Source organism: Nycticebus coucang, chromosome 24 (genome assembly GCF_027406575.1).
Source record: "Nycticebus coucang isolate mNycCou1 chromosome 24, mNycCou1.pri, whole genome shotgun sequence".
NCBI classification, from domain to species: Eukaryota; Metazoa; Chordata; class Mammalia; order Primates; family Lorisidae; genus Nycticebus; species Nycticebus coucang.
Genome location: NC_069803.1, coordinates 12,367,632 through 12,439,720, shown reverse-complemented (window position 1 = coordinate 12,439,720; position 72,089 = coordinate 12,367,632). Strand labels below are relative to the sequence as shown.

Sequence of the window (72,089 nt, the reverse complement as noted above, 5' to 3'; positions counted from 1 at the left end):
CATGCATTAGGGCTGTTGGGTTCAAACCCAGCCTGGGCCTGCTAAGCAGCAACAACTAAAAAATTAGCCAGGCATTGTGATGGGTGCCTATAGTCCCAGTTACCAGGGTGGCTGAGGCAAGAGAATCTCTCTCTCTCTTTTTTTTTTTTTTTTTTTTTGTGGTTTTTTGGCCAGGGCTGGGTTTGAACCTGCCACCTCCGGCATATGGGACCGGCGCCCTACTCCTTGAGCCACAGGCGCCGCCCTCTCTCTCTTTTTTTAAGACAGAGTCTCAAGCTGACGCCCTAGTAGAGTGCTGTAGTGTCACAGCTCACAGCAACCTTAAATTCTTGGGCTTAAATGATTCTCTTGCCTCAGCTTCCCAAGTAGCTGGGACTACAGGCACCTGCCACAACACCCGGCTATTTTTTTGGTTGTCATTGTTGTTTGGCAGGCCTGGGCTGGGTTCAACCCCGCCAGCTCCGGTGTATGTGGCTGGTGCCCTAGCTGCTTGAGCTACAGGCACCGAGCCAGCAAGAGACTGTTGCACCCAAAAGTTTGAGGTTGCTGTGAGTGTGGCACTCCACCAGGGCAGCAAAGTGAGACTCTGTCTCAAAAACAAGTAGTTTGACTCATTAGAATTTTTTTTTTAAATACCTATTTAAGACATAATACAATTCACAAAATTCTTGGCATAGTTGTATTTAACTTTCTACTGCTGAGAAATTTGAGATTTATGTTGTCTCCCTTTTAGTCCCTAAAGCTCTGATTGGTAAGAACTAAAGCCATGAAAGGTGAGTTGGGTCAAATACGAAGGGCCTGGGTGTCCTAGTTAGGAATTTAGACTATACACAGCCCTCCTTTAGGTTCCATCAAAGGTTATGAGGGAGGAGAAAGCTCTGTTTCAGTTCTCCAGGCTTTGGTGGGATTTTAGGTATCTTGAGGTCAGGCCAGAAGCACTTGCCTACCACTTTAGCCCTGCACATGTGGTCAGGAGGCTGACTGCGAACATTTTCAGGTAGGTGGCCAGGGGCACACCCCAGAGAATGGTCTCAGGCATGAAGTGCACAGGTGCTGGGTTGCGAGTCACAGGGCAGGCAGAAATCTTTTTTTATTTTTTCATTTTTTTTAGGATAGAGTCTCACTATGTCACCCTTGGTAGAGTGCTGTGACATCATAGCTCGCAGCAACCTCGAACTCTTGGGCTTAAGCGATTCTCTTGCCTCAGCCCCCAAGTAGCTGGGACTACAGGTGCTCCCCACTGTGGCTGGCTAGTTTTTCTATTTTAGCAAAGATGGGGGTCTCAGTCTTGCTCAGGCTGGTCTTGAACTCCCGAGCTCAGGTGATCCACCTCTTATTGTTTCTTAAAGGTGAGAACTGAGAGAAATCTCCCCAGTGGGCCTAACCAAAGAAGACTGCTGATTTTTTTCTGATAGTTTATGGGAGTTTTTGTTTGTTAGTCTTTGAGTAAGTCATTCCCTTTTATTTTTTTTAATCAAATTTACAAGTTGACTCATATCACCATGGGGACTAACTCCTTTGGTAGAAATGAGAAAAGCTTAAGCAGATGCAAATAGATAAGGAAGAGTCACAGGGAGAGGGAAAAGGTGGGAGAGGCATTTTACAGCTTATTAAGATCAGAGGACAGAAACTTATTTTTTTTTAAAAAGTAAACTAAATCCTAAAACTCCCACATCATAGAACCAAGTCAAAGGTTTTCTGCAACCACCACTATAGCACCCATCACAGTGATTGGCGCAGAATAGTCCCAAATTGCTGCTATCCATCATATTTCTGCTGTCACCTCCTCTTTGTAACTTACAATATTTAAAACTGCTTCCTTTGATCTGGAGCCTTCCTTGTCCCAGAAGTTGGAGACTCGTTGAGGCTGCAGTATTACAATCTACCAGAAGGTGTCACCAGCTAACACGATTTGGAATCGCCTGAAAATGTGAGGTTCTTTTCTCCTCCCTCAAAACCTTTGATGGAACTTAAGGGAGGGCTGTGTATAATCTAAATTCCTAACTAGGACACCCAGGCCCTTCGTATTTGACCCAACTCAACTTTCATGGCTTTAGTTCTTACCAATCAGGCACCCATTCAATCAGCAGAGGGTTATTGACCATGTATTATTTATAAAGTGCTATGCTCAGCAATGGAAATAAAAGATGACAAAGATTTCATCTCTGCTCTGGAAATTTCACTGCCTGCTCTGCCTGGGAGAGGCCTTAGCTGCTGTGTGAAAACACTGGCTAAGCTATGAAACATTTATACATGTGTGTATGTGTGTGTCTATACATGAATTCAGAGGGTGCCAAAAACATGGAAACATTTTAAGAAAGGAAAAAACTGTATTAAAATTGTGGCCGGGGGTGATGTCTCATGTCTGTAAATCCTATCACTCTGAAAGGCCGAGGCAGGCGGATTGCTTGAGCTCAGGAGTTTGACACCAGCCTAAGCAAGAGCGAGATCACCTCTCTAGTAAAAATAGAAAAACTAGCTAGGGGTGGTGGTGTGTGCCTGTAGTCCCACCTTCTTGGGAGGCTGAGGCAGGAGGATCACTTGAGCCCAAGAGTTTGAGGTTGCTGTGAGCTATGATGATGCCACAGCAGTCTACCCAAGGTGACAGAGTGAGGCTCTGTCTCAAATAAATAAATAAATAAAATTGTAATACTCAATATATACCAGTAATTAAAGATGAATACAAGTCATGTTTAAACATCGCTTATAATTGCAGAAGTCAAACATGACTTGAGTATTATAAATTTAATAGTTTTTTCCTTACTTGAAATGTATATACACTTTTTTGGCACCCTCTGTATACACACACACACACACAATGACAAATATATACATGTGTATGTTTTATTCTAGCAAGCTTAGCTAAAGCAACAGATATGGGTAGTGCAGTCTCTCTCTCTCTCTCTCTCTCGCTCGCTCGCTCTCTCTCTCACTCAGGTGTAAAGAAGATACAATTAACTTATTTCCCAAGCAAAAGACCGGAGGTGAGTGGTGCAGATTTGGTGGGCATCCCAGCTCCATCAGGTCAGCTGGAGACCTGGCTGCCCCTGGTTTGTTGAGTCACAGTTCCTCGGATGATGTCCTTGTTGCAATGCCAAAACTGGCCACACTACGCCACGGAGAAGAGAAACAATGGAGAGCAAGCAATTGTCTTTTAAGCAAGAAACACAGAGGTCACACCTGTGTGCCTTGTCACGTGGCCACATCTAGCCACAAGGAAGGCTTGGAAATACAGTCTTTTGCTGGGCATCAATGTGCCTGGTTAGAAATATAGGATAACTAGTAATTTGGTCAGAAATATCTCACTCCCTCCACACACGCAGCCTGACTTTATTTTTAATTAATTTGTAAAACGACTTTTTTTTTGAGACAGTCTCACTGTGTCACTCTCCATAGAGTGCTGTACCATCTCAGCTCACAGTAACCTCAGACTCTTGGGCTCAAGTGATTCCCTTGCCTCAGCCTCCCAAGTAAATAGGACTACGGGGCCTGCCACAATGCCCAGCTATTTTTAGAGATGAGGGCTCGCTCTTGCTCAGGCTGGTCTCAAACCCATGAGCTCAGGCGATCCACCCGCCTTGGCCTCCCAGAGTGCTAGGATTACAGGCATGAGCCACCACACCTGGCCCCCTAATTTGTTAAACAATTTTGTTTCTTTTAGTATTGCCATCAACTATAATTGTACTGTCACCGTTTAGAAATGCTGGTTCAAGTCTGGCACAGTGGCTCATGCCTGTAATCCTACCACTCTGGGAAGCTGAGGCAGGTGGATTGACTGAGCTCAAAAGTTGGAGACCAACCCGAGCCAGAGTGAGACCTCAACTCTAAAAATAGCCAGGCGTTGTGGCCAGCACCTGTAGTCCCATCTACTCAGGAGGCTGAGGCAAGAGAATAGCTTAAGCCCGAGGTTACTGTGAGCTGTGATGCCACAGCACTCTACCCAGGGCAACAAAATGAGACTTTGTCTCAAAAAAAAATTTTTTTTGAAATGCTGCTTCATAGAAATTTTTGGAGAAAAGAATGGTCTGTAGCAGTTACTATGCACATTTCATAATAATGAGATATCTATTACTGCCCCTCAAGGATGGCAAGTATTATCGCAGTAACAGCTGAGTTGATAAAATTCTAGTAAAATGAAACTTAGAATCAAATTATTGTCTGCTCATGAGAATGAGGCATTTGAGATGGCTCTTGATGTCTGTGTAAGAGTCAGGGGGAAAGGAAGGAAGAAGATTAAAGAGTGTGAACAGCATGTGCAGGGGCCTGTGGTCATGGAGGGGCAAAGTATGTTCATTATGGGAAGTGGGGATGTGGGATGTGGGATGGGGGGGAAGGAGCAGAAGAGAAATTGGGGAAAATGAAAAAACAAAAATCGCCAGGTGTGTGGTGGGTGCAGAATTAGATTTTGCCAGGACTTAAACGCCAAACTAAGGAATTTATATTTTACCCTGCTAAGTAGATAGATGTTCTGGGGGAAACTTTCCAGTCCAAGAGCCATGTCCATACCCAACACCTGTCAGTCATTGTGTGTGGGCGGGTTCCAGGTAGCCAGTTTATAGTATTTAATCCTCACTGTCTCACAGTAGCTCATAGTAGCCAGCAACTCCAGGGATGAATGCCTGACCCAGGATAGGCCAATCCGATCCTTCCTTTCAGGAATCTGAAAGTGGGATTGAAACTGCCAGTCATCACTTACCTGTGTCTAGAACTATAACAAATACCCTGGAAACCATTGGGCGGCCCCAAGAACCCTACGACTGCAGAATTAGACAAATCTGGTCTTCAGAGAACAGAAGGCTGAGGCAAAGATGAGAGTCAGTAAAGGCATTTTTGGGGGGTGGGGGTGGGGGATAGAGTCTCACTCTATTACCTGGGCTAGAAATCCATGGCATCACCCTAGCTCACAGCAACCTCACGTTACTGAGTTCAAGTGATCCTCTTGCCTCAGCTTCCTGAGTAGCTGAGACAACAGGCACCTGCTATGATGCCAGCTAATTTTTTCTATTTTTAGTAGAGATAGAGTCTCACTCTTCCTCAATCTAGTCTTGAAATCCCAAACTCAAAAGATCCTCCTGCCTTGGCCTCCCAGCGTGCTGGGATTGCAGGAGTGAGCCACCCCACACAGCCCCTGTGGAGACTTTACTTTCCAGAGCCAGGAATTCTTCTCAAAGAGTGAGTGCATAAGCCAAAATTCCCTTGCTAGGCCTCAGAAAAGTATATTTTAGATATTTTTAAATGATTGATAATACTACATACAGTATATTACTTCCATTGAGTAAACCCCTCACATATGTTATCCAATTTAAGACAACTCAGTGAGGTGTGCAAGGATGCGGCTCCTTTCCAGAGAAAGCACTGAGGCTCTGAGAAGGGGGGTGATTTGACAGAGGCCTGTGCTTGGTTGGCCAGCTGGCAGAGCTAGGATGCAAATTCGTGTCTTTCTGCCTTCAAAGCAGCTGCTTTATTTTTTTAATCCGGAGAAAGGGAATGGCAACACCTGCTCCCGGGGGTCATTGTGATTAAGTGAGAAGATCTACACAGGCCCCCAACAGAGATCCCTGCTAATAAAACTACACATCACGGTGCTTAGAAATTCTTAGTTCCCTTCTTCTCACAGCCAAGAGGGACCAACCACTGCTGACCACAAGACAGAGACGCCCTGGCCGCCCTGGCCTGGCCCTCGGCCGCGGTCTGCCTGTGCCTCCTGCTCCGTGTCCTGTGGCGTCTACACCGCGTGGCGGTCCAAGATGGTGTCTTCTAGCCAACCCATGATCCTTGTCTTGCTCCTTTTCTGGTAAAAACAAAATAGGTTTTGTGAATAAGAAACAGCACATGGAGAAGGGCATGACTTCTAAGACCATCATCAATTACTTTCAAAAAAATTATTCATACTTCGTCATTCCATGTTTATGTGGCGCCTAACTATGCACAGCAGGGACTACCGTCTGGGACTCACAATAAGAGTAAGTAGAGGGTGGAAACATCACTCCCCGATGCTTCAAACCTACCAGTTTTAGGAAGTTGTAGTAGATACAATGGTTCTCGGCCTCACCAGACCTAACTCCTTCAGATATTTAAATATATTTCTATGTCATAAAATATAATAAATGCACTGTATTTATCATCACCCTTGAAATAAACATTTTACTTCAATGTAATTTACCTTTGATGGGGTACTGAGTGGGCAGAGACACAGAGGAACCGTCTGGGTGCAGAAGGCCTTTGCATGTGGGTTGTGGTTACATGTGGGTGGTGGTTACATGGCTATTGTCTTATGTAAAAATTCACTGAACAGGGTTTCTCTCTGTTTTTATAATTACATGAGAATTTAGATGTGTCTCCATAAAATGAATTGTGAATTTATAATTATCTTCATAAAAATTTCAATTAAAAATGAGATGCAGGTAAATTTTATATTGTGTATACTATCATAATTTTTTAAGAATGAGATGGATTTTACACTCAACGGATTGGCAGAAATTAAAAGGTTTAACAATATTCAATGTGGCAAGGATGTAGAGAAAAGGGCAATTTCTTTTCCTTCCTTCCTTCCTTTCTCTCTTTCTTTTTTTTATTTTTATTTTTTTTCAGACAGAGCCTCAAGCTGTCGCCCTAGGTAGAGTGCTGTGGTATCACAGCTCACAGCAACCTCAAACTCCTGGGCTCAAGCAATTCCCTTGCCTCAGCCTCTCAAGTAGCTGGGACTACAGGCACCCGCCACAACACCCAGCCATTTTTTGGTTATAACAGTCATTGTTGTTTGGCAGGCCCGGGCTGGATTCGAACCCGCCAGTTCTGGGTGTATGTGGCTGGCGCCTTATCTGCTTGAGCTACAGGTGCCGAGCCTCTTTCTTTTTTTTAGAGTGCAGGGCATCATCATGGTTTATAGCAACCTCAATGTATGGGGCTCTGCCGGGCACAGTGGCTCATGCCTGTAATCCTAGCACTCCGGGAGGCCGAGACAGGTGGATTGCCTGAGCTCAGGAGTTCGAGATCAGCCTGAATAAGAGTGAGACCCATCTCTAAAAATAGCTGGGTGTTGTTGCGAGCACCTGTAGTCCCAGCTACTTGGGAGGCTTAGGCAAGAGAATCACCTGAGCCTAAGAGTTGGAAGTTGCTGTAACCTATAATGCCTTGGCACTCTACTCAGGGCAACAAAGTGGAGGGTCTTTATCTGACACAAGCAATCGAAGTAACCTGGTTCTTTGTACCCTCAATGAATCTCCAACAATAAAAAAAGAAAGTGTAACACAAGGGAGTCTTGTGGTGATGGTATGATGAAGTATCATGATCACAATAATAAAACAAACAAACTATGGGGCTCAAGCAATCCCATCTCAGCCTCCTGAGTCACTAGGACTATAGGTGTGTACCACCATGCCCCGCTAATTTTTCTATTTTTTGTAGAGACAAGGTCTCACTGTGTTCCTCGGGCTGAAAAGGAAAGGTTTTTTTGTTTTTTTAAATAAGCCTCCAGCACCCGGTAGTCTCCCATACCAAACCTTAACCAGGCCTGACCCAGCTTACCTTCCTTCCATGATCAGACGAGATCAGACATGTTCAGGGTAATATGACCACAGTCTTAAAAAAGGAAATTCTTTAATCCTAGTAGGATCGTAAGTGAGTACAATCACTATGGAGAACAATTCAGAATTACCTAGTAACACTGGAAATGCAAATGCCCTGTGAGCTGGAAATTCCAATTCTAGAATGATGGTGAGAAACAGTTCCACACATGAATAAGGATATATACATGGGACATGCCTTGGAATATTGTTAGTAATGATACAGAATAGAAAACAAATAACGCATTTATAGTTTTTCCTTTTATTTAAAAATAAAAAGTGAGTACTGTGTAAAATAGCACATGGAACAGGAAATGTACATGGCAGTATTTAATTGGATGCCATTGGTTTGAGGAATGGTGCAGTGTCCAACCGGCACACACACCATTAGTAAGTAACTGTGGTTATTTAGGAATAAAATAAAAAATTTATTTTTCTTTAAAAAAGTCACATTTCCATGCTGTCTGCCAAAACTTAATGGATAACGTACTGTCTCATTAACATGGCCCTGCCTATTTGAACATCTCCAGAGAAACAAGCAGATGTTCCTTGGAGCCTTGGCAGTGGTGATTAGAGCACGGCTAATCATAAACAGTGTTCTTACAGCTCAAAGGAAGGCACAGCCTTGAGGAGCCAAGGGTGACTGCTGGGAAATACCAAGGTCATATTCAAGACACCGGAAGTTAAGAGGTAATGTGGCACACTGGTAGTACTGTGGGACCAGGAACGGATTCTTATCTGTGGAGCACTGCAGTAGCCACTAGCCCACTGGGATTCATGCCCATGTGTGGTCCCCTCCTGCACCAAATCAGAGCTGGCCCTGTGTGGTCAACAGAAATAGAATACAGTAGAAATGATGGCGTGTGGCTTTCAAGGCTTGATCATAAGTGGTATTGCAGATTCCACTTTGGTCTCTTGGATCATTTGTTCTGAGGGAATCTATCCACTGTGTTGTCAGGACACTCAAACACTCCCAGGAAGAGGCCTTTGGAGGGAGGAATTGAGGCCAGCCGTCAGCCACCAGCCAGCACCAGTGTGCCAGCCGCGTGAGCCACACTGAAAGCAAACCCTCCAGCCCCAGTCAAGCCTGCAGATAACCGAAGTCTCAGATGACATAACTGCAATCTTATGAACAACCTTGAGGCAGAACCACCAAACCAAGCTGCTCCTGAATTCTTGATCGATAGAGATTGTGAGATAACAAATGAGTATTCATGCTTTAAGAAAAAGTCTTTGAGGCAGTGTGGAATGGCTTGCATCTGTAATCCTAGCACTTTGGGAGGCTGAGGCAGGATGATCAGTTGAGGTAAAGAGTTCAAGATCAGTCTGAACAAGAGTGTAATCTTGCCTCCCCAATAATAGAAAAATGAGCCCAGAATGGTGCCACATGCCTGTAGTCCCAGCTACTTGAGAGGCTGAGGCAAAAGGATCACTGAACCCAAGAGTTTGAGGTTGCTGGGATCTGTGATAATGCCACTGCACTCTACCTGGGGTGATTCTGTCACCAAGGGTGATGGGTTCAAACCCGGCCCCGGCCAAACTGCAACCAAAAAATAGCCGGGCGTTGTGGTAGGCGCCTGTAGTCCCAGCTACTTGGGAGGCTAAGGCAAGAGAATCGCTGAAGCCCAGGAGTTGGAGGTTGCTGTGAGCTGTGTGAGGCCATGGCACTCTACCGAGGGCCATAAAGTGAGACTCTGTCTCTACAGAAAAAAAAAAATACTTAGACATTATAACTCCAGAGGGCCTAATGAAGTAGTTTAAGGCTTACATCTAGAAAAATCATCTCCATAAATGTGGTAGGTACAAATGAGAATTGAAAAAGGTGTTTTGAACTGGTGACTTGCATACTACAAGCAATGCTGCCCTTAGTGACTTGATTTTCCAAAAGAGTATGTTTTTATTTTCCAAAATGGATCAAGGAAACATTTCTGGTCCCATGTGCTCTTCTACAGCCTTGACACTCCTCTATCAAAAGATGGTTTTCTTGCCTCCTACTTGAAATTGAGTGGGTCTCTGGGTCTGTCTCAACAAAGTGATGCCACTTGATTTATGAGATTAGGTTAAGTCAACTTCTGGAATGGTGGAATAAGGAGATCTAAAAATTCACTTCTCTCCTAGCACTCTGAGAGGCCAAGGCAGGTGGATCGCCTGAACTCAGGAGTTTGAGACTAGCCTGAACAAGAGCAAGACCCCATCTCTAAAAATAGCTGGGAATCATGGCAGGCACTACTCAGGAAGATGAGGTGAAGAGGATCACTTGCACCCAAGAGTTTGAGGTTGCTGTGAGCTATGACACCACGACACTCTACCCAGGGCAACAGAGTGAAACTCAGTCTGAAAATAAATAAATAAAACTAAAATTCACTTTTCAATAAAAGCGATGAGAAGACTAGGGAAAATTGTCAAAATCAACTTTGTCAGAACTTCAGAAATTAAACAAAATCTTATGACAATCCAAAAAGTGGTTTATTCAAAAATGAATTGAATCTGGTGACTCATAAAGTGAGCTTTATGGTGTTTTGACTTGCCTGAGTCCCATCCCCTTCTTCCCAGTTCTGTAGTAACCTTGAAAACTAAGATCCTTGTAACTATTACAGCTGTGAAAACCAACAGCATATCAGCAGGTGACGAGTGAAGAATGGAAGTATCCTAAAAGCTCCATTCTTAGAGAATTATATTTTTTCAACCTGTCTGGCAGCTCCCTAAAAACCACCAAATGCAGGGCTAGTCTTTATTTTACCCACCTGGGAGCTCACTCAGCTCAAATAGTCTCTATTCTGGGGCATTTGTCAGAAATAATCAGCAGCAACTATTTAATATCGTAGCTTCCTGAGGCTGCAATAACAATTGAGGAAAACAAGAAGGTGACAAAAACCTTAAGATAAAATTAAAAAACAAAACAAAACAGGGCGGTGCCTGTGGCTCAAGGAGTAGGGCACCAGCCCCATATACCAGAGGTGGCAGGTTCAAACCCAGCCCTGACCAAAAACTGCAAAAAAAACCAAAACAAAACAAAAACACCCCTGAGTATGAGATGTTCAAAGAGAGATTTCCAAAGTCCTGACATACTTTTGGAGTTTTTTTTTTTCAAAAATTCTGAATACATGATTTTTAACTATAGACTTCATGTCGCATCTTAGATCTTTCAACTTGTTCATCCTATGTATTTGCAGCTTTGTATCCTTTGACCTTCATCTCCACATTTCCTCCCTCCACTCCATTTCATTTAAAAGGCCACATGCATGTACAGGGCTGTGCACATGCCCGGGAGACAACAGAGAAGGGCCCTCATCTCTCTGTCGGCTGACCTTAAGGCTGTGTGCAAGCTAAAAATGAACGCTAAATTAAAGCTGGAAACTGCTGCAGCATTGATGGTCCCAACTATTGAGGTTACTGTGGACCCCAACCTGGGACAGTGGTCAGCCAGGGAGACAACCCTGGAAAAATCAAGAGACTTTATGCCAATCTTATAGCATAAAGCCTAGATGTCTGAAAGGGCATGCACTGTGTCATGTGCCTGGTGGCAGCCTGAAACAATGCGGTAGAAGTCCTTCTTCTCAGGAGTCTTTTGTTTGGTACAGCAACAGAGTAAACACGCAGGAATGCACAGCAGTCAAGGTTAAAAGAAAGGGGAGCTCAAGGCTCCCAGGAAGGTTGGATAAAGGGCAGCAGTTGGATAAACAGGAACCGAGGGTAATGGAACATCTGAAATGACCAGATAACGTATACAGGGAGAAGAAAAGGGGGAAAACAAGTTTCGTCCCTTTGAGCTATCTTCACTTCCCTTATTTAAACTACTGATGAAGAATCTAAATGTCTAAGCCCATCTGCATGGCTGAAGCCCCACGCAGGCCTAGTCACCCAGACATTCCTCTGACTGGGCACTTTACCCTGAGTTGGAAGGTCTGTGAGGAATTCAGCCGGCCTGTCTCCCACACTCAACATGCACACAGAACCTAGCAAAGGCTAGGAGACATACTGGTTCAGGGAATTTAAGAAAACCTCTTATCTTTAGTTGATCACTAAGCTAAATGAGTAGAGAATTCAGTGTCTGTACATGACAAAAAATACAGACTTTACTGAATTAGTTCAGGAAAATCATTAAACAGCAAAAGAAACAAAATCTGTGGAGGAGAAAATTCAATTTCCTTAGTTATTGATTTTATATATATATATATATATATACATATTTTTTTTTTTTTTGAGACAGAGCCTCAAGCTATTGCCCTGAGTAGAGTGCCGTGGCATCACAGCTCACAGCAATCTCCAACTCCTGGGCTCAAGCGAGTCTCCTGCCTCTGCCTCCCAAGTAGCTGGGACTACAGGCACCTGCCACAATGCCCAGCTATTTTTTGTTTGCAGCCGTCATTGTTGTTTTGTGGCTGGGCTGAATTCGAACCCGCCAGCTCAGGTGGCCATATTAATCACATTTTTTAAAATATCCAGTATTGGCTCAGCACCTGTGGCTCAAGCAGCTAAGGCGCCAGTGACATACACCTGAGCTGGCAGGTTCGAATCCAGCCCTGGCCACCAAACAACAATGACGGCTGCAACCAAAAAATAGCTGGGCATTGTGGTGAGTGCCTGTAGTCCCAGCTACTTGGGAGGTAGAGGCAGGAGACTCACTTGAGCCCAGGAGTTGGAGGTTGCTGTGAGCTGTGATGCCACAGCACTTTACCCAGGGGGACAGCTTGAGGCTCTGTCTCAAAACAAAAGGAAACAAAAATAATAAAATAAAAAAATATATATATATAAAATATCCAGTGTTCAACAAAACATTTATGAAATATGAAATAAACAGGAAGGCATGGTCCACATGCAGGTAAAAAAGTAGCTAATAAAAACTACTTCATCCCTGAAGAAGCCCAGACACTATACTTACTAGACAAAGACTTTCAATCAGCTATTATAAATATAGTCAAAGGATTATGTCTAAAGAACTAAAAGAAAACATGGGGACAATGTATGATTTTCCTTAAGATAGAGAAATTATTTAAAAAAATAGACATTTTAAAGTTGAAAAGCACAATAATGGAAATGAAAATTTCATTAGGGGAATATAATAGCAGATTTGAGCAGGTAGAAGAATCACCAAAATCGAAGCTAGGTCAATTGAGATACGTAATCCAATCTGAGGAACAGGAAGAAAACAAATAAATACAAATGAACAGATGCTCATAAATCTTCAGAGCACCATCAAGCATATCAACATACGTATAGTGGCAGTCCCAGAAGAGAGGGGAGAGAGAATGAGGGCACACCTGTGGCTCAGTGAATAGGGCACTGGTTCAAACCTGGCCATAGCCAAACTGTAACAAAAAAATAGCCGGGTGTTGTGGTGGGTGCCTGTAGTCCCAGCTACTTGGGAGGCTGAGGCAGGAGAATCCCCTAAGCCCAAGAGCTGGAGGTTGCTGTGAGCTGTGATGCCACAGCACTCTACTGAGGGTGACAAAGTGAGACTCTGTCACTAAAAACAAAAAACAAAGAATACTTGAAGTGGGCGGCACCTGTGGCTCAAGGAGTAAGGTGCCAGCCCCATATGCCTAGGTGGCAGGTTCAAACCCAGCCCCGACCAAAAACTGTAACAACAAAAAATAAATAAATAAATAAAATAAAATAAAAGACAAAATACAGACCCAAATTTAAAACAAACAAAGAAAAAAGAATACTTGAAGAAATAGTAACCCAAAACTTCCCAAATTTGATGAAAAACATTAATATACACACCAAACTCCAAGTAAGATAAACTCAGAGAGATTAACACTGAAACACAACATAATCCAACTGTTAGAAGACAGAATTTTTTTTTTACAGAATTTTTTTTTTTTTGTCAGCCCATGAGGTAAAACATCAGACAAAGAGAATCTTAAAAGCAGTAAGAGAAAAGTGATTTATTACATACAAAAATTTCTCAATAAGATTAACAAAGGAGGGTGGTGCCTGTGGCTGTGCCTGTGGCTCAGTGAGTAGGGCACCAGCCCCATGTACCTAGGGTGGCGGGTTTGAACCAGCCACGGCCAAACTGCAACAAAAAAATAGCTGAGCGTTGTGGCAGGTGCCCATAGTCCCAGCTACTCGGGGGGCTGAGGCATGAGACTCGCCTGAGCCCAAGAGCTGGAGGTCAGCACTCTACCGAGGGTGACAAAGTGAGACTCTGTCTCTAAAAAAAAAAAAAAAGATTAACAAAGGATGTCTTTATTTCCTTATTTTATTTATTTTTTGTCTCTGACCCAGGCTAGAGTGCCATGGCATCAGCCTAGCTCACAGCAACCTCAAACTCCTGGGTTTAAGCAACCCTCCTGCCTCAGCCTCCAGAGTAGCTGGAACTACAGGCACCCACCACAACACCTGGCTGCTGGTCTCGAACTCCTGCCTCAGCCTCCCAGAGTGCCAGGATTACAGGTGTGAGTCACTGCATCCATCCTAAAAGAGGATTTCTTATCAGAAACCATGGAGATGAGAGAGCACTAAGGTGACATAGTCAAAGTGCTAAAATAAAAAGACTGTCGATCAGAAATTCTATATGTAGGAAAGCTATCCTTTTAAAGTGAAAAAGAAGCAAAGACATTCGTAAGTTAAAAAAATGAGAGATATCATTGTTTAGCAAACCTAATCCATGACAAACACTTATAGGAGGTTGTTCAGGCTGAAATGAAAGGATATAAATAGTAACTCCAATCCACACAAGAGGTAAAGAACACCAACAAAGGCAACTGTGTAAGTAAATATCGAAGGCAGTCTAAATGATTTTTTCTTTCTTTTTTTTTTTTTTGTAGAGACAGAGTCTCACTTTATTGCCCTCGGTAGAGTGCCGTGGCCTCACACAGCTCACAGCAACCTCCAACTCCTGGGCTTAAGCGATTCTCTTGCCTCAGCCTCCCTAGTAGCTGGGACTACAGGCGCCCGCCACAACACCCGGCTATTTTTTGGTTGCAGTTCAGCCGGGGCTGGGTTTGAACCCGCCACCCTCGGTATATGGGGCCGGCACCTTACCAACTGAGCCACAGGTGCCGCCGATTTTTTCATTGTCTTTTCTTCTACCTGATTTAAAATATAACTGTGTAAGCAATTATTATAAAACTGTGTTGGGCTTGTTTTGTATGACTATAATAACACAAATATACAGTGCAAATGTAATGGAACTATATAGGAGCAAACTGCTTGTGTACTATTTAAATTAAGTTTGTATTAATTTACAATAGATTGTTACAAATTAATATGTAAATTGTAATCATCAGAGCAACAAAGGAAATAAATAAAAAATACATAGTAAAAGAAATGACAAAAGAATGAAAATGGTATGCGAGAAAAATCTAACACATAAGAAGGCAGTAATAAAGGAATAGGGAAACAAAAAGTTCTAAGACACATAAAAGACAAGTAGTGAAATTGTAGATGTAAATCCTGCCTTACCAATAATTACATTAAACAGAGATTGATTAAACACTCCAATCTAAAGCGAGTGATTGTCAGAGGGATAAAAAGACATGATCCAAATATATTATATCTACAAGAGACTCATTTTATTTTATTTTAACTTTTTTAGAGATAGGGTCTTGCTCTGTTGGCCAGGCTGAAGTGCAATGATCTGATCATAGTTCACTATAACCTCAAATTCTTGAATTCAAGCAGTTCTCCACCTGCCTTCTGAGTAGATGGGACTACAGGTGTGCACCACCATACCTGGCTAATTTTTTAAAATTTTTTAGTAGAGATGAGGGCTCATTATTTTGCCCAGGCTAGTCTTAAACTCCTGTCCTTAGGGAGTTCAGCCTCCCAAAGTGCTGAGATTAGTCATGAGCCACTGTATCCAGCTGAGTTCATAATTTTTCATCCTCTCTGCTGATTTCAGTCTTTTAATTGGTGTGTTTAGACCATTTACATTTAATGTTATTATTGATATCTTAGGACTTGACTTTTCCATTTTATTATTTTCTAGTTATCTTTTCTGTTTTCATTTTTATATTTTCCCCCATCTTCCTATAGGTTACTTGAACATTTTTCAGAATTCCATTTTTCTTATTATAGTATTTTTTACTATATTTCTTTGATTAGCTTTTTGTGGTTGCTCTAGTTTGTTACATTAATATGTACATACCTGATCATAGTTTTATTGTGTTAGTATATCTAAAACACAATTTTATGCAGAAACTATTTTCAAACAAATTTTTTTTTCAGTGTGTGAAAGGCATGGATGGATTTCATTTATTACCCTATATCTACAATTTATTTGAGGTAAAATATAAGCAAGACACAAAAATGCCTATTTCTGCTTCCCTGTGATAAAATTCTCCATTGTGAATAGTGATAAAGCTAATGAAAACTCTATGCCATCACCTACCTACCTTTTCATATTGCTGGTATTTTCAATTCTTATTGTTTGTGAAATCTCAACACATGTAAGATTCTCCTACAAATGGAGCAGAATATCAAGAGAGTGCAGGATTAGCCTCACTCCCCACACTGGTGCCTCAATGTTACAAAAATTAGAAAATGACACAGGCAGTGACAACCCCTTGGGACTGATCCAAGCTGGACCAGTGCTCCAGAGAGTTCCATGCCACAACAGGTTACATTGTTATCTAGCTTGCACAAGTACTCATACCTGATCTTCAAATCTGCTACACCATGCACTTTATTTGGATGAAAAGTAAAAGTGGTAGAGGTTCTCTGTAATTCATCTGTAATTCACACGTGGAGATACTGACCTCTGATTGTTAGGTGATCCAGATTTTTTTTTTTTTTTTGAGACAGAGTCTCACTATGTTGCCCTCAGTAGAGTGCTGTAATATCACAGCTCACAGCAATCTCAAACTCGTGGGCTTAAGCAATTCTCTTGCCTCAGCCTCCCAAGTAGCTGGGACTACAGGCACCACCACAACGCCTGGTTACTTTTTTTTTTTTCTTTTGTAGAAACAGAGTCTCACTGTACCACCCTCGGTAGAGTGCCGTGGCGTCACACGGCTCACAGCAACCTCTAACTCTTGGGCTTAGAGCGATTCTCTTGCCTCAGCCTCCTGAGTAGCTGGGACTACAGGCGCCCGCCACAACGCCCGGCTACTTTTTTTGTTGCAGTTTGGCCAGAGCTGGGTTTGAACCCGCCACCCTTGGCATACGGGGCCGGTGCCCTACTCACTGAGCCACAGGCGCCGCCCCTGGTTACTTTTTGTTGCAGTTGTTTAGCTGGCCCTGGCCAGGTTCAAACCAGCCACCTTTGGTGCATGTGACGGGCGCTATAACCACTGTGCTGGGGGCGCTGAGCCAGTTTTTCTTTTAACTATAATAAAAAAAAAAAAAATGAACCATGATAGAAGCTTAGGAAAAAGTTTAGTCAAATATACAGATACTAACTGTTCACTTAGTCATTAAGTAGAGCTGTGAAAAAGGATCATTTCAATGATTTTTCAAATAGAAAAACTAAAGAACTGAACTGTCACGGGAATTTTCTTCACTGCAGAAGCTGAGATGTTTCAGTAGGAGATATCTTCACTCGATTGGAAAATAAACACCATAGCTGAAGGCTCTGCTGAATACTAAAAAAATCTGATGAGATTCATCCTTGTCATTTTCCCTGTCATTTTTCCAGCATTGCTATAAAATCCTTATAATACATTCCAAAGTAAACCAGCCATTCCAAACCTACAGTCACTCCACTCTTTAATTCAATTCACAGAACTGCTGAAAAAATAGATATTTCTATCTAAAAGTAGGGAAAAAGTCTGTATAGAAGGTATATTACAAGCTTGGGGCAGTAACAGGTCCAAAAAGCTCTTCTCAACCCCTGATACTTTTAAGCCTAGGAGGGAAGGAAGAGTCTTCCAGGTGGGGTCTGGTTCTTGCTTGATCTGAGAGCTTCCATCAGTCTCTTATTTCTTCTGTTGCTGGAACTTCCAACTGGCTTGGTTCAGCTGACTCTTGTATCACTGGGCCTTCTGACTCATTCTGATCAACCAACTGGTCATTAATCACAAGTCCTGTTCCTGGTCTAATGACTGTGAATTTGATAAACTCAGCAGAATCTAAGATCCTTCTCATGGAGCTGATTTCCAGGTACCTGGGGGCTTTGAATGACACCCCAGGAGGCATGCCATCCACTTCCACACAGCCGGGGTTAATGGTGATTTTCCTGTACGGAACTTTCATAGGGAAACCCGTACCAATAGCTTCACCAAATTTTCAACTGAAAAGTCATTCACTTGCTCTCCTAGCTATCTAGCTTCTTTTTTTTTTTTTTTTTTTGAGACAGAGCTTCAAGCTATTGCCCTGGGTAGAGTCTGTGGCATTGCAGCTCACAGCAACCTCCAATTCCTGGGCTCAAGCAATTCTCCTGCCTCCGCCTCCCAAGTAGCTGGGACTACAGATGCCCGCCGCAACACCCGGCTATTTTGTTGTTGTTGTTGTTGTTGCAGCCTTATTGTTGTTTGGCAGGCCGGGCTGGATTTGAACCCGCCAGCTCAGGTGTATGTAGCTGGCGCCTTAGCCGCTTGAGCCATAGGTGCCAAACTGCTATCTAGCTTTTTCAATTTTTTTTTTTTTTTTTTTTTTGCAGTTTCTGGCCGGGGCTGGGCTTGAACCGCCACCTCTGGCACATGGGGCCGGCGCTCCACTCCTTTGAACCACAGGTGCCGCCCAGCTTTTTCAACTTTTGAAAGTCTTTCATTATCATCATTGGACTTGTCACCTGAATGATGTTAAGATCGTCAACACCTGATGCAGTAGTATTAACACTGGGTGATGAATTTATTTTTCTGGTGGGGGCTCTTAGAGGAGGAGGTGCTCTCCTTAATTACCATCTCAAACATTTCAGGCTTTTTAATAATGAACTTAATTTTGGCTTTGTTTCTAAGGATCTTCTCCAGGCTTGAAATGCCAAAAGTAGACAGTCTTAGGAATGGTACACCCTCAGGTAAGTCTTCCACGTAAAAGTCTTCTGGGAAAGACTCAAGTAATGCAAACAGCACCTTCACAGCTTGTTTAAGGCCAAGAGCTTCACCGCATTTTTCATTGAAAAGATTTTCAACTTTCTGTTTTAGGTCTGTGGTTTTGGCATTCCAGGCCTCAAAGGAAAATTGTCTACTTCGAGGCTTAAGAGGAACATTAGAACCATTAGTCTAGGTAGGGGTTCCAACAGCTGAGGTTTGAGGATTGTCTTTTTTTTTTTTTTTACTGTTTCTGGCTGGAGCTGGGTTTGAACCCACCACCTCCGGCACATGGGGCCAGTGCCCCACTCCTTTGAGCCACAGGCGCCACCCCAGTATTGTTGTTATTAGGGCCTTCCACAGTGACCTCAGCTTCAGGAACCTTTGAATTGATCCCAGGGCTGCATGGTGTTTTTGGGGACTGCAATGCTTTAGTGTTTATTTTACTAGCCATTCCAGGAGGCAAGTGGGAAAAAACTAGTTCAGGGTTGTTTTGTTGTTATTGTTGTTTTTTAATATAGTTCAGGGTTTTTAACAACAAACTTGATTTTATTACTCCACAGACAATCCTTTCACGTGGTGGAATTCTAAACCAGGTAGGGCTTCTAAAGGGAATTCCTTCAAGCAAGCCTTCTACATAAAGGAAGTCAGGATTTGATTCAAACACAGGATATGGACCTTTTACTGCCTTGGTGAGTCCAAGAGTTTGAGCAAATTAAAAATTAATCTCTTCCACTTGCTTCTGTAACTTGGTAATTCTGACATTCCAATCTTCTTTGGTTGAGTAACTTCAGTTGTACTGTGAGTCAGAAGTTCTGGTCTTTTAATAACAAATTGAATACGATTGCCCACTTGAATGATTTTTTTTTTCCAGCCCTGGGATAAGGCATGTTTTTTGATGGTCCTTCCGCACACAGATCTATTTTTTTTTTAGGACAGCCGCGCTTTGTTAGGACATCTTCAGAGCACAAGCAAATCAAAGGCATATGGGGTCCAGAGTCCCACCATGGCTCTCTCGGACCCCAGGGAGAAAAATCACATGGGGCTGAAAACAGAGTGGGTTTCTCAACGTCGAAGTGCAATTAGCTGTGGGGGTCAGTGGGGAGGCTCTGAGGCCCAGGCCCAGCTCAGAGCGGTCATCCTTGCGGGAGGCGACGCGGTGGGTGAGGTCGCCCCAGGACAGCTCGGGGGGGGTCTGTGGACCTCAGCAGCAGCAGCCGGAGCTCTGGTTGCCGGAGCGCTGGGACCTCTGGCTGTCGCCCCGCAGCAGCCGCAGCCCGGACACCGGCGGCTCCCGAGCGGGACGCAGCAGCAGCCGGAGGAGGAGGCGGCGGGCGGGGGCGCGGGGCGCGGGGCGGAGCCCTGGGAGGACGATGCCCTGGGAGGACGATCGCCTGGAGGAGCCTTTGGCTGCCGAGCTCCGTTGCGGGCACACGACTCGGCTGCACAGGAAGGCTCACTCAGGTCTCCAGATGGAACAGGCCACCTGCTTTAGGATGTGCCTCAAATTTCTGGTAGGGTACAGCCTTGGCTTCGGTGCTCCCCAAGGCTTCAGCGATTCTTTTGCAGAAAAGCTGATCTACCGCCTTTCTTAATTTAGTGATTCTGGCCTACCGTGCTTCCTTTACTCAGAAACTGGTTTATCAAGCTGTAAATCTCCACGTGTTGAATTCAGAAGTTCCCGTTGCTTTATCACAAAACAAATCCTTTCCTTTGCAAGTAGTATCCTCTCAAGGTGAGGCATTAAGGCCTTCTATGCAGAGATCTTCTACATAAAGATCTTCAGCTTGAGACTGGAGGACAGGGTATGGAATCAGCACTGGACCTTTTCCTTTTGTAGCTTGAGCGTATTTTCTTTCAAACAATTCTTCGAGTTGTTTGCATAGATGAGAAATTCGAGCATTCCATTTCTCAAAGTTAAACTCCCTCACTTTTCTCTTTCCAGCTTTGGCAGGTTCTGTAACTGGGACGGTGGTGGCTCATTGGTCTTTGGTCTTAGTGGAGAATAATCATCATCATTATTAATTTTATGTCTCAATATTATAAACCTTTTTTGTGTAACAAGACACACATTTCTGCTTGCTTCAAATTTGAGCCCAAACTCCAAACATACTATCTTGTTTTAATGAAAATTTTTTTATCAATAGCAGCTGAATGATACTTTCTCTTCATGAACTGCTCCCTCATGTTCCTGGTACTGAGGGCTCCCAAGCTCTTCCCTTCAGTCTTTGCTGCACTAGAAGTGTTAGTTGCTTCTGGCTGGTCGCTGGTAGCACAGTGGTTATGGCACTTGGCCACATGCACCGAGGCTGGCAGGTTAGAACCCAGGCCAGCTAAACAATGACAACTGCAACAAAAAAACAGCTGGGTATTTTGGCGGGCACCTGGCAGGCGCCTGTAATCTCAGCTACTTGGGAGGCAGAGGCAAGAGAATCACTTAAGCCCAAGAGTTTGAGGTTGCTATCAGCTGTGATGCCACAGCACACTACCCAGGGTGACATAGTGGGAGTCTGTCTCAAAACAGAAAAATAAAAGAAATGTTAGTTGCTTCCTACAGCCCTCTAAGCTACCTAGGAATTTCTTTCTGTTTGTTCAGCTCTCCAACATCTATAACAAATTTTTATATTAAATTCCCTCTGTTGATAAACCTCATGTGATTTCTGTTTTCCTAAGAGGATCATGAATGATAATGACAGAAGAGAAGGGAAAGGGCAGGGAACTAATGTATTTTGAGCTCCTGCTATGTAATAAGTATACAAATAATATCAATAATTTAATATGTCTATTAATAATAGCCATCCCTTTTTGAGGACCTGTTCTATGACTCTTTGCACGGCTACTTTTATCTTGTGGTTTAAGTTTTTGCTAGACTTTCACCTTAAAGAGATTTTCACTGATCACTTTAGCAAAAGTGAGTACTATTTGCTGTTAGTCTCTGCTTCAGCTCTCCACAACAATGTGCAGTTTATTTACTTTTCTGGTCTGTCTCTCCCACTAGAACTTAAGGTCTATGAGGAGAAGGCCCATATTGGTCTTGTTCACCACTGGATTACTAAAGCCCAGCATAGCCCTAGGCTTGTAGTGGACACATGTCAGTATTGACGTATCCATTACGTGTTCCTGTTTAACAAGCCAGGAGCAGGGCGGCGCCTGTGGCTCAGTGAGTAGGGCGCCAGCCCCATATGCCAAGGGTGGCGGGTTCAAACCCAGCCCCGGCCAAACTGCAATAAAAAAATAGCCGGGCGTTGTGGTGGGCACCTATAGTCCCAGCTGCTGGGGAGGCTGAGGCAAGAGAATCGCGTAAGCCCGAGAGTAGAGGTTGCTGTGAGCCGTGTGAGGCCACGGCACTGTACCCGAGGGTGGTACAGTGAGACTCTGTCTCTACAAAAAAAAAAAAAAACAAGCCAGGAGCAAGTTGGTGACTTGAAACAATTCTCACGCCAGGACTGGGACTCTCATGAGTTTGTGATCTGGCTGGGTGATTCTTTTGCTGATCTCGTCTGGGTTCACTCAGCTGATGGGTTGGTTGGAGCTGAAAAGTCTCAGATGGTCTCACTTGGGAATAGCTGGAACCTTTCTTCTGTTTTTTTTTTTTGTTTTTCTCTCTCTCTTTTTTTTTGGGGGGGGGAGAACAATCTCACTCTGTCATCCTGGGTAGAGTGCCATGGCATCATCATAGCTCACAGCAACCTTCAACTGTTTGCCTTATTTTTTTTTGTTTTTTTGAGACAGAGTCTCACTTTGTCACCCTTGGTAAAGTGCTGGCATCATAGTTCCCAGCAACCTCAAATTCTTGGGCTCAAGCGATTTTCTTGCCTCAGCCTCCTGAGTAGCTGAGACTACACGTGCCTGCCACAATACACAGCTATTTTTTTTTTTTTTTTTTTTAGAGGCAGGATCTTACTTTGGCTTAGGCTGGTCTTGAACCTGTGAGCTCAGGCAATTCATCTGCTTCGGCCTCCTAAGTGCTGGGATTACAGGGGTGAGCCACTGCACCTGACATCGCCTTATCTTTTATATTTTTAGTAGAGATAAGGTCTCTCTCTTGCTCAGGCTGGTCTCAAACTCCTGAGCTCAAGCAGTCCACCCACCTTGGCCTCCTAGAGTGGTAGGATTACAGGCGTGAGCCACCTCACCTCGCTGGGACCTCTCTTTTTAGCTCAAATCTCTTTAAAAGACACCTGGATTCCAAGAGGGTAAGCTTCAATGTGCAGATGTTTATTGAGCCTCATGCTTGTGTCAAATTTATGCCTCATTAGCCAAGCAAGGCATTGGCCAAGACCAGAGTTAACACAGGAGACTAAGGGCGTGAATACCATGAATATCAGCAGGGTTAGTTCTGATAGACTTTTGCACTGGGAGCCATCAGTGCAAAAGTCTATAATTTTATATACATTATCACTAATATTGATAGTAGTCTGCTACATCATGTTTATTCTTATCTCTTTTTGCAGATGAAGACTCTAAGGTCCACAGAAGTCAAGTAACTTGATCAAGTTTCATAGTAATTAAGTGGTAGAAAATTCCAATTTTTGATTCCAATTCTATGACCTTTCATCATATCATAAATCCCCCTGGGAAGACCTAGGGTAAGAAAAAGAAGTTTTCCCTAAGGATGGAACTTCAATGCATATTTTTATTTTAATGGAAAGCACACTAGGCTCTATTTTTTTTTTTTTTATTAGTTAGAGACAGAGTTTCACTTTATGGCCCTCGGTAGAGTGTCATGGCATCACACAGCTCACAGCAACCTTCAACTCCTGGGCTTAAGCGATTCTCTTGCCTCAGCCTCCAGAGCAGCTGGGACCACAGGCGCCCACCACAACGCCCGGCTATTTTTTGTCGTTGTTGCAGTTCGGCCGGGGCTGGGTCCGAACCCACCACCCTCAGTATATGGGGCCGGCGCCCTACCGACTGAGCCACAGGCGCCGCCCTAGGCTCTATTTTTGTTTGCGTTGATGGAGAAGATCAGTGAGTCAACTAACATGGGCTTAGGAGATTGAAAAATAGCTTGACTGTCACGTAATAGCCAAACCATCTCATGTTCCCAATGGAAGTTTATGGTTCCTCAGCTGGAACCACATAATATTTCATACATAATTCTCTGTCATAGTTCTTACCTGTATACTATTTGTTGTTCCCCATTTATTATGAGCTCATCCTGGCCTGGGTCCACAAATGCCTTGTATATTGTCTGAAGTACTGAAGGTTCTCAACAAATGTTTGTTGAATGAATGAATGAATGAGCAGAAGTCAAGGAGACCAAACCTAAATGCCCTCACATTTTTCTAAGAACCCTGAGAAGAACCAATAAATAGCTAGAAAGTAAAGCATTAAAATGAGGTTTGCATTTGGTGGTTTGAATATCCTTGTCAAAACCTATCTTGAAACTTAATTGCCAGTTTAATAGTACTAAGAGGGAGACCTTGAAGAGGTGAATAGATCATAAGGGCTCTGTCCTGATGAAGGATTAAAGTCACAACCATTTCTCTGTGTTACATGCTCACTTTCACTTTCTACCTTCTTCCATGAAATAACAATCACCAGATGTCCTGAACACAAATAATCCTCCCATCTTGGCCCCCAGAGTGCTAGGATTACTGGTGTGAGCCACCATGCCTGGCCCTGCTTGTTTTTTAAATTTCATTTTTTTTTGTTTGTTTGTTTTTTTCCCATAGTTTTTTATCAACAATTTTGAAAGTCCACCTACAGGAGTCACACCCCATAGAATAGCCTTTTATTCTATTCCAGGAACCCTGAGGAGAATCAATAAATAACTAGAGAGTTAAGCATTAAAATGAGGTCTATAGAATGCTCATCCATTCTATCCCTTTCAGCGCTTATTTCAATATTTAATTTTTTTCCAAAATTGGAAATAAATTACCCCAAAGGAGATTTGTTGAAAACCACAGGAATTGGCAGCTTCTGTCTCTAGGCATATTGAACTATACAGTACCTTGACTCTGGTGATAGCAGGCATAGTGAAGAACAGAGAAAAAAGGAGAAAAAGGAAAAGAGAAAAACAAAAATAAATAAAACTTCAAAATATTAAGCAGAGCCCAGGCACAGTGGCTCATGCCTGTAATACTAGCACTCTGGGAGTCCGAGGCTAGAGGAACACTTGAGGCCAGCAGTTCGAGACCGGCCTAAGTAAGAGCGAGACCTTATCTCTACAGAAAATAGAAAAAATTGGCCAGGCATAGCGACACATACCTATCATCCCAGCTACTCAGAAGGCTGAGGCAGGAGGATCACTTGAACCCAAGAGTTTAATCTGCATTGAGCTATGATGATGATACCACTATACTCTACCCAGGGCAACAGAGTGAGACTCTGTGTCCAAAAAATATATATAGCCAGGTGTGGTTGGGAGCCAAGGCAAGTGGACTGCTTGAGCTCAGGAGTTGGAGACCAGCCTGAGCAAGAGTGAGATCTGGTCTCTAAAAAATAGCTGGGTGTTTTAGCTGGCACCTGTAGTCCCAGCTACTTGGGAGGCTGAGGCAAGAGAATCACTTGAGCCCAAGAGTTTGAAGTTGCTGTGAGCTATGATGCCATGGTACTTAACCCCAGGGCAACTGAGACTCTGTCTCCAATCTATACACTGAATGTGACACCTCCAGCCATTTGAAAATACTTAAGCAGTTTTAAAGTTTTCTACGTGAAGAAAAATGAGTCTCCAACAAAAAGGAAGGGCAGATATTTTTTGTTCACTTTATAAAAAGAACATGGATTTAAAGGGGTAATTTAATATCCATATGAATATAGAAAGGTGAGAAGTGTGTTTCGAGCCATTTCTCATTAATTCAGTGTTACAAAAATCATAAGCAATAAATACTAAGAAGTTTATGCCATGTGTGCTGATTCACAAATGGATGGACAGTGTTAGTTCCTAAGTCTCCCCAGTTGTTCACAGTAAGACCGGTAAGGCCTACCCTTGTTTTTTTGATCACCTGAGCAGGCTGTGGCTGGCAGGAGGCTCCAGGCATCTTAGTGCCAGTTCCGGATTTTACTGGCCCTCTGCCAGATGGTAGGCAGCTCGTGTGGACTCTGTCCCCGGGACACATGTAGGCAGGTGGACCAGCCAGCTGACACAGGCAGGGCTGAATAGGAGAAAATTAAGTGAGGCTGGGCCAGAGCTCCAGGAAGCTGGCACAGATTTCAGATTGGTTCCAGACTGTGCCTGAATCTGAAAGAATGTTCCCATGGTACAATTTCTGGCAACAGTCAGGAGGCCTATTGAAGAAGGGCAGATACTTTTCATACTGATCACAGACATGCCACACAGGTTAAAAGAACCTCTGTCTGCTTCATCGCGACTGAGTTGGCACAGCAGGTATCATTGACCCTAAATTGGGAAAGAGCAAACTAGGTCATCGTGAAGGCCACAGCAGAAGTGGATGGCAAGAACAGGGCTATGAACCCAGGTCTTTAAATTTAATGTTCAGGCAGGCACACTGGGCTTGCTCAGGGCTAAGACCAGCCTCTGAGGCCAGGTGGGCCATGAAACCGTGAGGTTGCTATGTCTTAAGCCCATTGTTGACCATGTGAGCTCCATGCCTGGGCCAGTTCCTGACTTCCTTTCAACTACAGTAAGAGGTTCAGCACTGCCTGCCATTGGCAACACCCTTATTCAGGGGACTGTGGTTGAACCAAGTTTAAAAACAGTAGAAGCTTTGTAAATTGACCACTCAAAGAACTGTAACAAACTGGCCAACATACAGAGGCAGTCAACATAAGGAACTAGGCTTACTGTACAGATACATACGTGTGGTGCGTGTACGGTCTATGAAAATTAGGTCAACTTCCCAGAAGACCAAAAATCACATTATAACAAAGATATTTGTACCAGAATGTTTATTGCAGCCCAATTCATAATTGCTAAGTCATGGAAAAAGCCCAAGTGCCCATCAATCCACGAATGGATTAATAAATTGTGGTATATGTACACCATGGAATATTATGCAGCCTTAAAGAAAGATGGAGACTTTACCTCTTTCATGTTTACATGGATGGAGCTGGAACATACTCTTCTTAGTAAAGTATCTCAAGAATGGAAGAAAAAGTATTCAATGTACTCAGCCCTACTATGAAACTATGGCTTTCACATGAAAGCTATAACCCAGTTATAACCTAAGAATATGGGGAAGGGGGAGAGGGAGGGAAGGGAGGGGGGAGGATGGGTGGAGGGAGGGTGATGGGTGGGATTACACCCATGGTGCATCTTACGAGGGTACATGTGAAACTTAGTAAATGTAGAATATAAATGTCTTAACACAATAGCTAAGAAAATGCCAGAAAGGCTGTGTTAACCAGTGTGATGAAAGTATGTCAAACGGTCTATAAAACCAGTGTATGGTGCCCCACGATCGCATTAATGTACACAGCTATGATTTAATAATTAAAAAAAAAGAAAATTAGATCAACTTAAGGAGGTGGTCAATGGAGGGAGATGGTCAACTATGGGGGTTCTACTGTACATACAATGTTGCATAATAAGACACTTGCTGAGTGCAGAGTATAGGTTCCTGTTTTGGAGATCAGTAGGCTTTGATGGGACTATAGAGCTGGGAGGACCTGGGACATTCATCTCTATCAATAGCCACCTTGTGGGGGATGACCTTCAATGACTCTGCGCTTTCTCTACCCTGTCTTTAAGGCAATACTTCTCAGGTAGGGGCAGTTTTACCCCCAGTGGACGTTTGCCAGTGTCTAGAGACATTTTTGGCCGTCACAACAATCGGGTGAGGGGTAGAAGGCAGGGATGCTGCCATATGTCCTACAATGCACAGGATGGCCCCCCACAATGTCAGCAGTGCCCAGGTTGAAAAACGCTGTTTCAAGGTATCCGGCTGAGCATAAAAAACACCCCTCTGTCCCCTCCCTGCCCACTCCTCCCCCTCAGCATAGCAACTTGCTCAAGACTTCACAGCTAGTGGCGTCCAAGCCCGAGATCAGGGATTCTGAGGAAGCGTGCCCAAGGGCCCCACCCATTCTAAGGAAAAACACCACTTGGTGGCAATGTTCTGCCCCCATCCTCACTCTCAGTCTCTTATAAAGTGGGCATCGCGACACCTACCAATTAGTATGATCATGAGGATTAAGTGCGATAAGGCATGTGGAAATGCTTTGTGAACTGGTTAAGTTCTGAGCTAATCCCAGTTCTTATTACGAATATGAAGGCCATAGGTATGTGAGGGGTACAGGAGGGGCAGTGAGCAGTTTGCCTGGGTTCACAGCCTATTTTTGCCATGTATGTTTACATCACCTTGAGCAATACATAGACGCTCTGTGTCTCTTTTCCTCACCTGTAAAATAGATAACATCAACGTTATCTACCTTACAGCATGGTTACTTGGGTGTGCCAGAGGGCAGTGCATAGGAAATGCAAAATAAACATTAGTTCTTATCGTTCGTTGTTGTTGTTAATATCCCAGCCTTCCTAACAGTGCTTCCTGACGCTATCTTCAGCACCCTCCTCACTCTTGAACATTTTTGTCAAAATGTACTTTTGTAGTATAGTCTGCAGACTCCCTGAGCATGGGATCAGGACTGTTTTTGTCATCTTCCTGTCTCTACTGTCTAAGACAGGTGCTCAGAAACTTTTGTTGGATTAATAAATGAAAGGAGGAATAAATTCCCAGCTCCCAAGAATCGTACCACCACGTAGAGACATGTCAATAAGTGTTTGCAAAGTAATGCTTGCAGTTATCAAACGATTTACGTTTCTTGGCTCGGTGCCTGTGGTACAGTGGTTACAGCACCGGCCACATGCACTGAGGCTGGAAGGTTGGAACTCAGCCCGGGCCAGCTAAACAACAACAACAACTGCAACAAAAAAATAGCCGGGCCTTGTGGCAGGTGCCTGTAGTCCCAGCTACTTGGGAGGCTGAGGCAAAAGAATCGCTTAAGCCCAAGAGTTTGAGGTTGCTGTGAGCTGTGGCACCATGGCACTCTACTGAGGGCAACTTGTGAGGCACTTGTCTCAAAAAAAATAATAATAATGTTTATTGAGTTGAGTATTTATAGATCATCTACTGTAGGTCCTGTGGGCACCATGGTAGGTACTGGGAGTACAGTAGTAAACCAAACAGATAACGTTTCTGCCTCACACGCTAGTGGGGAGAGATAGAGAGCAGATAGGGAGAAGTCATGTTAGGGGCTGACATATGCTGAGGGTGGTCAAGGCGAGAGGAAAGGAGGAAGGTGGAGGTTATTTTTCACCTGGGATTTTCTGGGAAGGATATTCTGACACAGAGGTATGTAAGCAAAGACCTGATGGAAACAAGGAAGAAAACCATTGGCTCTCTTAAGGCAAAAAAATTCCAGGTTCAGAGATTAGCAAAGGCAAAACTTGGAGAAGAGAACTGACTGGTGTGTTCATACAAAGGAGGCGCACAGGGCTAAGGCGGAAAAGCAGGCAGGCAGAGGTGGGACGGTCACAGAGCTTCAGGGGACCTCACTTGCATGGGCCTGACAACTCGCTCACATGTCACACACTTTCAAAGTTTCCAGAAATAAGGTATTTCTGGAATATCTGTCTGTCTCCTTCCTCCACTTCCCCTCTGTTCCATGTTCCCCTGAGCTGGATGGGATTAGATATTTGATATTTGGAATCTGGCATTTTCAGGATCCAAGGAGAACTTGCCCTTGGGGAAGGTGACGGTTAATTTTGGGTAACAACTGGAGTAGGGAAAACCTCGGGAAGTGGTAAAGCATTGTCGCTGGGTGTGTCTGTGAAGGTGAGGATTTGGGTGTGTGAATCTGAGTGAACTACTATATTTTGCCCTGTATAATGTGCACTTTTTTGCCCAATTTTTTTTTTAATTTCAGATTAATATAAGGATACAAACAGGTTACAATGTTTGCATTTGTTAGGTAAAGTCCCTTTTGTAATTGTGTCTCGCACCCTTACAATGTGCCTACTAGGTAGAATAACACCGATCCCCCTCCCTCTTCCCAACTTGAATTGAATCAAGCTTTTCTCCTGTGTGGGCGGGTATTAATTCCTCTTCTGGCTTCATATTAGTATTGAGTACACTGGATTCTTGCTTCTCCATTCTTGTGATACTTTACTAAGAAGAATGTGTTTCAACTCCATCCAGGTTAATACAAAAGATGTAAAGTCTCCCATCTTTTTTTATATTTTGTCCAGATTTTTTGAGGGAAAAACAAGGATTTGCATTATGCATGGGTAGTACTAATTCCGTACCTGTGCAAATATTTTTAATTCTTTTATTTGTGCTTATGTGTTAAAAGTGTAACTCTAGAAAGCAATAATAATATCCGTGTGTAAATAATACCTGGGACTATGGTAATCGGTTTTGTTGAACTTCCAATGAATTTGCAATGAAGACATTTTTGGCCAAGAAAGAGCAATAGACATATTTTTTCCTGACAGTTTGGGCAAAAAATGTGGTGCAGGCCAGGGGCAGTGGCCCACATCTGTAATACTAGCACTCTGGAAGGCCAAGATGGAAGGATTGGTTGAGCTCAAAAGTTTTGAGACCAGCCTGAGCAAAAGTGAGACCCTGTCTCTACTGATATTTAAAAATAGCTAGGCCCACCACAACACTCACCTGTAGTCCTAGCTACTTAGGAGGCTGAGGCATGAGGGTCACTTTAATCCAAGAGTTTGAGGTTGCTGTGAGCTATGATGATGCCATGGCACTCTACCCCAGGGTGACAAAGTGAGATTTTGTCTCAAATTAAATAAAAACCATCCTGCACTCTATAAATAGGAGTGCATTTGCACAGCAAAATACAGTAGGTGGAGGAGACCCACCCTCAGTGTGAACAAGCATTGTCCAACCTGCTAGAGTCCTGGATAGAACAAAAACAGAGGAAAGGCAGACTGGCCACTCTCTGTCCTGGAGCTGCGCTACACTCCTCCCCTGCCCTTGGACATCAGGCTTTCCAGGCTTTGGCCCCCACCTCATACACCAGCAGCCCTCAGGCTTCTCAGGTGTTTGGATTTTCATGGAGTGGAACGACCAGCGTCCCAGGTATCCAGTTTCACATGACCTGTCGTGGGACTGCTCAGCTTCCACAGTGATGTGACCCAGATTCCCCCATAAAACTCCCTCACGTATCTGCAGCATCTATGCATCCTTTGGTTCTGTCGCTCTGGAGAATCCTGATAAGTCTGGTAGATTTCTCACCTTTTGTCATTTACTTTCTCCTTGTAAATAAATATGCAAGTTCACACATGGCTTAGGATATCTCGAGTCCCACAAAACCTAGATCCCAGGCTGGAGGAAGGAGAGGAGGACAGGGAAGTGGCCGGTGCTCTCCGAGTGAGACGGGAAGCCGGTAGAGTGTTCTGAGCAGAGACGTGACATGACTTATGTCTGTTAGGAGAACATCGCCTTTGTGAGCAGTGCCTGGTACCCCAGGATGCTGCAGCACAGAGAATACAGCATTTGCATTTGAGTCGAGTCACAGGGATTTCTTAGGAGGTACAAACAGCTTCACCTTCAGATGGTGAGAAACTCGCCATGAGCCTGGGTCAGATAAATAGATGTGAGCTGGAGAGGTTGGCAGGATTAGGACACAGTGGGCAGGTGCTGCCCAAAAGCCATCTCTAGTTTCCATGGGCCCTATTGGCTTTCAATGGACAGGTACCATCTTGAAGTAGGACGTGATTTCCACCAGTACTTTCTTACACTCTCTTACGTGGCCCTACACTCTGGGGATACAGCTGTCTTATTAGTTCTTAGTCACAAACAAGGAATAGTGAAGAAGACTTCCGAGTGACCCCAATGCAGCTTCTTGGTGCTGTGGGAAATTGACTCTCCCTCGCACCCTAAACTACAGTTTCAGACCCAAGAACCCTCCTCTTCTCAGGCACACTTGTCTGGGGCAAGGAGCAGTTAACAGATTTCCTTGTTTCCCCAAAGGTAGGGATCTTATCCTTAGGCAGTCTACGCTTTGTCCCAGAATGTCCCACCACTGTCCTGTGCATGCCAGATCTCAGGCCCTCATGTAAACAGATCCTGGGTGGCCTCCCGCCCTGGCTGAGCAGCCATGCCTCATCACATCTGAATTCCCATGCTGGCATCCTCCTGGTCTGTGTAAAAAGGCCTCTACCATATAGACATGTTTGTATATACAGATGACAGGCCACATGTCATTGAGCTAAAATTGTAGGAACAAGCTTTTGAGTCTGAATGCTAAAGTTTCTGTTAAAGCCCACATGCCTATGGTTGAATCATGGCAAAGAACAAAATTCTTGGCAGAGGAGCTCTACCTTAATGTGAACATGAAGAAAGAGCTCATTGCTAGGTTGCAACAGTTACTTTTATTTTAGATGAATTGGGGAAAAAACAAAATTTTCCATTGAGGTTTTGGTGTGCCACTTGCAAGCCCCCTGTCTGACAACACTTCCCTTTTCTTCTTTCTATTGTTTGTGGAGTGTTTCTTTTTTACTATATTTCAACACAGACAAATATCCAGTAATCACAGTAAAGAGATTCGTGGTTTATAAATTGCCTTTTGCATATAGCAGTTCATGTAAGTGTCACAAGAACTTTGTGTGGAAGGAATTGTCCCTGTTTAATAGCCGACATGTTTGAAGGTCAGAGAGTTTGCACACTTATCCACGGGCACGCACATAGTAAATGGCAGAACCTTTATAAGCCAAGTCCAGCGCTCCAACGTGAGACCACTGGCAACTCATATTTTTGTGTGAAAGTGTTCGGTTGGAAGGTTAATATTTGTTTCTCATGGAAAGAGAGACTGAGGGTAACAGATGGCCAAGGAGTTTCTCTATTGCCATTAGACAGATACGATGTTACTGGTAGTTTGAGGATGTCCATTTTCTAATAGAGTTGGGTAATTTTCCAAAGCCAAAATTTCTATTTTGGATGAAGAAGCATAATAGTAAAGAATCAATAAGCAATCTGTTTTTAACTAGTTTTTTTTTTTTTTTTTTTTGAGACAGAGTCTCACTATGTTGCCCTTGGTAGAGTGCTGTGGCATCACAGCTCACAGCAACCTCAAATTCTTGGGCTTAAGTGATTCTCTTGCCTCAGCCTCCTGAGTAGCTGGGACTATAGGTGTCTGTCACAACTCCCGGCTATTTTTTAGTTGTAATTGCCATTGCTGTTTGGCAGGCCTGAACTGGGTTCGAACGCACCAGCCCCGGTATATGTGGCTGGTGTCCTAGCCTCTGAGATATAGGCGCTGAACCTTTAACTAGCTTTTATTTAGTTAGGAAAATAGTTCTTCCCACTGGTTTATCAAAGTTCTTTGGGAACAAGTAATAAAGATGAAACAGAGCTAGCATAAACAAAAAGGAAGAATAAATAAAATTACAGGTCGTCTAAGGAACCACGGGACAGGAATGCAATCAGGCGAGGACTTGAAGTGAGCAGGATTTTTTTTCTCTCTAGCTCTTTTTCTTGGCTTTCCTTTGAGCATGTGTTTCTTTTTTCTCTCTTTCTCAATTCAGACATACAGTCTCTGCTTCTCTGGCCCTACGAAGGAATATGGGAATATATCCCTGAACAGCCTTTGTGTCTGTCTCTCACCTCTGCTCCTTCATGAGAGGGAATAACTTCCAACTCTCTTTGGAAGTGTTTTGTTTTGTTTTTTTGAGACAGAGTCTCACTATGTCACCCTCTGTAGAGTGCTGTAACATCACAGCTCACAGCAACCTCCAACTCTTGGGCTTAAGCAATTCTCTTGCCTCAGCCTCCCAAGTAGCTGAGACTACAGGTGCCCGTCACAATCCTCAGCTACTATTTTGTTGCAGTTGTTGTTTTAGCCTAGGCTGGGTTTGAACCCACCAGCTCTGGTGTATGTGACTGGCACCGTAACCACTGTGCTACAGGCAGTGAGCCTCTTTGGCAGTGTTCTAAACTTTCTCTTTGTTCTTCTTAAATAAAATCTCTCTTTGTTACCCTGAATGACAAAAAAGAAAAGTTCAGCAACTCTTAAATATAAACATTAATGTCACGTGTCTATTTGTATGTTTAAAGCTGGGAACATCTTTAAAGGCCACCCAATCCAAACCCCCTTTATTCTTTATTTAAACCAGTGATGGAACTGAGAGTAGGTAAGTGAGGGGACGTGCTCAAAGTCACATAGCAAGTTGGCTGAAAAAATGACAAGTGAAATTGGAACACGTTATTGACTCCCAGTCCTATGTTCTTTTTACTGTATCACCTTTTTCCATATAGTCTAGAACTGGGGTCCCCAAATCCTGGGCTGCAGACCAGTGCCAGTCTGTGGCCTGGCACAGCAGGAGGTGAAGCTTTATCTATATTGATGAGGCTCACATCACCACCCGAGCTCTGTGGCCCATCAGCTCAGTGGCCGCATTACATCCTCACAGAAGCACAAACCCTGCTGTAAACCACACATGACAGGCATCTTGCTTGGGACTCCCAACGATTCTGCATTACAGTAAGTTGCATAATTATTTTGTTACATAATACAATGTAATAATAACAGAAATAAAGTACACAATAAATGTAATGCACTTGAATCATCCTGGAACCATTCCCACCACCCCCACAATTTCTTGGTGGAAAAATTGTCTTCTATGAACCTATCTCTGGTACCAAAAAGATTGGAGACTGCTGGTCTACAAGTAGCATTAAGAGCCAGAGAAGCAGGCTCAGCACCCATAGCACAGTGGTTACTGTGCCAGCCACATACACCGAGGCTGGTGGGTTCGAACCCAGCCCGGGCCAGCTAAACAGTAATGACAACTGCAACAACAAAAGGAAATAGTGGGCGTGTGGTGGCACCTGTAGTCCCAGCTATTTGGGAGGCTGCGGCAAGAGAATTGCTTAAGCTCAAGAGTTTGAGGTTGCTGTGAGCTGTGACACTACAGCACTCTATTGAGGGTGACATAGTGAGACTTTTTTTTTTTGAGACAGAGTCAGAGAAACAGAACCACTAGGTGTGATGTAGATAGAACAGGGAATTCATTGCAGGAATTTAACTCTCTTGAGAGAGCTGTAAAAACTATCTCAGCCCAGTTTTTCCTCCTGCTTCTGATGCCAAGCCTAAAGTCACAGGGCAGGTGGCCGGAAGGAAAGATGAACAGGAAGTGGGAGAGAGTAGGGCAAGTGGACCTGCGTCTGTCTCTCTTTGGAATCATGTCAGCCCTTCTCTATCCCAGGGCCTTCTCTCCATGGCTGGAGAGGAGCCTGCAGGAGAAGCTGCTGCCACACTTACACCTGGCTGAGGATTTAGAAAAACTGATGAAAGGACCTCCCTGGAGCTGGAGCCACAGGCTAGTTTGTTTCCTGCACCAACAATGGACCCATCGGAGCTGCTGAAACATGACCTACCTGTGTCTTCTAGGACTGAACACAGCTGCTGCTCCATGTCTGTTGTCCAGATCTCGTGCAAATTCCTTTTGTGGCCAACTCTAACCAGAAATGTAGAAGGGTACAGTGGGAACCTAGCTGAGCTCTGCTGAGTTGACACTGCAAAGCTGCCGCCCCATACCGGCAGGGGTGTGAACTCCCAGGGCTGGGGCTGCACCTGCTGTTTCCTGGCCCCTTCCCCGGGTGCAGCCATTCCTTTCCAACTCACTTGTCTCTGCTCACACCAGCCAGGGGCAGCTGGCAACTCTGTGCTTTTTTTTTTTTTTTTTTTTTTAGAGAGAGAGTCTCACTTTGTCACCCTCAGTAGAGTGTGGTGGTGTCACAGCTCACAGCAATCTCCAGCTTCTGGGCTTAGGCGATTCTCTTGCCAAGTAGCTGGGAACACAGGCGCCCACCACAACGCCCAGCTATTTTATTTTTGTTGTTGTTGCAGTTTGGCTGGGGCTGGGTTCGAACCTACCACCCTCGGTACGTGGGGCCGGCGCCCTACTCACTGAGCTACAGGCACAGCCCAAGTTTGTGGTTTAAGCAGGGAAATAAGATGCTGGAACAAGAACCTCTCACAGGCACCCTCATTGCCTGTGAGTGATGCTCTGGGAAGCACCCTGTCTGCACCTGGATTCACAGAAGTGAAGCATTTCCTTCTCTTGGAAGGTGCAGAGAGAATCTCCACTTATTATGAACCTCGAGCTCTCGAAGCCCCGGTTTTCTCTAATAGAATCCACAGTGGAGAGGGTGATGGTAGCAGAGCCCGTTCTTCCACGCAGGCTTTGGGGAAATGTGCCCACTTTCAGTTATTGGCAACCTCTTACAGTATTTTTTTTTTTTTTTTTTTGTAGAGACAGAGTCTCACTTTACCGCCCTCAGGTAGAGTGCCGTGGCCTCACACAGCTCACAGCAACCTCCAACTCCTGGGCTTAAGCGATTCTCTTGCCTCAGCCTCCCGTGTAGCTGGGACTACATGCGCCTGCCACAACGCCCGGCTATTTTTTGGTTGCAGTTTGTCCGGGGCCGGGTTTGAACCCGTCACCCTTGGTATATGGGGCCGGCGCCTTACCGACTGAGCCACAGGCGCCGCCCAACCTCTTACAGTATTAGCAGCTCTTGTCCTCAGCTTTTAGCCTTAGCTGTGGTTCTAGTCTGAAATGTCTTACTTACCATTCCATTTCATGGTTGTCACTTGGAGCTGCCCTACGATGCCCAGGAGTAGCAACAATTAGGGATCTTTTGGAGATGTGCTTCTTAACTGGGAAGGGGATGTAAAATAGGCGAGTGTACTGTAAAACCCAGCCAATCCCCAAACTTCTGTCATCTCCAAAGCAGTGGACATAAATAGAAAAACTGGGTGTCTAAGGCAAGGGACACTTAAAGAGAGGCAAAGAAGAGAATGAAGCTATTCGAGGCTCCCACTGATGTGACTAGAAGCATTGGGCATACTGGTTGCTGGAAGGCAGACAGGACCACGGGTAGTAGGGAAACAGTGGTCACTGAGCCTCAATGCAGGTCACACGTCATCTCCCTAGTCCTCACAACTACTCACTGATAGATAGTCTTAGTCCCAAGACAACATGAATAATCTGAATCTCAGAAAAGTTAAGCAGCAACCCTAGCATCACACATCTCTTAGACACAAGAGCCAGTCTTTCAACTGGGGGCTGTAGGGGGAAGGGAGTGTTCTTTCTGCTATCTCTTGCCTCCACCACCCAAAGAGGGATGTAGTACCCTGCAGACTTCAAAATGACACTTGGTTAAGGAGTTATTGTTTAATGGAGACAGAGTTTCAGTTTGGGATGATGAAAACAGTTCTGGAGAAGGATGGTGATACAGGCTGTAGAGCAACGTGAACGCACTTAGGGCCACTGAATGGTACACTTAAACATGGTTAGTGCGGTAAATGTTGTGCTATACATATTTCACCAAAATTTAAAAATACTCAGTTAATGGCTCAGCACCTGTAGCACGGTGGTTACGGCACCAGCCACATACACCAAGGCTAGTGCGTTCGAACCCAGCCAAGGCAGCTAAGCAGCAATGACAAGTACAACAGAAACATGTCTGGGCGTTGTGGCGGGAGCCTGTAGTCCCAGTTACTTGGAAGGCTGAGGCAAGAGAATCTCTCACACCCAGGAGTTTGAGGTTGCTGTGAGCACTCTACACAGGGCCACATAGTGAGACTCTGTCTCAAAAAATGAATGAATGAATGAATAAAAATACTCAGTTAAGAAAATTATATATTGGATGGCCCCATGAGCCCTCCGCCCCTCCTTCTTCAACCCATATGTATGGGCCAAGCCAGTTTGTTTCAGTTTACCCATTAGCCTTCAAGGACGAAATCAATCAGTATGAGCCTAAGTTTAGACTGGAAAAAAAGATGTCAGCATAACATCTTGTGGGGGAAACTGGTACTACACACAAAAAATGAGTCTAGCAAGTAGTTAGTGAGTCCTCAATATGTGTTTGAGGAAAGAAATGAACCAAATCTTTAAAAATCTACTCTTTTCTTCTAAGACTGTGGAGGAAGATAAGCAAAGAACACCCCGTGATTTCTTAGGGAAGGGAATCTCCAGCCGTACTATGGACACAGTACTCCTCAGCGTGGGGACATTCTCACTCGATCAGGTACAACCCCAAGACAGCAAGCCAGTCTGATACCTTAACTTATTGCAAATGGAAACCAAATGCCTAAAGCCAAGAAGGTTCTGGAAGAAAAAAGAATGGTTCTGGAAGAAGGAAATACATGGAGACTAGAAGAAAATTATTCATACAGTGGAACCTCTGTAAGTTGACCACCCAAGGGACTGTAACAAACTAGTCAACATGTAGAAGTGGTCAACATAAGGAACTAGGCCTGCTGTACTCATGTGCACACGTGGTGCATGCCGGTCTTTGAAAATAGGTCAACTCAAGGAGGTGGTCAGTGTAGGGAAGAGGTCAACTATGCAGTTTCTACTGAACTTTCTAGCAAGAAAAGACCTGACTATGTTGTAGAGCCCTAAGTTCAGTTCCCTATAGCCAGTGGTTCAGTTAAAGCCAAACACTTGTCACAGAGAAAGATTTATCCTATTTAGCCAAAGCAAGAAGGTGGGAGAGCAAAATCTCTCAGATGTGTCTTCCTAAAGAGATAAAATGAGGTATTTTGTTTTGTTTTGTTTTTTGAGACCGAGTGTCACTCGTGCCCTTGGTAGAGTGCTGTGGTGTCACAGCTCACAGCCTCAAACTCTTGGGCTTAAGCAATTCTCTTGCCTTAGCCCCTCACAATGCTTGGCTATTTTTCGTTGCAGTTATCATTGTTGTTTAGCAGGCTCGGGCCAGCCTCAAACCCATCAGCCTTGGTGTGTGTGGCCGGTGCCCTACTCACTGAGCTTAAAGTGAGGTTTTGTTTTGTTTTGCTTTGTCTTTAGAGTCAAAGTCTCACTTTGTTGCTCTCCATAGAGTGCTGTGTCATCACAGCTCACAGCAACCTCCAGCTCTTGTGCTTAGGCGATTCTCTTTTTTTTTTTTTTTTAATTTATTTTTATTAAACCATAGCTGTGGATTCTCTTGCCTCAGCCTCCCGAGTAGCTGGGACTACAGGCGCCCGCCACAATACCCAGATATTGTTTTATTGCAGTTTGGCCGGGGCTGGGCTTGAACCCGTCACCCTCTGTATACCACCGCCCTACTCACTGAGCCACAGGGGCGGCCCATAAAGCAAGGTTTTAATGCAGCTAAGCAGGTAAGGATGGGAGTATCAGGGGACTGAGAGTGAAGTCTGTCTTTCTTTAGTCTCAGATAACATCTTGAGCAACCCAACTTCTGAGCATCAGCAGCTAACTGCTTAAACGACATTTATTCCTTCTGTAAAACAAATTCATAATTTTTCTTATGACTCTGGAGTTATCTCCTCCTGTTTGACCAAAAAAAAAAAAAAGTATACCAGCAGTTAATGATTACCGTGAGAAGGGATATTGGGCAGGAAGTGGTTATCAGGTGGACAAAAGCAAGGGCCTAGTCAGAATTTACATTGTGTTGGTTACTAAAAATTCTGGTGTACTAAAATCTCACGGGGTCCAAGTGCAACTATAATTTTGAATGATGAGAAATTACATCATTGTCTAATGTCTGTCCTAAATAGAGAAGAAAAAAATACCCATAGAAAAATAATTTAACGGGGCGGCGCCTGTGGCTCAGTGAGTAGGGCGCCAGCCCCATATGCCGAGGGTGGTGCGTTCAAACCCAGCCCCGGCCAAACTGCAACAACAACAACAAAAAAAAATAGCCGGGCGTTGTGGCGGGCGCCTGTAGTCCCAGCTGCTCAGGAGGCTGAGGCAAGAGAATCGCGTAAGCCCAGGAGTTGGAGGTTGCTGTGAGCCGTGTGACGTCACGGCACCCTACCGAGGGCGGTACAGTGAGACTCTGTCTCTACAAAAAAATAAATAAATAAATAATTTAACACTACCACATCTCTATTTTTGAGTATTATTTTTCAAAGACAAGGCTTGAACTTCACTTTGGTTTTGCCATTACTTTGCTTAGAAACTTTTTTTTTTAATTTAGAACACATTTATTTCTTTTTTTTTTTTTTTTTTTTGTTGCCCTTTATTGCCCTTGGTAGAGTGCCGTGGCCTCACACAGCTCACAGCAACCTCCAACTCCTAGGCTTAGGCGATTCTCTTGCCTCAGCCTCCCAAGTAGCTGGGATTACAGGTGCCCGCCACAATGCCCGGCTATTTTTTTTGTTGCAGTTTGGCCGGGGCCGGGTTTGAACCCACCACCCTCAGCATATGGGGCCGGCGCCCTACCCGCTGAGCCACAGGCGCCACCCAGAAAACATTTATTTCTTTTGTGACAATAACATAGACTTGAAATGTTTACACATCAACGTGGTACCATTAGCACAAACATTTACAGAATGCTTACTAGGTGCCAGTCGTAGTTTTAAGGGACACATACACACATGTGCACACTCTTTAATCCTCAAAACCATCGTAGGAAACGAGCATTAATTATTGTCTTCAAGTTGCATATAAAGAAGCACAGAGGAGGTAAGTAACTTGCCCAAGGTCACCCAGGCAGGTGTGCCATCGGCAGATTGTGAATTCACATAACCAGAGTGTGAAACGCAAGTCTCAGAGCCTGTCCTCTCTGTATCTCTACAAAGAGTCACGTCATGGAGGCCAGTGACAGCAACAGAATGAAACAAGCAGAAATCCTGACAGGTGTTCCAGGGTCACTATCGCAGCGCAGGTTCCAGTCAACAGAAGACCGAGCTCTGATTCTAGCCTTTACCACCTAGGACTGCACACTTCACTATCACATAAAAGAGAAAAAGGGTAAGCTGAAGTCCAAGTTTTAAGGTAAATTAAATTACAAAATAAATGCCTAATAAAAACCTTTACAACCACAGGAGTCACAAATCACATCTTTCTGATCTACCCCCAAATATTCATCTCTTCCTAAGGAGGACAGTTTTGAAACTGAACTCACTAGAAGTCTGCCTTTTAAACTCTTAAGTACTGCTATTTGCCCAAAGTTGCACATCTGAGTATTTCCTCCTTCGTTTTAGCAGGTCCATTTTCTAGTATCTTTTGAGTTTGAGTAACTTTTTCCACATTTAAAAAAAAATCTTATAGCAGCAGTTCTAAAGTAATTTATTGTAGTTATTTGATCGTTCATCCTCCCTACTCCCCAACTTGCTAGTCTTCCTGCTACCCTGACTACCTTTATGCAGATTTTATTTATTTATTTATTTATTATTTTTTTTAATTTTATTTATTTTTATTGTTAAATCATAGCTGTGTACATTAGTGCAATCAAGGGGTACAATGTGCAGGGTTCATATACAATCTGAAATATTCTCATCAAACTGTTCAATGTAGCCTTCATGGCATTTTCTTAGTTACTGTATGTAGACATTTGTACTCTGCATTTAGTAAGTTTCGCTTGTACCCAGTCTAAGATGCACGGTAGGTGTGGCCCCACCCATTACCCTTCCTCCACCAAAACCTGCCCCCTCCCTTCCCCTTCCTTGGCCCTTTCCCCATAGTCTTGTGTTATAGTTGGGTTATAGCCTTCATGTGAAAGCTATAATTTAGCTTCATAGTAGGGCTGAGTATATTGGATACTTTTTCTTCCATTTCTGAGATACTTTGCTAAGAAGAATATGTTCCAGCTCCATCCATGTAAACATGAAAGAGGTAAAGTCTCCATCTTTCTTTAAGGCTGCATAATATTCCATGGTATACATGTACTACAATTTGCTAGTCCATTCGTGGGTCGATGGGCACTTGGGCTTCTTCCATGACTTAGCAATTATGAATTGGGCTGCAATAAACATTCTGGTACAGATGTCTTTGTTATATTGTGACTTTTGGTCTTCTGGGTATAAACCTAGTAAAGGAATTATAGGATCAAATGGCAGGTCTATTTTTAGGTCTCTAAGTATTCTCCAAACATCCTTCCAGAAGGAACATATTAGTGTGCATTCCCACCAGCAGTGTAGAAGTGTGCCCTTTTCTCCACGTCCATGCCAACATCTCTGGTTTTGGGATTCTGTTATGTGGGCTACTCTTACTGGCATTAGGTGATATCTCAAAGTAGTTTTGATTTGCATTTCTCTGATGATTAAGGATGATGAGCTTTTTTTCATGTGTTTATAGATTGTGCGTCTGTCTTCTTTACAGAAGTTTCTCTTCAAATCCTTTGTCCACCCTGAGATGGGGTCACGTGTTCTTTTCTTGCTAATACGTTTGAGTTCTCTGTGGATTCTGGTTATTAGACCTGTATCGGAGATATAACCTGCAAATATTTTCTCCCATTCTGAGGCTGTCTGCTTGCTTTACTTACAATGTTCTTGGCTGTGCGGAAGCTTTTTAGTTTGATCAGGTCCCAGTTGTGTATTTTTGATACTGCTTCAATTGCCTGGGGAGTCGCCTCATAAAATATTCACCCAGACTGATTCCTTCAAGAGTTTTCCCTGAACTTTCTTCAAGTATTTTTATAGTTTCATGTCTTAAGTTTAAATCTTTTATCCAGTGAAGTCTATCTTAGTTAATGGTGAAAGGTGTGGGTCCAGTTTCAATCTTCTACAGGTTGCCAGCCAGTTTACCCAGCACCATTTGTTAAATAGGGAATCTTTTCCCCACTGAATGTTTTTAATTGGCTTGTCAAAGATCAAATAATGGTAAGTAGCTGGATTCATCTCTTGGTTCTCTATTCTGTTCCAGACATCTACTTCTCTGCTTTTGTCCCAGTACCATGCTGTTTTGATCACTATCGATTTATAGTATAGTCTGAGGTCTGGTAGCATGATTCTTCCTGCTTTGTTTTTATTGCTGAGTAATGTTTTGGCTATTTGAGGTTTTTTCTGATTCCATATAAAATGAAGTATTCTTTTTTCAAGATCTTTAAAATATGACAATGGAGCTTTAATAGGAATTGCATTACAATTATATATTGCTTTGGGTAGTATGGACATTTTAACAATGTTGATTCTTCCCAGCCATGAGCATGGTATGTTTTTCCATCTGTTAACATCTTCAGCTATTTCTTTTCTTAAGGTTTCATAGTTCTCTTTGTAGAGATCTTTCACATCCTTTGTTAGGCATACTCCCAAATATTTCATCTTCTTTGGCACTACTGTGAAAGGAATAGAGTCCTTGACTGTTTTTTCAGCTTGGTTATTGTTGGTATATATAAAGGCTACAGATTTATGGGTGTTGATTTTGTAGCCTGAGACATTGCTGTATTCCTTGATAACTTCTAAAAGTTTTGTAGTAGAATCCCTAGTGTTTTCCAGATATACAATCATATCATCTGCGAAGAGTGAGAGTTTTATCTCTTCTGACCCTATGTGGTTACCCTTGATCGCCTTTTCTTCTCTAATTGCAATGGCTAAAGCTTCCATTACAATGTTAAAGAGCAACGGAGACAATGGGCAACCTTGCCTGGTTCCTGTTCTAAGTGGAAATGATTTCAGTTTAACTCCATTCAATACGATATTGGCTGTGGGTTTGCTGTAGATGGCCTCTATTAGTTTAAGAAATGTCCCTTCTATACAAATTTTCTTAAGTGCTCTGATCATGAAGGGATGCTGGATATTATCAAAAGCTTTTTCTGCATCAATTGAAAGAATCATATGGTCCTTATCTTTTAGTTTGTTTATGTGTTGAATTATATTTATAGATTTACATATGTTGAACCAGACTTGAGACCCTGGGATAAATCCCACTTGGTCATGGTGTATAATTTTTTTGATGTGCTGTTGGATTCTGCTTGTTAGGATCTATCTTATTGAGTATTTTAGCATCAATATTCATTCGTGATATTGGTCTATAATTTTCTTTTCTTGTTGTGTCTTTCCCTGGTTTGAGGATCAGGGTGATGTTTGCTTCGTAGAATGTGTTGGGTAATATTCCTTCTTTTTCTATATTTTGGAAGAGGTTTAGTAGTATAGGTACTAGTTCTTCTTTAAAGGTTTGGTAGAATTCTGACAGTCCATCTGGTCCTGGGCTTTTCTTTTTAGGGAGATTTTTGTATAGTTGATGCTATTTCAGAACTTGATATAGGCCTGTTCAACATTTCCACTTCGTTCTGACTAAGTTTGGTAGGTGGCGTACTTCCAGATATTGGTCTATTTCTTTCAGATTTTCATATTTGTGAGAGTAGAGTTTCTTGTAATATTCGTTAAGGATTTTTTGAATTTCTGAGGGGTCTGTTGTTATTTCATCTTTACCATTTTTGATTGATGAAATTAGAGATTTTACTCTTTTTTTCCTGGTTAGGTTGGCCAAAGCTTTATCTATTTTATTGATCTTTTCAAAAAACTAACTTTTGGATTTATTGATCTCTTGTATAATTCTTTTGTTTTCAATTTCATTTAATTCTGCTCTGATGAGACACCATCTTCCAGTAATTCACCAAAATGACAAACACAAAGGGAAAGAGGAGAGGCACCCGATACATGTTCTCTAGGCCTTTTAGAAAACATGGAGTTGTTCCTTTGGCCACATATATGCGAATCTACAAGAAAGGTGATATTGTAGACATCAAGGGAATGAGTACTGTTCAAAAAGGCATGCCACACAAATGTTACCATGGCAAAACTGGAAGAGTTTACAATGTTACCCAGCATGCTGTTGGCATTGTTGTAAACAAACAAGTTAAGGGCAAGATCCTCGCGAAGAGGATTAATGTTCGTATTGAGCATATTAAGCACTCTAAGAGCCGAGATAGCTTCCTGAAACGGGTGAAGGAAAATGATCAGAAAAAGAAGGAAGCCAAAGAGAAAGGTACCTGGGTTCAACTGAAGCGCCAGCCTGCGCCACCCAGAGAAGCCCACTTTGTGAGAACTAACGGAAAGGAGCCTGAGCTCCTGGAACCCATTCCCTATGAATTCATGGCATAATAAGCATATAACATGGCACAAAGGAGTACTAGTGGACCCATGTTTTTAGGAGCAAGAACCTATTTATTCCCCATTAGCTCATGGCATAATATGTGTACAGCATAGCACACAGGATAACCAATAGACCCCATGTAACAGTGATACAAGGTACTGGGACCTATTTCCCATGAATTCAAAAGTCAATTAACACTTTGTCACATTAAATGGCAAGGTGCCTCCCTGAGCTGCTGGAACCTCTTCCCCTATGAATTCATGGCATGGTAGATACAAATAATAGCATAAAAATGTTTCTTGTTCATTCACTACAAGTGTGTTTTTTTCCCCCCCCAAAGAAGTATTAAAGCAAATTTTAATGTGTCCTAAAAAAAAAAAAAATAATAATAATAATAATTCTGCTCTGATTTTGGTTATTTCTTTTCTTCTGTTGGGTTTGGGGTTGGAGTGTTCTTCCTTCTCCAGTTGCTTGAGATGTCCCATTAAGTTATTAATTTCCTCTCTTTCCATTTTCTTGAGGAAGGCTTGCAGTGCTATAATTTCCCTCTTAGGATGCCTTTGCAGTATCCCAGAGGTTCTGGTAATTCGTGTCTTGATTATTGTTTTGTTCCAAGAATTTGGTGATTTCCTTCTTAATCTCGTCTATAACCCATCTATCCTTCAGCATAAGGTTATTTAGCTTCCATGTTTTTGTATGGGTATGCAGGTTCCTATTGTTATTGAGTTCAACTTTTATTCCATGATGGTCTGAGAAGATGCAAGGAATAATTTCTATTTCTTTAAATTTGCTGAGGTTAGATTTGTGGCCTAGGATGTGGTCGATTTTGGAGTATGTTCCGTGGGCTGATGAGAAGAATGTGTATTCAGTTTTGTTGGGATGAAATGTTCTATAGATGTCTGTTAAGTCCAGATGTTGAATGGTTAAGTTTAAATCTAAGGTTTCTTTGCTTAGCTTCTTTTTGGAGGATCTATCCAGCACTGCTAAAGGGGTGTTAAAATCTCCAACTACTATGGAACTGGAGGAAATCGAGTTGCTCATGTCTGTTAGAGTTTCTCTTATAAATTGAGGTGTGTTGTGGTTGGGTGCATAAATATTAATAATTGAGATCTCATCATATTGAGTAATACACTTAACAAATATGAAGTGTCGAATGGGTACAGGAGATTGTGCTAATGTACACAGCTATGAATTAACAATAAAAAAAAATAATAAAAAAATATGAAGTGTCCATCCTTATCCTTAATTATTTTGGTTGGTTTAAAGCCTATTGCATCTGCGAACAGGATTGCAATGCCCGCTTTTTTCTGCTTTCCATTTGCCTGGAGTATAGATGACCATCCCTTCACCTTGAATCTATATTTGTCTTTTAATATAAGACGCAATTCTTGTATGCAGCAGATATCTGGCTTGAGTTTTTGTATCCAGTCAGCCAACCTGTGCTCTTTAGAGGACAGTTTAAACCATTCACATTAATTGAGAATATTGATAAGCCTTTCAAGAGTCCGGTGGACATTTTTAATCCTTTTGCGACTGTGGAAGTTGGAATTTGATCAAAATTTTCTGGGCGAGTTTACTTTTGTAGTGGAGGATTATGGAGGATAGGTCTGAGAATATTCTGGAGAGCTGGTTTAGTTATGGCAAATTTCTTCAACATGTGAATGTCATTGAAGTATTTAATTTCTCCGTCATAAATGAAACTCAGTTTAGCTGGGTATAGGATCCTGGGTTGAAAGTTATTTTGTTTTAGGAGATTGAAAGTCGATGACCATCCTCTTCTAGCTTGAAAGTTTTCAGCAGAGAGATCTGCAGTTATTCTAATATTCTTCCCCTTGTAGGTAATGGTTTTCTTTTGTCTGGCAGCTTTCAGAATTTTCTCCTTCATATTAACTTTAGTGAAATTGAGTATGATGTGTCTCGGGGATGTCTTATTTGGGTTGAGTCGTGCTGGAGTTCTGAAACTGTCTGCTATCTGAATTTCAGAATCTCTTGGCATGTCTGGAAAGTTCTCCTTCATAATCTCATGGAGAAGAGACTCTGTGCCTTGTGAAGCCACTTTGTCGGTTTCCGGGATCCCTATAAGACGAATATTGGTTTTCTTCAAATTATCCCAGAGCTTTCTGAGAGAGTGATCTGTTTTTGCCCTCCATTTCTCATCCTCTTTGACAGTTTGGGAGCGTTTGAAAGCTTTGTCTTCAATGTCAGAAATCCTTTCTTCTGCTTGCTCCATTCTGTTACTGAGGGATTCTACTGTGTTTCTCAGATCTTTGAGGGATGCAACTTCTTGTCTCAATGTGTCAAAATCTTTGGTCATTTGGTCTTTGAATTTGTTGAATTCCTGAGATATCTTTTGGGTTACTGCTTAGAGTTCTAATTCAATCTTTTTTGCTATCCAGATTCTGAATTGGGTTTCTGACATCGCAGCTATTTGTTTGTGCATGGGATCTTGTGCTGTGTCTGCCCCATTGATCCTTGGGGGAGTTGATCTACTCTGATTATTCATATTGCCAGAGTTTTTCTGTTGATTTCCTCCACCTCATGATTGTTTTTCACCATTGCCTCTGGCCGTCCTCAGAGTTGGGGAGGTGTCTCTCCCAGATTAGACCCCAGCGGGATCACTCTGTTGTTGCTGGATCCTTGTAGGGAGTGATCCTGTGTAGTTCCTCTGGGGTGCTCCAGCTATGGAGTTTTGGTTGTGGAAGCAGCTCTGGCGTGTGACACACCCGGATCTAGCAACAGGGCAGGAGGCTCTGCGCACGGTTCTGGGGGTGCCTGTCACCCAGTGAGTTTGGCACAGAAAGCCCAAGGCTCCATCAGTCTCTGGCCAAGAGAAGGGCTCTGCGCAGAGGCAGGGAGGGCTCCAGAGGGCATGCAACTACCAGTATCTCTGGCCAGACGAGCAGGCCAGTGTGGAGGCTGGGAGGACACAGGGGGAAGGACACACAGTTGTGCGGCTCCCGCAGTTCCTGGTCAGCGCATGCGGAGGCCTGGTTGGTGTGGGGTTGTAGTACAGATCTTATGGAGGTCCGGGCGGCACCAAGCCCAGGAACTTTGAGGTTGCTATGAGCTGTGACACCACGGCACTCTACCCAGGGCAACAGCCCGAGCCTCCAGTGTGCCAAAACCATCTCACTCTGCCCCTGAGGGTTAAGGCTGTAAGGCAGCTCAGTCCCCGCCTTTAGGCTGCTCAGTCACTAGGTTACTAGGTCCCACCCAATCCTTGCTCTGGGACCCTGAGGGCTGAGCTTGCCAGGTCAGTTCTCTCACAATGGCTCCCTGCAGCCCAGCTCAGCAGCTCTGTCTGGGGCCCCAGACAATGCCCAAAGTTCTCCGCACTCCTGCTCAGGCTCTCCCCAAGGCAGTTCAACTGAGTGCCAAGTCCAAAAACACCGAAACAGTTCACAGGTAAGGCCTTTCTGGTTTGCAGTCTCATTGCTGCTTGTACTTACAGTTGCTGGCGTGATTAGGTCGATTGAACACACGCAACCACTTGTCAGTTTCCCACTGTTTTTGTCCTCCTCTTGGGGTTCAGAAGTCCCTTGCTGACTCCCTGTATCCTGAAAGTGATGATTATAGGCACATCCCACCAGCCAGGGATGCCTGGAGTCTTATCTCCCCAGACTCACTGTGCCCAGTTGCAGGGAAGCTGTTACTCGGCCGCCATCTTTAACCTCTCTGTGGCCTTGTCCGTCGGGCTCAGGATCCGTGGCCTCATTGGTCGGGCTCAGTGGCGGTGGCGGCGGCGAGCGGCTGGCACAGACCTGGGAGCAGGGCAGCGGTGAGCAGGGAATACACCAGAGAGACTTTTTGCTTAGAAACTTTAAGTGGCTTCCAGGGCTTGTAAATAAAGACTAAATTCCTTAGCTTGTCATTCAGACTTCAAAACCTGATGCCAACATAACCAGTTGATCTTACCTCCCCACTTCCCCTAATGAACTCTCTGCTTAGTGAAACCATTTATTCAATGAAACCTTTTCCACATTTGCCCACACCTTGTAACATCCTCTCCCTCTTCTTCTCCTAACTTAGTAAATGTTGAAAGGTCTGATTGAAATCTTGTGTCCTCTGGCCTGTTCCTGGCCAGCCTACTGACAATGATCCATCTTTTAGAAAGTCTTTAGTACTAATTGTCCTTACAATTCTCTGGATAATTAACCATTGGCTGCTTTATAGCTTTGTGGCTTTCAATATTGTCTTCAACACTTAGATAAATCTTTATTGATATATCTTCTCTGAGTGTTTATGTATCATCTCCGCAATTAGATTACAGGATCTGTGAAGGAAGAAGCTATATATATGTCATAGCTTTAAAATTGCAAATTCTTGAGAAAGCATTAAATGAAGACACCACTTGCTAACTTCATAATAGTAAGAATAAAGATGCTCATTCTACCACAAAAGTCAAGCAAGTAGGGTGGCGCCTGTGGCTCAAAGGAGTAGGGCACCGGCCCCATATGCCAGAGGTGAGGGGTTCAAACCCAGCCCCAGCCAAAAACTGCAAAAAAAAAAAAGTCAAGCATGTAGCCAGTACCTACTGGGGTACTCCTAGGTTTGAAATTCTAGATTCAGTGTTACTTTTTAGAGAGAAGCACCCAGCCTAACTCACATTTCTGATCCTTGGTGCTTTATACAACGAGAGGAAAAATTGTTGATTCAGTATGAAATGTTTTAGAACCTGTCATTTGCATTTAAGATCAGTAGTGTCACAGCAAGAGCGCCCAGCTTCATGCCCTTTCTGCCTCCTGCATCCTGAGATAATTGGCAGAATCAATCAAGGTCAGTTTCCATGGCCAGTCAAGCCTGGCCATGTCTCTCTGTTGGTGTTCTGCCTACAGTGGGGCCGGTCAGTTCTCTGGAGGCAACACTAGAGATGGCCACCGGGGATTCAAGAGGTCAGAGAACAGAAGGTGTCCCTGTGCCTTCCTGGCCTCAGCCACACTCTCTAGCCCACTCCTACCATGGTGGCACACAGGGAGGGCTTGGCCACCCATTAATAAAGTCATGTTTTGTGTTCCATTTGACCATTTTTCTCTGCATAGAAGCCCTCTGGAGGCCTGGGCCACAGGATCCAGGACATCCTGTGTTTCTAGCCATGACACAATCTAACACTGGCAGAATCTCACTTCTTTTTTTTTTTTTTTGATATATAAGATGTTTATTCTCAGTACTAACCAAAGAATTCAATGTTAAAGCAACAATGAGTCATTTGTACTTATCGCATTGCTAAACGTTTTCTTTTTTTATTAAATCATAGCTGTGTACATTGATATATTCATGGTAAACGTTTTAAAGATTAATAAGAATTGTCATTAGCAAAGTGTGGAGAAGTTGACTTTTTTTTTTGGTGGTGGTGGTTGTATATTTGATACAACTTTTCTGCAGGGTAATATGAATCAAAATTGAAAATAAGAATACTATTTTACCCCACAATTCCAAGATCTCTTTTTTTTTTTTTTTATTGTTGGGGATTCATTGAGGGTACAATAAGCCAGGTTACACTGATTGCATTTGGTAGGTAAAGTCCCTCTTGTAATCATGTCTTGCCCCCAGAAGGTGTGGCATGCACCAAGGCCCCGCCCCCTCCCTCCTTCCCTCTCTCTGCTTTTCCTCCCCCCCAATAACCTTATTTGTCATTAATTGTCCTCATATCAGAATTGAGTACATAGGATTCATGCTTCTCCATTCTTGTGATGCTTTACTAAGAATAATGAATCTCACTTCTAACTTCTAACACTGCTGTTGTTTAAGTCCTATAGTTTTTTAAAAGTCTTTGGATATGCTGGGTATGGTGGCTCACGCCTGTAGTCCTAGCACTCTGGGAGGCTGAACCAGGTGGATCCCCTGAGCTCAGGAGTTTGAGATCAGCCTCAGCAAGAGCGAGACCCTGTCTCTTAAAAAAAAAGAAATAGAAAAATTAGCTGGGCATCATAGCAGGTGCCTGTAGTCCCAGCTAGCTACTCAGGAGGCTGAGGCAGGAGGATCACTTGAGCCCAGGAGTTGGAGGTTGCTGTGCGCTAAGCTGATGCCATTGTGCTCTAGCTCAGAGCAACAGAGCACAACTCTGTCTCAAAAAAAAAAAGTCTTTGAATAATTTTGATTTAATCTTAAATGTCTTTATGCCTGATATAATCTCTAAATTATTAAAAAGCAACTTAAGGGGCAGTGCCTGTGGCTCAGCAAGTAGGGCGCCAGCCCCATATACCAAGGGTGGCAGGTTTGACTGTGGCCGCAGCCAAACTGCAACAACAACAACAAAATAGCCAGGCGTTGTGGTGGGCACCTGTAGTCCCAGCTACTTGGGAGGCTGAGGCAAGAGAATTTCTTAAGCCCAGGAGTTTGAGGTTGCTGTGAGTTGTGACGCCACAGCACTCTACTGGGGGCAACATAGTGAGACTCAGTCTCAAAAAAAAAAAAAAGAAAGAAAGAAAAAGCAACTTAAATTTTTTAGAATGTAATTAAATAGAAAATATCCTAGAATATCCTTACCTCAGAACTGTGATTTCCCCATCTCTATTTAAAAAAGAAAAAAAGTCGCTCTAGAAGAGAAGGTAAACTGGGTCAACGTCGGTCTGGTGCACAACACAGTTTTAGAGGCACAGAAACTTTTGTATTCTCTTTGAGGACGCAAAGTAGTCTGGGCTTGGAGAACTTCATACAAGCAAGAGCACACAGCAGGGGGCAGCCCCAGTGGACCTTCTGCTTTCAGCCTCATGCTGTTACTGTTCTTGTGAGATTCTCACGCTATGCTTATGGGATATCTTTATTATTATCGGAAAACTTTATTCCAGTTTTAAAAAATTGTATACAATTTACTGAGGCATCTAAACCTTGTTTAGGTGCAAGCAGTCGTGACTGAAGGGAATTGGGGTCAAAGGAAGCACCGGTATCAGGAAGGCTGCTGATGCTGACGGGGAGCGACTTAGAGGCCTGAGTGCTGCCAGGACCTACACAGTGATCACAAAAGGAAAGGCAGAGGAAAGGCAGAAAGGTGCAGGAAGCCACAGAGCTTCCACCCACGAGGAGATGGCAGTCACGTGCTGTGAGAATGAATTGGCGATGGTGGAGTTTGAAGAGAGAGGCCCCAAATCTTCAGAAGTATTGGAAGTGAAATAGAGGGACTGTGGAAATCCAGAAGGTGCCAGAAGGCAGAAGAGGGAAGGAAGGCCCATGCATTGCCTCAGCCGTCCTGCTCCTTGGCTCAGTCTTATGAGCCGAACATATTCTGGATGCTGCTTACCCAAGGATGCCAAGACTATTGAACTTTCTTTTTTTTTGCTTACTTTGTCACACTGTATAGAGTGCTGTGGTGTCATAGCTCAGCAACCTCAAACTTTTGGGCTCAAGCAATCCTCTAGCCTCAGCCTCCCAAGTAGCTGGGACTACAGGTGCTTGCCACAACACCTGGCCAGTTTTTCTATTTTTAGTAGATACAGGGTCTCACTGTTGCTCAGTCGGTCTCCAACTCATGAGCTCAAGAAATCTACCTGCCTTGGCCTCCCAGAGTGCTAGAATTACAGGCATGAGCCACTGTGCGTGGCCTGTACTTTTTTTTTTTTTAAAGAACATCATCTCACTCTGTCACCCAGGCTAGAATGCAATGTCATCATTGTAGCTCACTGCAACCTTGAACTCCTGGGCTCAAGCAATCCTCCTGATTCAGCCTCTCGCCTAGCTGTGACTTCAGGTGTCTGTCACTGTGCCTGGCTAATTTTTCTACATTTTTTGTAGAGACAGTTTCTCGCTCTTGCTCAGGCTGATCTTGAACTCCTGGCCTCAAGTGATCCTCCTATCTCAGTCTCCCAAAGCACTAGGATTAGATGTGTGAGCCACCACACCTGACCTATTGCACTTTTCAACTTAAACACATTTTTTTTTTAGAGACAGAGTTTCACTTTGTAGAGTACCATGGTGTCACAGCTCACAGCAACCTCCAGCTCTTGGGTGATTCTCTTGCCTCAGGGTTTGAACCCGCCAGCCTCAGTCTATGGGGCCGGTGCCCTACTCACTGAGCCCCAGGCACCGCCCAACTGAAACACATTTTGAGTTACACATTCCAAAAAAGAATGTTGGCTTGAGTTAAGAATAAACATTTAGCAGAGGCAATCTATGAGTAGTACGGTAATGATATTTTCTTCTTGCTTTATGATGTTGATCAACCTCTTTACAATGAATGTGTGCTACTTTTAATCCTTCTTTTTTTTTTGTTTTTTTTTTCAGTTTTTGGCCGGGGCTGGGTTTGAACCCACCACCTCCGGCATATGGGGCTGGCGCCCAACTCCTTTGAGCCACAGGCACCACCTGAATGTGTGCTACTTTTATAGTTTGAAAAAGAGCATTAGTATTTTTTTTAAATGCTTATCGTTGGAAGCCTTATTTAAACATTATGCTTGAGCCTATGGGGAAGGAATGCACACCCAATATAGTGATGACTTATAGGGCTGAAGAAAAGGGGATATATACATTCCATAAGGACTTCGGGCTAGAAAGATGATGGTGAGATAAACCAGGGATCTAGTGATGATATCAAGAAGCTGATTTCTTTCTCTCTCTGCTACACCTTCTTCAGATCCACCTTTGGCTGAACTGACTTTTTACATACTGGCAAAAATTGTATAGCAGTTCTAGACTACAGCAACAGAATAGTCCAACAGAAGTGGAATGTAAGCTGTCTACATCCATTTTGTGCTGCTTTAACAGAATACCCCAGACTGGATAATTTGTGAAGAACAAATCTTTATTTTCTCATGATGTAATTTCTCACAGGGAGCCTGGGAAGTCTAAGATCAAGGTGCTGGCAGATTCTGTAGATGGTGAGGGTTGCACCCTCCAGGAGCAGGGACCACTGAGCCCTCAGATGGCAGGGCTAGCTAGCAGACACACCTCTTTTAAAGGGTCCTTAATCCCATTAATGAAGGAGAAACTTTCATGGCATAATCACCATTTAATAGGGTCCAACTCTTTTTTTTTTTTTTTTGTAGAGACAGAGTCTCACTGTACCGCCCTCGGGTAGAGTGCCGTGGTGTCACACGGCTCACAGCAACCTCTAACTCTTGGGCTTACACGATTCTCTTGCCTCAGCCTCCCGAGCTGGGACTACAGGCGCCCGCCACAACGCCCGGCCATTTTTTGTTGCAGTTTGGCCGGGGCCGGGTTTGAACCCGCCACTCTCGGCATATGGGGCCGGCGCCCTACTCACTGAGCCACAGGCGCCGCCCATAGGGTCCAACTCTTAATACCATCACATTCGCAATACCTGTGTTTTGGAGGAGACACAGTCAAACCATAGGAAAAGCTCTCTGTGTGATTTTAAATTTTCTAATAGTCACATTTTTAAAAAAAGTAAGAAGAAAAGGGTGGAATGAATCCTGCTGATACATTTTATTTCACTCAACATCTGTAAAACATCATCTCAATGTTTAATCCATACAGAGATTAATAACATATTTTACCTCCCTTTTCTTTTGTACTAAGTCTTCAAAATTCATTGTGCATTTTACACTTATAGGCCATTTCAGTTCACATGCTTACATTTCAAGAGCTCCGTAGCCTGATGTTGTTAGTGGGTGCTGCATGGGGCAGTACAGATCTAGAAGAAGGGGAAGAGTGGTTCTTTTTCTCCCAGCACCCCTACCTACAGTTGACATTGACTCTGACTACATGCCAACAACTTTATACCAGGATAAGGCTGTATACCCGTGATGATTTTATACCAAAGACTGTAGCCAGGGAGATGGATTGTACCAAATGGCAGAAGTTAGGCATAACTATAGTAGGCAGAATAATGTCCCCCACCAAGATGTCCATGTCCTAATTTCTGGAACCCATGAAGACATTGATTACATAGCAGAGGGGAAGAAAAGTTGCAGATGGAATTAAATTTGCTAATCAACTAACCTCAGGATGAGATTATTCTGGATCATCCTGGTGAGGCCACAGTAACAACAAGGATTCTTTTTTTTTTTTTTTTTACAAGGATTCTTATAAGTGGAAGAGTGAAACAGAAGAGAGAAACAGCAGAGTGAGCTCTTTGCTGCTGGCTTTGGAGATGGAGGAAGGAGCCATGAGCCAAGGCGTGCAGGTGGCCTGTAAAGCTGGGAAAAGGCAGGGAAACGGATCCTCCTGAGGGCCTCCGGAAGAGACACAGCCCTGTGACACCTTGACTCTAATCCAGGGAGACCTATGTTGGACTTCTGGCCTCCAGAACTGCCAGATAGTAAGTGTATGTTGTTTTGAGCCAATAAATTGTGGTAATCTATTACAGTAGCCTTAAGAAATTAAATCAAAGATCCACTCCTGAGGTGCATGGATTCCATGGATGGAGAATGGACACCTAAATTCTTTTTTTTTTTTTTTTTTTGAGACAGAGTCTCACTATGTCACCCTGGGTAGAGTGCTATGGCATCATAGCTCACAGCAACCTCAAACTCTTGGGCTTAAGCAATTCTCTTGCCTCAGCCTCCCAAGTAGCTGGGACTACAGGTGCCCACCACAATGCCTGGCTATTTTTTTGTTGCATTTGTCGTTGTTGTTTAGCTGGCCCAGGCCAGGTTCAAACCCGCCAACCTCGATGCATATGGCTGGTACTGTAACCACTGTGCAACAGGTGCCAAGCCAGGACACGTAAATTCTTAATTGACAGACTTTCTGTTAAAGAAAAGTGTAGTTTTAGTTCTAAAAGCTTGGTTTTAAGTAAGAGCTGGGCTCTGGAATAACAGATCATTTACTTTATTCTTCCCAATTTAAATGCCTTGTATTTCTTTTTCTTGCCTAATTGCTATGGCTACAACATCCAATACTATATTGAACAGATATGGTGACAGCAAGCATGCTCATCTTGTTAGGGGAAAAGCTTTCAGTCTCTCACCATTGTGTCTGATGTTAGATAAGGGTTTTCCATAAATGGCCTTTATCATGTTGAATTTCCCTTATGTTCCTACTTTATTGAGTGTTTTTATCATGAAAGGCTGTCAAATTTTGTCAAATGCTTTTTCTGCATCATTTGAGATGACCATGTGGATTTTTTTCCCCTTCATTCTGTTATTATGGGGTGTTACATTGATGAATTTTCATGTATTGAACCATCCTGGGTTGAATTCCATTTGGTTATGGTGCATAATTCTTTTAACATGAATTTGGTTTTTTGGTTTTGCATAATGTTGTTAAGACCTGCCTTGTCATTTATTTATGTATAATTTTCTTATATCATGAAATATTCTATTTCCTCATTTTTGTTTTCAGAGTCAGAGTCTCACTTTGTCACCCTCAGTAGAGTGCTGTGCTGTCACAGCTCACAGCAACCTCCAACTTCTGGGCTTAGGCGATTCTCTTACCTCAGTCTCCCACGTAGTTGGGACTACAGGCACCCACCACAACGCCCGGCTATTTTTTTGTTGCAATTTGGCTGGGGCTGGGTTTGAATGCACCACCCTCGGTATATGGGGCCAGCACCCTACCCACTGAGCCACAGGCACTGCCCTATTTCCTCATTTAAAAAAAAATCCTTTTAAGCTACACCATTCTTTTTTCTCTAATAAAATAGTACTCCTAATATTTAAAACTATAGACTCCTAATATTTAAAACAGTGAAGAGTGGAGATTGTTTCATTACAGCAGGTGTATGGAACCCAGGGCCCTGTCTATACGTCCTTCCATCTCCACCTCCTCTTTCAACATCACTCCTTTAAAAGAAGCAATTTGAAAGCCTTCAGTATGACTTTTCATCACTGTTTAGTTTCTTTCATATGAAGCCCCATAATTTCTTGAGCTGTACACCACCACTCCCAGCTAATTTTTCTATTTTTAGTAGAGACAGGGGCTCACTCTTGCTTGGCCTAGAACTCCTGAACTCAAGCAATCCACTCATCTCGGCCTCCCAGAGTGATAGGATTACAGGTGTGAGCCACTGTGCCAGCCAGACCAGACAGGACTTTTAGAACAATCTGGATTAGAGGTGTAAAACACTCTGCAATTCCTGAGACACTGTGCCCTGGCCTTGTGTCCCCTCCAGGAATGTGCCACATGTAGTCACAGAGTGGTAGGTGATGGAGAGAGCCTCAGAGGTTATTTGGTCCAAACCCTGATTTCATACATGGAGGTAAGAAGGCACAGGTGTGAGGCAGCTGCTCAGGGTGACTGGCAGCTGAGGGAGCCCGGATGCAGAGCTTGGTGATCCAGATGTTTATGGAGGGTGCCTCTGGCTAAACAAACTCTCAGCTAATGCTAATCAATGTTTATCAATGAAAACCCCTCACTGTATTTTAATTACTTTCCTTGCCTGAATCCAGCAAAATGAGTCCTTTTTCCTAATGCAGGATCTTGCAGGGACATGGGGCCATCATTCTTGAGTCCTGGACAGCTGTCAGGGTCTTGCTGGCCTCCTTTCAAGAGTCCCTGAAGACCAACCTGAGGTCTTCCATGGACATCCCAGTCTCTGACAAACTCTCTTCCCAGCCCTTTCTAGTTTCTTCTAACTTAACATTATCTGCTATGTTGTCCGTGGTCTGCAAGGACTAGAGTCTTGTGGCCCTCATGATACTTGCCAGTCCAGAGCCTCGTGAAAAGCTAGCTCTTTTCCCCTTTGTGTTCACAATGGATTGTTGTTCTCTTAGTTTCTCATCCAGGGGAAATCCTAGAAGTATCTGATGTCTCTTTCAGGGGGAGGAGATGACTGCCAACCCCCTGGGTTACTGTTGGATTCTCAGAGTTTGGACCTTAGGAGCCTAGAAGTTGTAGAAGTAAGTTTGTGGGGAAACTTACTTGATACTACACACATATATGCAGGCACAAACACAGAATATAGGCACAGTAAAATGTACTAATCTTAGAGGAATTTTAAAATATGTGTGTGTATGTGTATGCGTATTACAGAGGGTGCAAAAAAGTATACATATTTTAAGAGAGGAAAAAACTGTATTAAAATTGTAATACTCAATATATACTGATGATGTTTGTTATCTTGTATATTGTATTTTGTATCTCTTGTAATTACAAAAGTCAAACGTGACTTGAGTATTACAAGCACGCAGCCATGTATATCTCTAGTTTCCATATCACATGGCTGGATATTATACATCATGCAAATCAGCATCTAGAATTTTCAGGCTCAGTGCCTGCAGCTCAAGTGGCTAAGGCGCCAGCCACATACACCAGAGCTGGTGGGTTCGAATCCAGCCAGGGCCTACCAAGCAACAATGACAACTACAATCAAAAAATAGCCCAGGGTTGTGGCAGGCGCCTATAGTCCCAGCTACTTGGGAGGCTGAGGCAAGAGAGAATCCCTTAAGCCCAGGAGTTGGAGGTTGCTGTGAGCTGTGATGCCATGGAATTCTACCCGTGGTGACAGCTTGAGGGTCTGTCTCAAATAAATAAATAAATAAATAAAATAAAATAAAAATAAATAAAATAGAATATTTTCAGCCTCCCCAACTCCCCCCATCAAGGAGCTGTTACTTGGAGCCCTATCTCCAGACCTTAGTTGGCCCTGTTCTTGAAGCTTGTATGAATGAAATCACACAGCAGGTGCTTGTCTGCATCTGGCTTCTTTGATTCAATACAGTGTCTTTGAGCTTCATTCCATTTGTTAGAATTTAGTTTACAATTTACCGTCTTCCCTCAGAAGTCAAAAAACTACAAAAACTCCAAGAAATTTAAGATGTGATTTTGGGGATCTGGATAATCAACATTTACAATGATCATATTTAGCCCTAAATAGGCACATGCCTTAAGGACATGAACAGAAAAGTCACAAATGTAGAAATATAACCAATTAGTAGATGAATGAGAGACTGTTAGATCTCACTAGTAACCTAGGTAGTAAATGCTAAAAGAAAATGCCGTATTTATCTTTTATTTTTTAAATGATGATACTTGGTGCTACCAAGAGGTCAATAAAATGGAAACTTTCAAATGCTCTCAGTGAGAATATAAATTAGCACAACTCCTGTTGCAGGAAGATGAGGCCCGAAGGAGAGAAAGAGCACCCAAACACCATGTTTATAAGAGGAAGGGCTTTATTCACTGGCACTCCCCAACTAGCTTGGTCTTTCCCTTTTTTTTTTTTATCTGCAGTTTTTGGCCAGGGCTGGGTTTGAATCTGCCATCTCCGGCATACAGGGCCGGCACCCCACTCCTTTGAGCCACAGGCACCACCCTGGTCTTTCCCTTTTTATCTACAGTCAAAAAGTTCCAACCCAAGCTATCCTTCTCATTGGCCAGTTTGAATCAAGCAGGAGATGCTATTCCACCCCCCACAGAATTACACGATTTCACAGAAGTGGAAATTTCCAAGTTCCGGGAAGTTTACAAATTCCTGAGAGCTGAGTCACCATGGAGAGGACTTCGCAGGTGTATCCTTGGGGTCTCCTTGAGAAGACCTGTTCTCCTAGACCTCGCCCTTCTCAGGTATCCTCAAGAGACTAAAATTCAAGAATCTTTAAAAATCTTCATTCCCTTTTAACATTTCCCTATTGTGACTCTAAACCAAAGAAATAATCTTAAATTTAGTAAAGGGCTACTGAACAAACATGCTCATCCAGTAGCCTAAATATGAAAAGTAAGAAACCACCTAAATATCCAGCACTTGGGGGAATGTGTATAAAAAACGTAGCAGGTTCACTCAGTACAATTATTGTGTTGTCTCAAAGTCCTGGCAGTGAGCACATCTAATTAGCTGCAGGGCAAAGATCGAGAGGGTTGTAGAAAGTCTCCCCTCATATCCTGCTTCTTCGGGATTGGCTGTTTTGATTTTCTTTTTTTTTGTGGTTTTTGGCCGGGCCTGGGTTTGAACCCACCACCTCTGGCATATGGGACCGGCACCCTACTCCTTGAGCCACAGGTGCCGCCCTGCTGTTTTGTTTTTCAAACAATACATGAAGCTGGAATCCAAAGATTTGTTTATCATCCAAGTATAGATTTATTAAATTAAATTTTAATTAATTAAAAAAAATGAAACACACAACGGAAACTTATCACAATTCCAGCATCTTTCCTGACCTGAGTAAGTGATAACAGTTATTATCATGGTAATTACCAACATTTTATTCTTTATTTTAATATTAAGTGTGACCATTAGCCGGGCGTTGTGGCGGGCGCCTGTAGTCCCAGCTACTCGGGAGGCTGAGCCAAGAGAATAGCTTAAGCCCAGGAGTTGGAGGTTGCTGTGAGCTGTGTGAGGCCACGGCACTCTACCGAGGGCCATAAAGCGAGACTGTCTCTACAAAAAAAAAAAAAAAAGTGTGACTGTACAGGGAATGGCTTTACTAAGTGCTTTACATAATCTGATTTTATTCTCGTTTTATAAATTTTCCAAAGCCTGCCCCATACACAGTGTTTCCACGCATTTTTCTCCCAGGCATTATGCCTGCAAGGGTTGAGTTATAGTCTTGGGGTCCTAGCAGCTGGGTTCCTGGGTTTTCAACACACTCCAATATGTGCGATGGAGAGAGAGAAACTACACGAGAAAAACAAGGTGCTGGGTCCCAGTGTTCAGCCTGACTTGCCCAGGGCACTGGTGGAGGCCAGATCCCCAGACACCTGAGGAAAAGGACCATGCCTGGGTCCTGGCTGAGGCCCCACTGGAGTTGGCCCTGCCAGCTGAGCATCAGCCCAGCAGTAGCTGCTCCACATGGTCCCCTAAGGGTGGTCACTGGGACAGTAATCAGGGGAAGGTCAAGTCTAGCCGTTGTGTGGTTTCTCTGCACAACGGGTCAGTGAACAAAGAAACTAAATCCCTGGGAGGCAACAGGTAAACAAATTTTTCTTTTGAAAATGTTCTTTTCCAAGTTCCCCCTTCCTTCACCACCCATCACCCTCAAGACCTGTGGTTTAGAGTCCTGTGAATTTACTCAGGTTTGTCCCTTTTCAAGCCAAATGTAAACAAAGGAGAATTCTGTCTTCTTGTCTTCTCAGTTCTTCTCCATCTTCTTCTTCTCTCTCTCTTTTTTTTTTTTTTTTTTTTTTTTGAGTCTGAGTCTCACCTGTCACCTTGGGTAGAGTGCTATGGCATCATAGCTCACAGCAACCTGAAACTCTTGGGCTTAAGTGATTCTCTTGCCTCAGCCTCCTAAGTAGCTGGGACTACAGGTGTGCACCAGGTAAGTTTTGTATTTTTTGTAGACAGGGTCTCACTCTTGCTGGGGCTGGTCTGGAACTCCTGAGCTCAAGCAATCCACTGCCTTGGGCTCCCAGAGTGCTAGGCTTACAGGCGTGAGCCACCATGTTCAGCCCTTCCCCTTCCTTCTCCTTTAAATTTCACAAAGCTAACTGTTCCTCTACTTAAAGCTAGTGGGGGTCATCAGAACAGAAGACTAGCTTTATCAGTCCTTCTTGGGAAAAACTCTGGCAGTGCTTTCTGCAAGGGCATGGTGGAGATTGCTGAACCCAGACAGCAGCAGGCTGGGTTGCTGATGGGCTGGGTCACTGGCAGGCTGGGTCGCTGATGGGCTGGGTGGCTGAAGGGCTGGGTCACTGATGGGCTGGGTCACTGGCAGGCTGGGTTGCTGGCAGGCTGGGTTGCTGATGGGCTGGGTCACTGGCAGGCTGGGTCACTGGCAGGCTGGGTTGCTGATGGGCTGGGTCGCTGATGGGCTGGGTTGCTTATGGGCTAGGTGGCTGAAGGGCTGGGTCACTGGCAGGCTGGGTCGCTGGCCTCAGGCTTTAGAAAACCCCAGCTGAGCTGGCCCTGATGACACCTGAAATTGGAGGCTTTTGTCTTGTGTCTTTCTCTTATTTGTTGTTTTCTTTTCTGAACACCTGAAATCTGATCTTTCATTTTCTAAATTTTAATTATTTCATTTTGGAAAGACAAATGACATAGTTTAAAAACTCAATACTACTAGAATTTTAAAGAAAAACAAGAGTTCCTGGTGTATTCCTCTTCACTTCTTTTTTTTTTTTTTTTTTTGCAGTTTTTGGCCAGGGCTGGGTTTGAACCCACCACCTCCGGCATATGGGGCCGGTGCCCTACTCCTTTGAGCCACAGGCACTGCCCCCTCTTCACTTCTTAACCCCCTCTTTTAGTTGTTTTCTTTTTTCCTTCTGGCATTTATCCCTTATTTTTAAAAAACAAGCCTGCCCAACTATTTCTCAGTTTTTCAGTGTTTGATATCTTTCTTGTGTGAAAGATGAAGCTCTAAAACTCTTAATCTGTATCTGCCTCTCACTCACAAACTTTGATTAAATCAGTGTTTAGGATTTCCATAATTATGACCTTTCATCCCCAAGAGAATGTCACGGTGTTCTCTTGTCCTTAAGCTTCACTTTGCTTTGTCGTGCTGGTTTGGGGGAGTATCCTTCTTGTTTTCTCCAGAAGTCAGCCTCATTCTCTCATCAGCTCCCTCCCCTGCAAATCCTTCAGTTGTGCCCATTCTGCAGTTTGTGAGCCCATCAAAGAAAAGCTTGAGTCACTCCCTTCCCAAGGGTACTTGCATAATTTTATTAGGAAACACTGGACAATAAAAAAGAAATACATTCTGGACCTAAGAAAGAAGCTTGCAATGCAGAATTCCAGGCTGCTGAGGGAGAAATGTGGGGACAGGGGCACTCCCTGGCACTCCCTTCTGTCGTGACTCTTCTGCGGATGTTTAAAGGCAATCCTCCAGCCATGAAGGAGTTAAGAGACAGCCTGCAGGAAGGAATGGGGGAGGCAGAGGGGAAGGACAAAGGAATGCAGGCCCTGGAGGAAGGCCAGTTGGCTGGAGCTAGCTGGAGCTGGCCAGGCCCTCCCATGACTTGCTAAATATAACTGTTAAGTAATCTGCAGTCCCAGGGGGTCATTCTGACTGGAGGAGCGGGCAAGTAAGTGGTAGTTTGCAGTTCCAGGTCAGAGGTATGTTGGAGAAAGCACCATTGGCACATTCTTTTCCTGCAATTGAGTCCCCTGAGGTCAGTGTCACCCTTGTTTGAGGCACCCACACTGAGCAGTCCAGGGGCATGCCTGTGCCCCAGTACAGGAGAAAAGTCTGGCTGTCCCTGGCTAACTGTGATTGAGTGTCTGCATTCCACTCAGTTCTTTATCTGAAGAACATTCCTGACTGGGCAGACCCGTGAGAAGTGCTGATGGACTTGGGGGGCAGGGGTCCTGTGCTGACAGCACACAGGGCCGCTCAGGGGCCCCTGCTGGACTTTTCTCCTGGTCTGGGACTCTGGTGTCCCCACCTTGTTTGTTTACAGCCCCAACTGCAGGTCCAAGTGTCACTTGTCCCTTCCCTGACATGCTTTGGCTTGTGCAATGTTCAGTGCAGACACTGAGCACAGGTTCTACGAGCTGGAAACTTAGCTTCTCTGTTAGAAAATAGCAGAAAGAAACTCTGTTGGAAAAGGGGCAAAGAAAAAGAGAGATGGATTCACAGAGACCCGTCATGTTTCACTATCTATGGAAGGGCAGTTTTTTGTTTTTTTTTTTAAGATAGGGGTTTTTGGATCCCCAGATGAGATCTTGATAAAATAACACTCCCCTTTTATGCAGGCATGTTAGTTATGTCAGTGAAGGAAAGCAGACATTTCTCTGGGCCATGCGTGTTGTGGGGGAGACTGTCCACACACACACCCACTGAGCACTGAGCACTCTGTGCAAACATGGTCTGTGCAGGGCAGACCTAGCCAGGGACATTAATTTGCTCCCTTGAAGCATTTCCACTGCTTTCTTTGTGTTGCTTTTTCTTTTCTTCTGCTCTTTTTTTCCTTTTTTTTGAGACAGAGTCTCACTTTGTCACCATAGGTAGAGCACGGTGGCGTCATAGCTCACAGCAACCTCAAACTCCTGGGCTTAAGCAATCTTGTTGCCTCAGCATCCCAAGTAGATGGGACTACAGAGACCTGCCACAAATGCTGGCTAATTTTAGAGATAAGGTCTTGCTCTGGCTCAGGCTGGTTTCAAACTCCTAAGCTCAAGCAATCTACCTGCCTTGGCCTCCCAGAGTGCTAGGATTACAGGCGTGAGCCATCACACCTGGCCGAGAAATGTCTCTGTTTCTGTTTTTCATAGAGATGGGGGTCTTCAGTCTCACTCTTGCTCAGGCTGGTCTTCAACTCTTGAGCTCAAGCAATCCTCCCACCTCTGCCTAGGTGTAAGTGCTAGGATTACAGGTGTGAGCCACTGTGCCCAGCTTTCACTGCTTTTCTGAGGCTTCAAATCACCAAGCACTAGTATCCTAAAGTGTTCTAAAGCAGTGGTCCCCAGCTTTTCTGGCATCAGGAACTGGTTTTATGCAAGACACTTTTTCCACAGGACAGCAGGGCAGGGTGTGGGGGTGGTGTGTTGCAGGGTGGCCCAGGGACTGGGGTCTAAAGGGTCTATGCCACTATTTTGCCGTGTTAATAGCCTGGCTGGACAGGGGCAAGTGAAATGTCTCTGAATGGGGATAGCCAGCCTACAGGTCTCTTCTCTTGAGTATCGCCCCCTCTCAAGAGGTCTGAGTCTCTCGACACTTTGGCTGTAAGGTTGTACTTTGGCTTCTGCAGCAACAGCACATCGTGTTAAAAATGCATATTCAGATGCAGGAGGCCCCGCATGGGGCCCGAGAATCTGCATGTCTAACATGCTCCTGAGGGCTGCCAGTGTTCAGGTGTGGACAGCACAGGAGGAGCAAGCCCTGGGGGACCTTGTTCTAGAAAAACTGACCAGCCCAGGGCACACCTGCAGGCTTCGTCCTCAGCCCCTGGGTTTGAGAAGCTCCTCCTCTTCTCCGTGGACTCAGGTCTCTCAGCCACCCTGGTGCTCCTGGGTCTTCATTCTGCCCTTGTTCTGCCCAAGGTCTGAGTGACGCCACACCCAGTGCCTTCCTCCTGCCTCCCACAGGAAGCTCATTGAATCCGTAATAATGATGTTAGCAACCTGGGGAAGTTGGCGCTGGGCACTGTGCTAACTGGGTGCTCCACGTACATTAGTCATCACGAAGGGGGGCTGTGCCCATCATACCCCGAGCCAAAGGAGGACACCACACCTCTAACAAGTCCAGTGACTGCCCAAGGTCACACAGCCAAGGGATGATGGAGCTGAAGGCCCTAATCGTTCTTCTGCCCCACCAGGAACACCAATGGCAAATGCCAGCAGGGCTCTGAAGAAAAGGCACCTTCGTGGACTCTGGGACACAGTTCTGGGACCCGTGGCTAATTCTACTCCATGTAGAAGTTTATCCTCACCAGACAGAATGCCCTGCATCTGGGCACCAGAGCTGGGGTGCCAGGGTCCCCCAAAGCACTGCTGTGTGGCATTCAAATGAGCAGAACAGAGCTATTCTCTGCCCCTGGTGCAGAGAGAGGCCAAAAGGGGTAACGATCTTTAAATCTTAAGCTACAATGGGCTTATATCAGAAAGTGGCCCTCAGATAACCTCTGCTTCCACTTTCAACGTCCCTGGAGTTCCTTTGTGTTTGTTTTTCTCCGGGCAGAAGATGGAGTAGGAACCAGAGAAGGTGCTCATGTCCTGTGGGGTCTTTAATACTCAGCTGTCCATTGCAGCGAATGAAAAAGGGGACACAGGTCCTCTACCCTCAGACATAGGTAAGGTCAATGGGTCAGGTGAGGCCTGCCACCTCACACAACGCCCCCACCCACACCCACCCCCACACACACTCATAGGCACCAGTGTGCACACAAGTGCATACACACAGTTTGTCAAGCAAATAAAGGATGCAGGGGTGGGGGCACTTATGAGAGCAATAGTTTACAAAGAACTTGGGAGACTCCACCTTCATATATCTGCGTCCTGGGCATGTGTGTGAGTCTGGAGCTACTTCTGGCTTCATTAAGCTCCCTGTGGACCACGATCCTCTGTGCTTACCTTTCCCTGCATTCCCGCTTCTCTACAGCTCAGGCTGAGCTCTGCTCCAGGTACCAGGAAATAAACCATGCCATATCCCTCATCTTTGTAACACCTCACTGTAATGAAAACCTGGCTTTATCTGCAGGGCGACGCCTCCCTCCTCCCACATACCTCTCATTCTCAGCCTTCCTAAGAGCCTCTCCTTACCCTGTGTTCCTCGGTCCCTCCCCCGACCATTTCTTCCACCAGCAGCTCTCAGTAGCCCCTAGGGGTGTACACACTATTCTTTTTACCCCGCTTTCTCATCCCTCCTCCTTCCTGCCTACCACTCTCTAGAATCTTCTCAGATGCCCTGTCTCTCTTTCCTCCCCATTCTGAAACCCCGCAGAAGCTGCCTATCATTTGCTTACAGATCCTCAGCCTCCGCGGGTCTAGAGAACTTTATCTCCACTCATTTCGCACCATTGAGACACAAGCAGATGACCAGACAGAACTCCAGTCCTGCGCCCCGGATTCCTGGAATTCTCCTTTCTGTTCTGCGGTGTCTGGTGCTGAACTGGGATCTCCTCACTCCCACTCCTATCCTCTCAGTGACCTCCTGCCCTCCTGCCTTGATGGGCATCTGTGCCCAGCCTGGACTCTTCCCACCCCTGAGCCATCGCCCTTCACTGGGCCTCTGCTGTTTCCGTAAGCTTCTCCCTCCAGAATCCTCGCTTCGTCCTTCCACAGTTTCTCCCTCACAAACCTCATGAGGTCCCCACTCTGGGTCACCCGCCCCTTCCATGTTCCCTCCTCTGCTGTGAAGCCACCAGTTGGTTAACCTCTAGAGACCTTGTTTAACTTTGATGAAGGTTTCAGACTCTTAGCAGTCCTCAGCCACCTCTGTCTGGCTCCTTTCTTTGCTCTGAGTTCCCAGCCCATTCCTTGTCAAATATCCTTATTTCCTGAAAATATTGTGATTAAGAAAATAATAAAAGTAAAAAAATACATCAGATATCATCTGGGGGATAAAAAAAAATTGTTACTTTGATTATCTGAAGTAGGGGTTTTCTCATTTCCTTTCTCGCTGTCAGCCTGCTCCTAGTCAGAATATTTATTATTTTCAGCTTGGACCACTAACTTCCTCACTGCAGGACCCCCACCCCTTTCCAGTGTTCTGTTGGACTTATTATTCCAAAGGCCACATTCCTCCCTTGCTTAAAAAATCTGGCTTCCCCATGACCACCAAACATAATCTAAATGATATGACCAGCCACATGTAGCTGTTTTCCATATATACCCGCATTTTGTCTGCTGCTAAATCTTTGCTCATGTTATTTTCTCCAGCCTGAGGGTCTTCTCCCCCTCATCACCACATGTTCACATTTTATCTTACCTTGGAGGCAAGTTCAAAAGCCATCTCAGCCAAGTAGCTGCCCCTAAGCCATCCTGCCAGAAGTGATTTCTCTAGGTTTGCTTTCTTATAGCCCTTGAATCCTTCTGTAGCATTTATAACTTTTTGCCCTACAGCTAACACACAGAACTTAAGTTCTTTAAAGCTGCAATCCCCAACCCCCAGGCCACTGATAGGGATGGTGGCCTGCTGGGAACCTGACTGCGCAGCAAAGCACCAGGTGAGTCAGCAAAGCTTCATCTATGTTTGGGCAGCTCACATCAGCACCTGAGCGCCTCCTCCCGGCAGATCAGCTGCAGCGTTAGAGTCTCACAGGCACCTGGGCCCCACTGTAAACTGCACATGGGATGGATCTAGGCTGCAGGCTCCTTATGAGAATCTGATGCCTGATGGTCTGAGGTGGAGCTGAGGACATAAGCCACACACTTCAGGTGTCACTGACCCCATCACCCCCAGATGGGACATCTTGTTGCAGGAAAACAAACTCAGGGCTCCCACAGATACTGCATTATAGTGAATTATATAGTTACTTATTATACATTACCATGTAATAATAGTAGGAATAAAGTACACAACAAATGTAATGGGCTCCAATCATCCCCAAACCATACTCCCAGTCCCTGGACCATGGAAATATTGTCTTCCATGAGACTGGTCCCCTGGTGCCAAAAATGGTGGGGACCACTGCCTTAAAGGCAAGGGCCCTATTCTAGATACCCCATAGCTGCAGCACAGTACATGACACAAAATACTGGACCACTGAGATGCCTATATTACAAATGACAGGAATGTAGCTATGAAAGGCAGCAGCAACAACTAAAGAGGACCAATAGGACAGATACGCACAACAGTTCACACAGCACTGGCACACGCAGAGGACCTGCTGGGCCTCAGAGGCCCCTGGGCCTGGGCTCTGGAATTCAACAGGATACATGTTCCTGTTCTGTTTGTTTCTGTCCACACGTGGATTCATTCTGCTGCTGCCAGAATCTCTCCACATGGCGCTGAGAACACCTGAGTCTTATATACCATCCTTATACCACCCTTCTGCCCCCAAAGAGGGGGTGCACTCTTTTCCCTTAGGTTCCATTTTTAAAGAATTTTAGAGGAGTACTCTGATTGGCCCAGCTGGGATCAGGTGTCTGCCCAGAATTCCACTCACCTCAGCGTCAGCCTAGCTCACAGCAAGCTCAAACTCCTGAATTCAAGTGATCCTCCTGCCTCAGCCTGCAAGTAGCTGGGACTACAGGTGCCTGCCACCATGCCCAGCTAACTTTTTCTATTTTTAGTAGAGATAAGGTCTTGGCCTTGCTCAGGCTGGTCTCAAACTTCTGAGCTCAAGCAATCCACTGGTCTCTAGGATTACAGAGACACTGTGCCCGCCCCCATGTATGTATTAATGTATCAGGCCCCCAACTAACAATGACATCAAGGCCACGTTGCCTTTTTCAGTTATGGCTTTTTGTTGTTGTACAAATTCCCCTACATTTTTACTGATTTTTCCTCCTCCAATTCCACCAATATTTTATACCTTAAATTCCAGCATTTGTGGACTTCATTTTCTATGTGAGAGAATACCTTTGTTTCTTTTGCCCATATATTTACCCACATTATTGTTTTATTAAGAAAAGTTATGAGGCTCAGTGCCCGTAGCTCAGTGGTTAGGGTGCCGGCCACATGCACTGGGGCTGGTGGGTTTGAACCCAGCCCAGGCCTACTAAAACAAAAAATAACCAGGCATTGTGGCAGGCGCCTATAGTCCCAGCTACTTGGGAGGCTGAGACAAGAGAATCGCTTGAGCCCAAGAGTTTCAGGTTGCTGTGAGCTATGACTCTGTTGGCACTCTACCAAGGGCAACATAATGAGACTCTGTCTCAATAAAGAAAAAAAAAAGAAAAAGAAAAATTATGAGCATGTTCCGTAAGACTAGCTTTTCTAGCATGATTCCTTACAGACAGGGCTGTGTCACTCTCAGATTGGAGAGTGTGTCCAGAATGAGTTGGTTTTGTCACTTTAAGCGTCTACATTTTGAGATCTTTGATACGGAGAGTCCACACTTTGAATCCTGTTTGGTTGGGGAATCTCCTGTTTTCACATCTCCCACACACCTCAAAATTAAAAGAGAATGGAGTGATCATGGCTGCTAATACTGTTGTATCCTTTTTAATTCACTGAACCTTTTTTACCCTTCCCTCTCTCCCCCCACTGACCCCTCCCCTCCCTATTCCACAACCACTAATTTGCGGATTACATACTGTGCTTCTGTTCTTTCCGTGGTTACCCTAGAAATCCCAACTTCTGTACTTACCCTACCAAAGTTTAAACTAGTATCTGTACCTTTTCCCAACCAATGTGGAGACCTTAGAATTTTACATTTCATCCCCTCTTCCTTACTTATAAATTATTATTTTCATTTGTTTTAATTCAGTTTTTAAAACACAACCAAATATTTTTCATTGCTGTTTTGTATTATCAATGTTCATTTGCAGTTGTCACTTTTCTTGCCCTCCTTTCTCTTTTTAATCTCAAATATTTCCCATAGGATCACTCTTTTTCTGCCTCAAGTATATCCTTCAGCAATTCCTTTAGATTTTTTTTAGTAATAAACTAATAATGTTTATTTATCTGTAATATTTATTTTGTCCTTATGTTGAGAGATATTTTTGCTCAGCATACAATTCTAGAAAAACTATTTTTTCAGAAAATGGAAGATATCATATCATGTTTTTCTAGCTTCTATTCTTGCTGATGAAAATCTGCTGTCAGGCTCAGTGCCTGTAGCTCAGGGGTTAGGGCCCTAGCCACATGCACCAGTTCTGGTGGGTTCAAACCTGGCCCAGGCCTGCTAAAACAACAATGACAACAATAACAAAAAAATAGCCAGGCTTTGTGGAGGTGCCTATAGTCCCAGCTACTTGGGAGGCTGAGGCAAGAGAATTGCTTAAGCCCAAGAGTTTGAGGTTGCTGTGAGCTGTGACGCCATGGCACTCTACCCAGGGTGACATAGTGAGATTCTGTCTCAAAAAAAAAAAAAAAAAAAAAGGGTGGCGCCTGTGGCTCAGTGAGTAGGGCACTGGCCCCATATACCGAGGGTGGTGGGTTCAAACCCAGCCCCAGCTGAACTGCAACCAAAAAATAGCTGGGCGTTGTGGCGGGCACCTGTAATCCCAGCTGCTCGGGAGGCTGAGGCAGGAGAATCTCGGAAGCCCAAGAGCTAGAGGTTGCTGTGAGTCCTGTGACATCATGGCACTCTACCAAAGGCGGTAAAGTGAGACTCTGTCTCTACAAAAAAAAAAAAAAGAAAAAGAAAATCTGCTGTCAGTCTAACTACTGCTCCTTTGAAGGCAAAGTTTTTTTTCTCTCTCTTTTTCTTCTTTTTATGATTTTTTCTTTAGTTTTATGCAGTTTCACTATGATAGGTCTAAGAGGGTTTCACTTATCCTGCTTGGGATCCAGTGGGCTTCCTGAATCTCTATGTCAGTAACTGGATCAGTTCTGAAAATGTCTGGTTATGATGTCTTCAAATACTGCTTCTGCCCAGTTTTTCTCCTCTTCCTTTTAGAATTTCTATTTAACATTTTTTATGTCTCTTAACCCCTCTGTCATATTTTCCATCTTTTTGATTCTGTGTAATATTTAGAAAATATTTAACACTTTCATTGTGTCTAATCGGTTCCCTGAGTTTTCAATTTGGATAAAAACTTTAATTTAGTTTTTTAAAAATTCACTGACACTTTTTGTAGTTTCCCATTCCCCATAGATATTTCTAAGTTTATAGTTTATTTATTTAAACCATAGAGATAGATGTTTTATAACTTATAACTGCTAATTCAACAATCTAAAGATTACGTGGGCCGGGTGCGGTGGTTCATGCCTGTAATCCTAGCAGTCTGGGAGGCTGAGGTCATTGCCCTTAGAAAATTATCTATGGAGACCAGGCACAGTGGCTCAAGCCTAGAATCATAGGAATCGGGGAGGCCAAGGCGGGAGGATCACTTGAACTCAGGAGTTTGAGAACAGCCTGAGCAAGAGCAAGCTCTTCATCTCTCCTAAAAATAGAAAAACTTAGCTGGGAGTTGCGGCAGGTGCTTCTAGCCCAGCTACTCAAGAGACTGAGGCAGGAGGATCACTTGAATTCAGGAGTGTGAGGCTGCTCTGAGTTAGGCTGAGGCCATGGCACTCTATCTTGGGCAACAGAGTGAGACTCTGTCTCAAAAATACAAAATTATTTATGGAGATGTTCTGTGGCCTAAGATGAAGAGGCCCTTCTTCAAGGAGAATTTGTATTTGCTTCTTTTGGTGCGTAGGTAACCATCTGTACAATACTACTTTAGACTTTAGTCAGGGCTTTCTTAGGCCACTCAAGTCTTTTGACTTCATGAAAGTAACATTTTGTGTAATTACAATTTCCCATAGATTTTTTTCTCTCCTGATCCTTCTGGCCAAGTTCCCTCTTCCCAGACTTCTTGGGGATGGAAGCAGGAAGGTGGGTTCCCCCTTGAGAGTCCCACTTAAGGTGGGGGCTCCCATTAAGTCTTAGTCTTCAGGGGGTGCTGAACTTTGGTTTCTGTGAAAATCATTGCTCAGTGTCTCAGATCAATTTGGCCTGAGAACAAAAGGACCATCAGAACAAAAGTAGTTCAGAGTGCTCTGCCAACCTCTGGATTTTTTCTTTTTCTTTGCTTTTGATCTGATATTGGGGGGTTTTTTGGTTGTTGTTGTTTGTTTGTTTTTGAGACAGAGTCTCACTATGTCACTGCCGGTAGAGTGCCATGGCATCACAGTTCACAGTAGCCTCAAACTCTTGGGCTCAAGAGTGGGTGATTCTCTTACCTCAGCCTCCCAAGTAGCTGGGACTACAGGTGCCTGCCACAATGCCCGGCTATTTTTTGTTTGTTTGTTTGTTTGTTTGTTTGTTTAGCAGGCTCAGATCTGATTTGAACCCACTAACCCCAGTGCATGTGGCTGGTGCCCTAACCGCTGACCTATAGGCACCGAGCCAATATTGTGTTTTTAATTTGATCAACAAGTTGGTACTTTTATGAAGACTAAAAAAAACATTTTTTTTTTTTTTTTTTTGTGGTTTTTGGCCAGGGCTAGGTTTGAACCCGCCACCTCTGGCATATGGGACCGGCGCCCTACTCCTTGAGCCACAGGTGCCACCCTAAAAAAAAAAAAACAAAAAAACATTTTTATTCATCATTTTAAAATTTTGTTAGCCCAAGGGTAGGTCTGGATAACCTAACTTACCATGAAGAACATGTCTGGACACACAGTGAATACTCTGCAGGCCTTTAGCCAGTTGACTCTTTCTGGTAACCTAACACCAAACACATTCTGTACACGAGGCAAGGCTACCCTTGCCTCTGCGTCAATCAAGTGTGTAGTGATCTTTGGAGGGCTATAGGTTTATAGCAAATAATTCTAAACCGACTTGGAGGTGGGAAGGATTTCCATTTCAGGGTCTTCCATCCTGCACCAAAAGGGCTCCCTCCACGTCTAAATTCCACATCTAGAAAGAGTAAGTGTCTAGTGTGTGACCTAGAGTAGCCCTTCCCCCATGGTCTCTGGCTCCCGTCCTGGTAGGGAGTATTCAGACTTTATTCCTTATGGGTGGGATTTGCCTCAGGAAAGATGGGCACTTGCACCTCACAAAGTCGAGTTCTGTCCTTATGTTGTTTCTGATTTTGCTACAACCATATTGCTATGGTTTGAATATTTTTGTCCCCTCCAT

The 72,089-nt window shown here is 44.0% G+C and overlaps 1 pseudogene; it reads right to left on the bottom strand.

The window, feature by feature from the left end:
• Positions 1-17,227: 17,227 nt before the first annotated feature.
• LOC128576216 (general transcription factor II-I-like) lies at positions 17,228-65,746 on the bottom strand (annotated as a pseudogene).
• Between the last annotated feature and the right edge of the window lie 6,343 nt (positions 65,747-72,089).